This window comes from Dendrobates tinctorius, unplaced genomic scaffold (genome assembly GCF_039654945.1).
Source record: "Dendrobates tinctorius isolate UK_male_01 unplaced genomic scaffold, ASM3965494v1 ptg000257l, whole genome shotgun sequence".
NCBI classification, from domain to species: domain Eukaryota; kingdom Metazoa; phylum Chordata; class Amphibia; order Anura; family Dendrobatidae; genus Dendrobates; species Dendrobates tinctorius.
In genome coordinates this window covers 2,417,042-2,489,130 of record NW_027361924.1, presented here as the reverse complement: position 1 = coordinate 2,489,130, position 72,089 = coordinate 2,417,042, and the positions used below count along the sequence as shown (strand labels likewise).

General features: G+C 44.0%; 1 protein-coding gene across 1 annotated transcript; it reads right to left on the bottom strand.

Annotated features, from left to right (window-relative positions):
* Window positions 1-17,252: 17,252 nt before the first annotated feature.
* On the bottom strand, window positions 17,253-47,813 carry SSTR5 (somatostatin receptor 5). The gene is made up of 2 exons (XM_073558443.1): window positions 46,889-47,813; window positions 17,253-25,240 (listed from the first exon to the last, which is right to left on the bottom strand). Exon 2 carries the CDS (start codon window positions 25,196-25,198, stop codon window positions 24,083-24,085), a length of 1,116 nt encoding a protein of 371 aa, XP_073414544.1. The 5' UTR covers window positions 25,199-25,240; window positions 46,889-47,813; the 3' UTR covers window positions 17,253-24,082.
* Window positions 47,814-72,089: the final 24,276 nt, after the last annotated feature.

Here is a 72,089-nt window from a genome sequence, read left to right as displayed (position 1 = left end):
TCAGGAGGATAATTCCTGGGTCTCTGCCTCTGATATTCATGCCAAAAGATTGGTGTGTGCCTTTCATCGGGCTCACCCTGATCGCCCTGGTAGCGTTGTTGAGGGTTCGGTGACCCCTCCTCAAGGGGGGGGTACTGTTGTGAGTTCATTTTCCCCTCCGTCACTGAGGCCTGGTGAACTCCCTATTCTAGTGAAGGAAGGTAGTGAGCCTGATTATCAGGCACCTGGGACTAATGAAGACGATTGGCTGAGTGGAGTCACTGACTGGATTTAAGGCAGCCTACGCCCTTTCTGCCCTGCGGGTGATTTCTCTGTGGACTCTTGGACACCAGTCTGATTCCTGCTCTCCTAAAGCTAAGTTTTCTGTTTTGCCTTTTTGCATCTAAGATTTGTTTTTGTTTTTCTTGCTTTTTGGATTCTGCCACTCCCTGCTGGAGTGTGCAGTGTTCCGTGAGCTCTGTCTTCTGAAAGTACCTGAGTGCTGATTTAGTTTTTAAAGCTTAGTTGCTTCAGGGCCATTTTTATATCAGCTTGTTGGCTTTTGTCTCTGATAGGGTTTTGGCAGATTGCAGACAGCAGCCTTCCTATCCGTTCCTATCTAGGTAGTTTTTGGGCCCCATCTTTGCTCAGCCTGTCTTTCTGTCTGTGTAAGTGTTTTCATCTTGCTTCACCGTCATTATATGTGGGGGGCTGCCTATTGCTTTGGGGTCTGCTCTGGGGCAGTTAGATTTCCCCTTTCCTTCTTTAGGCCTATGTAGTTCTCCGGCTGTGATCGAGGGGTCTAGGTCATCGTAGGAACCCCCCACGGCTACTGCTAGTTGTGTTGATAGGTTCAGGGGTCTGCAATCTGATAGTTGCCAACTTCTCTGGTTTTCAGGACTTAGCTAGCATTTCTGTTTTTGCCTCCTACGGTGACTCAATCATAACAGTTTCTGCCTCGGTGGCTCACTGTTAAAGTTTCAGCCTCCTATGCATGAAGTCTTGAGGTTAAGTCCTGGAATATGATGTAAAAGAACAAGTGATAGAACAGTGGGCTTCGGCATCTGCTTGACCTTTCTGGGGTGAGATGAACTACTTGATTTAAATATAAAATTGTCTTCTATGAGAAACCCCTGCGTCTTAAACGACAGCTATATTACTAATTACGCAACTTTCCTAGGAACGAATATAACAATTAAAGTGAGTTTGACTGATGAATATCTCCAGTCGGTACAAAAGTCCCACTTGTGATTGGCTCCCTAAGGTTCCAGCTCCCCCACGTGACTCTTTTGCAGGTTATGTTATTACACTGCCCTGTGGGGTATTACTAAATGAGACATGACACGGCTAATTTAAGTGGAAATTTATAATGAGCTCTGAGGTCTTAAATGATTTATGTCTTCCCCACAGTAGCGGTACTTTTTAAGGACACGGCTAGAAAATTCAGGAATTTTTTAGAAAAGTCACATAAAGATAGATGGTAAGCATTACTGAGGTTAAACAGGCATAAATCCTGCATCCGAATCTTCATGCTCTTAACGTCTCCATTCTAACTATATATATCACAGTCGCTTGTGTTTTCTGTTTTATTTTAATATTTCTTCATTATACCATTTACAGATTTGCTCCGACTTGTAAATTATCAATGATGGAAGTCCTATTATTTCTTATTCTAAGTACACTGAGTGCTCTAGGGTGTACTGTACTAAATAAATGTTGGGTCTGATTAGCTTATAAATATTTTAATATTTGTAATATATCTTGATTATACTTTTGCTATACATAGCCAGTGGGTCTGAACAGTTCATAAACACATCATCGATTACGAGCAGGACCCTCACTCCTGTTGATTTATGTGTTACTCTGTAATGTTTTTATTGTTTATACAAGTCCACTCTGAAATGTAATGTTCTGTGGAATATATCGGTGCTGAAGAAATAAAAAATATTATTATTGTTGATACCCTTCATCCTCATCAACTCTTTTTTACATGGAGAAACCATATAGAGGTTTATGGATTAAATTGTCACATTACGTTTATTTAGTACTTTGACTGCTCAAGGGTGTAATGAAGTATTTTGTCAGTGGGTATGAATAGTTAATGAACACATCAATACCCTTCATCCTTTACAGCCCTTTTGGACTTGGTGAAACATAATAATGTGGATGGATCTAATTTTGACATTATATTTATCTAATATTGAATTGTTCATAAACACATCAGTACCCTCTGCAGCTCTTTTTAACTTGGAAAAACTGTATTGAGGTTAATGGATCTAATTTTCACATTATGGTAATTTAGTACTTTGAGTGCTCTAGGGTGTAATGCAGTATTTAGTCAGTGGGTCTGAATAGTTTATAAGCACATCAATACCCTCTGCAGCCCTCTTGGACTTGAGGAAATCATAATGATGTTGGTGTATCTAATTTTCACATTATGTTTTTCTAATACTTTGAGTGCTCTAGGGTGTAATGTAGTACTTAGTCAGTGGATCTGAATAGTTTGTAAACACATCAATACCCTCTCCAGGTCTATTTCACTTAACAAAACATGATAATGTCAATAGAACTAACTTTTACATTTTATTTATATAATGCTTTGAGTGCTTTAGGGTGTAATGCAGAAAATAGCCAGTGTGTCTTAATAAATTATAAACACATCAATACTGTCTGCAGCCTTCCTGGACTTGTAGAAATCTTGGTAGATCTAATTTTCACATTACATTTTTCTAATACTTTGAGTTCTCTAGGGTGTAATGTAGAATTTAATACTGTACATCAATACCCTTTGAAGCTCCTTTTTACATGGAAAAGCCATAATTATGTTGATTAGTCTAATTTCACACAATATTTACCCAATACTTTGAGTGTTCAAGGGTGTAATGTAGTAAATAGCCAGTGGTTCTGAATAGTACATAAATCCACCAGTACCCGCTGTAACCCTTTTGGACTTGGGGAAACCATAATGATGGCAGTTGATCAAATTTTCCTTCTATGCATCACTAGTACTTTGAGGGTCCTGGGGTGTAACGTAGTAAATGAAGGTCTGAATGGCTCATAAGTCCATTAATTCAACTGAAAGGTTATTTGGATGTAGAATAGCCACCCATTTGCTGATGCTGATAGATCAACAGCTCACATTGGTCCATAAATACTCTAGTACCCTTTGCAGGTGTATTTAACATACGGTATTATTTACCAGTCTCATTACTATTGGAGTAACAATTTCCCTTTAAGACATTGGCTTCTTAGTAGACCCAGAAATCAATTAACCCTTTTAATAACTAAATGACAGCCATTACAAGCCATAAAAATCCATGTTCTTCTAATGGGAATTTTGCTTTATAATTTATCTCCCGTGGTGAAATCTATTTAGAGCGGCAACATTCCGCGTGAGATTTGTCACTGAGAAGAAGACTCGACGAGAGCGTTCTGCCTCATTATAATCAAGCCTCATTGTATAGCTAAAGAAAAAGGACAAAACACGTAAAAAAAGTAGAGATTCTTCAAAGTGAAGGCATTTTAGGGAAGGCTGTTGATTCATTAAAAGCATTGATAGCTGCTTTGGAGACAGGGGAAGGAGGGTAAGCCACTGAAGACTGGATCCATTCTCCGTCACCTTAAGCCGATCTCCCCCTGTCCATGGGGAACACATCTGACCTACTTTCCAATCATGGATGGACCGGAGGAGAATAAAAAAAAACTAAGGGCCTAATAGTCCTCGGGAGAAGTGGGGAGTGTTTGGGGGTAGCATGGACAGTAGAAAACCCCATTTATGTAACCTTCTAAGGATATTCTTAACGGTAAGAGCTGTAAGGAGGTTGGGCTTAGCTTTCTTGGGCTCCTTTAGTAGACAGAATAGTGGGGAAAGTTCCTACTGGTCCCAGTTGCCTTACAGCGAAAGCAGAAGGAACATTCTGGGACATGTAAAATTTGACCCCTCAAGTCGACCACTTGCTGTCCATGGGAACTTCATCTGCAAACTTTGAAGCCCTACTCTGCTATCATGGAGGGTAAGTAAGCCAAAGAGCGTAACAGTCCACTAATTGGGAGGGTTCCATGAACCATCACCAGGAGGAGACCCCATCTCAATGGTAATTATGTCATCCCCACTCCTCTATATATACTCCATGTTTATATGGAGAAAATGCAATATTATCATTAACAGAGAGAAGGGTTCTTTACAGTAAGAGCTGTAAGGGGAAGGGCTTAACCTTAGAGACAGAAGATGGAGGTCTGACTTGGCAAAATTGTTTAATTTCCTGGAATAGAGAGCACCATAATTTTTATTTGTTCAGCACGGTTTTATGTAACTGATTGAGATCCAAGGAGAGGAGGATGTTACCGAGGTGTGATTGTTTCATTTTTTACTAGAAATAGATATTATGACTTTATCATATTTTATTTTTTTATAATGACTTTATGGGGCTCTTAGGTTCTATGACATTGCAGTTGATACCTCAGCGCCAGCAATAGTTACACCACTGAAAAAGAAGAAGAGCTTCATGAACAACTGTTTTATCGTCAGAATTGAAAAGGATTCTTAACAGTAAGAGCTGTAAAGAGGTAGGGATTAGCCTGTCCTGAAAAAGTGGTGGGGAGAGCTCCTGTTGTATCCAGTTGTCTTATATCAGAGTCAGATCTGTCTCGGTGCTACACCACCAGTAGAGAAAAAGGGGCTTCATTGACAACTGTCTTTTTTTCAAAATTGAAAAGGATTCTTAACAGTTAGAGCTGTATGAAGCAGATCTTACCAGGGCTAGACCAAGTAATGGGTGAGAGCTCCTGGTGTATCAAGTTCCTTTACAGTAGCAGTAGATATGTCTCAGCGCCACCACTGAAAGAGAAGAAGAGTTTGATGGATGCCTGTCAAAAATTGAAAAGGATTCTTAACAGTAAAAGCTAGAGATGAGCGACTTTGCCTTTTTTAGGGTCGAGTCGGGCTTCTCAAAAGTCGAGTCGAATGAAATCGGCCGACTATCGGGAAAAGTCGGCGTCCGACTGAAACACGAAACCCAATGCATGTCAATGGGGAAGCAAAGTCGTCAGGGAGTGAAGACAGTAAACACACCTACATGCCGGACCGCTTTTTTAAAGTGCGCGAAATCTCTCTCTCTCACGCTGCACATGTCACCTCGTTGCCCACAGTGTACGTCCTTGCTCAGTGGCTGAAAAAGTCTCGTGCAAGCATTCTGGGAAATCCGACTTTGGCGCTCGTTTTGCCAACCGCATGGTTGACTTCACGCTGTGGTCGGGTTTCGGTCGGGGAAACCCGACTTTGCCATAAGTCGGCGACTTATGAATCTGGCCGACCTGTTTCGCTCAACTCTAGTAAAAGCTATAAAGGGACAGGGGTTTGCCTGTCTAGAAAATTAATTGGGTGCAGCTCCTGGTGCATTGTGTTGCTTAAGAACAGATCTGACTCTGGGCCACCTCCGGCTACACCAATGAAGGGGAAGGAGAACATGATGGACAACTGTCTTATCATCAAAAATGAAAAAAATTCTCAACAGTAAGAGCTCTCAGCCTGCCTAGACAATCAGTGGGGGACATCCAGTTGCCAGATCTGTCTCAGTGCCACCTACAGTTTGGCTTAAATCACTGAGGGAGCAGATGAGCTTGATGGTCTCCTGACTTTTTCTACCCTAGATAACGAATTTCTCATCTTTTAAAGTCACTAGTTTGCCTAGTCCCCAGTCACCGCCGAGTAAAGGCTTCTGTGCCACTTAGATGAACACTTAGAGCGTGGTGCTCACAACATTCGGTAACCTAGTTTTCAAATGATGCATTCAGCCTTTCCCTGAACCTATAATTTAATGACGTCTCAGCCGTATAATACATCACCACAATGTCTTGTCAATCAATAGGGGGTTCATCCATCTTCACGGGAAGGGAAACGATACCTGGGTGTTAACCACCGGTCGCGGCCCGGAGCACAGAAATTATATGAAATTGTCTACATGTTATCTATTACTCTACGGCTCCTCTTCTGCCAAGATGGGTTAATTAAAGGTTCTCAGTGTCCGTCCTTGAGGAACACTGACTCTTCGGAGGCTTGTGATTATTCTAATTGAAGTGTAATTTACCAATTTTTATGGCTTTTGCCTTGTTTCTCCAGATATACAGTCATGGCCAAAAGTATTGACACCCCTGCAATTTTGTCAGATAATACTCAGTTTCTTCCTGAAAATGATTGCAAACACAAATTCTTTGGTATTATTATCTTCATTTAATTTGTCTTAAATGAAAAAACACAAAAGAGAATGAAGCAAAAAGCAAAACATTGATCATTTCACACAAAACTCCCAAAATGGGCCAGACAAAAGTATTGGCACCCTCAGCCTAATACTTGGTTGCACAACCTTTAGCCAAAATAACTGCGACCAACCGCTTCCGGTAACCATCAATGAGTTTCTTACAATGCTCTGCTGGAATTTTAGACCATTCTTCTTTGGCAAACTGCTCCAGGTCCCTGATATTTGAAGGGTGCCTTCTCCAAACTGCCATTGTTAGATCTCTCCACAGGTGTTCTATGGGATTCAGGTCTGGACTCATTGCTGGCCACCTTAGAAGTCTCCAGTGCTTTCTCTCAAACCATTTTCTAGTGCTTTTTGAAGTGTGATTTGGATCATTGTCCTGCTGGAAGACCCATGACCTCTGAGGTAGACCCAGCTTTCTCACACTGGGCCCTACATTAAGCTGAAAAATTTGTCGGTAGTCTTCAGACTTCATAATGCCATGCACACGGTCAAGCAGTCCAGTGTCAGAGGCAGCAAAGCAACCCCAAAACATCAGGGAACCACCGCCATGTTTGGCTGTAGGGACCGTGTTCTTTTCTTTGAATGCCTCTTTTTTCTCCTGTAAACTCTATGTTGATGCCTTTGCCCAAAAAGCTCTACTTTTGTCTCATCTGACCGGAGAACATTCTTCCAAAACGTTTTAGGCTTTTTCAGGTAAGTTTTGGCAAACTCCAGCCTGGCTTTTTTATGTCTCGGGGTAAGAAGTGGGGTCTTCCTGGGTCTCCTACCATACAGTCCCTTTTCATTCAGACACCGACGGATAGTACGGGTTGACACTGTCGTACCCTCGGACTGCAGGGCAGCTTGAACTTGTTTGGATGTTAGTCGAGGTTCTTTATCCAACATCCGCACAATCTTGCGTTGAAATCTCTTGTCAATTTTTCTTTTCCGTCCACATCTAGGGAGGTTAGCCACAGTGCCATGGGCTTTACACTTCTTGATGACACTGTCTACGGTAGACATAGGAACATTCCGGTCTTTGGAGATGGACTTGTAGCCTTGAGATTGCTCATGCTTCCTCACAATTTGGTTTCTCAAGTCCTCAGACAGTTCTTTGGTCTTCTTTCTTTTCTCCATGCTCAATGTGGTACACACAAGGACACAGGACAGAGGTTGAGTCAACTTTAATCCATGTCAACTGGCTGCAAGTGTGATTTAGTTATTACCAACACCTGTTAGGTGCCACAGGTAAGTTACAGGTGCTGTTAATTACACAAATTAGAGAAGCATCACATGATTTTTCGAACAGTGCCAATACTTTTGTCCACCCTCTTTTTTATGTTTGTTGTGGAATTATATCCAATTTGGCTTTAGGACAATTCTTTTTGTGTTTTTTCATTTAAGACAAATTAAACGAAGATAATAATACCAAAGAATTTGTGTTTACAATCATTTTCAGGAAGAAACTGAGTATTATCTGACAGAATTGCAGGGGTGTCAATACTTTTGGCCATGACTGTATGTAGGGAGTGACTTACTACAACATCAGAGATGTACGCTTTGTAGCTTGGATGTCCTAGCTCCCCACCAAAAATAAATTCTACAGCCAGTCACGACATGCTTTACACTAATTTAGCTGCCTCTTGGCATTGTGCACATTTACCTTAGTCTTGGCTGCAACTGCTCGACCGTAAACCCATTTCATGAAGCCCCCGCTGCCCAGTTCTTATCCTGATGTTGGGTCCAGAGTCAGTTTGGTTCTCTGTAGTGAGTGATATCATAAAGGATGGGTGATTTTTATGCATCACCTTAAGTCTAAAAGATTAGAAAGTTCACGAATTGACTGTGATGAAGGTGACACCCTATGACAGTGCCATGTTGTACGACTTATACTACCACTAAAGTTTATCTATGTTCTTAATTCTATTCTCTTGATCTCAAAGGATATAAATATTTAGAAATCGTGTCCTCATATAGTTGGCCCTTGAGTGATATGGTCAATTCTCAACTGAGAATGGAGACAACCATTTTTTGGATTGGTGGGATTACAAAATGACAGAATCCCTTTCCAGTCACTCCTATATTAACTTGGTTAATGTGTTGGTGGAAGTCCAAAATTAAATCACAAAGGCCAGAACTGGGATTGGTTGGGAGTCACAATGAGAGTTTCAAAGGCCAGAAGTGGACTTGGTTGGGAGTCTCAAAGAAAGTTCCAAAGGCTCGGAGACCTAAAAGAAGTCCCATACCTAAACGGGGATTGTCTGACAGTCCTAAAAGGAGTCCGACAGACCAAAACTGGGATTAGCTAAAAGTCCAAAATGCAGTCCCAAAGACCAGAACTGGGATTAGCTGGAAGTCTCAAATAGAGATCCAATTGCCAAACTGGGTTTGGCTGGGATTCCCAAAGGACAGAAATGGGATTGGCTGGAAGACCCAAAGAGAGATCCAAAGGCCAGAAGTGGACTTGGCTAGGAGTCTCAAAGAAAGTTCCAAAAACCATAGTTGTGATTGGCTTGGAGACCTAAAAGAAGTCCCCAACCAGAACTAGAATTGGCTGAGAGTCCAAAAAGGAGTCTCAAAGACCAGAACTGGGATTAAGTGGAATACCTAAACAGAGTCACAAAGTCCAAAACTGTGATTAGCTGGGATTGACAAAGATAGTCCAAAGTCCAGAACTGGGGTTGGCTTGGACACCTAAAAGAAGTCACGAATCAGAAGTGGGATTGGCTGAGTGTCCCAAATGGAGATCCAAAGACCAGAACTGGAATTGGCTGGGAGAACCAAAGAAAAGGAGTCCCAAAGGCAACAACTGGGATTAGTTAGGAGTTCCATAGGACAAATCCGAGATTATCTTGGAGTCCCAACAGGAGTCCCAAAGGCCTGAACTCTAGTTATTGGAATTCTCAAAGACCAAAGCATATTTTCAGTGTTAACTTTCTAAGATTTTGGTGTCATTGCGATGAGATCTACTGATGATCACGTAATCTGTATTGGGGCATCAAATAGCCTTGGGTGGTCTTCAATAAATCAAGTTCAATACTGCCCCGCTTCACTAAAAAAACATTCTTACCATCATTATGTCCTATAGATGCAATGAGATCTTCAGAACGTGGCCCCACCGCGATCTATTCAGAATAGAGAGGTATTAGCACATGCATGGCTCCTGACATTTGTATGGACAATTATGAGACCTCCTACATAAACGAATAAGCAGCCCATGGGTCATTATTCTTGAACTACATACCAGACCTGACCTTGGGATCCAAATCCATCAGACATTTTTGGGTATGCCATAAAGATTCGAGACAGGTCAAACCCTATAGGACGAAAGCCTTCAAACGTAATCATCTCATACTTCTCCAAGTATGGACAACATCAGATTTGGGAAGATCTATCCTGACTTCCCAGTTCGACTTTCAAAATTAAACACTCGATCATCAAGAAAATAAATAATCCCTTTCTTGGTCTGTAATGTAATTAAAGGAAACTGCTGTCAGGAAAACAAGTGCGAGCAGAAACCATCACCAGTCGTCCTCCGCAGCTGACGGGGTAGATCCACAAGACGAAGATCAAAGACAAGTTCGACTGATCACAGCGTCTCGTTTCACCACTGGCGTTTACTCCACTAATGCGTTACCGTGATGAATTATTTTCCCCAGGGACGTCAGCTGTGTGGGCATCCTGAGCGCAGATGGCGCCTAACACTCATATTGTAGGGTGATGCAGCAGGTAGAGTTTCCTCCAGAGCGCGGGCCACTGCTAATTACATAACTTACAAGCTAACCGCACGCCCACATCTGATAGAATATGTATTCTGCATGCGGAAAAGGAGTTTACTGATATAACCTGAGCATCATCTGGTGTAAGCTGTAATTATATATTTACAGCAGGGTGTATATTGTGATATTAAGTATGCTGGTATAACCTGGGCATCTCCTGTATATAATTATATATGTACAGCTGGTATAACCTGGGCATCTCCTGTATATAATTATATATGTACAGCTGGTATAACCTGGGCATCTCCTGTATATAATTATATATGTACAGCTGGTATAACCTGGGCATCTCCTGTATATAATTATATATGTACAGCTGGTATAACCTGGGCATCTCCTGTATATAATTATATAGGTACAGCTGGTATAACCTGGGCATCTCCTGTATATAATTATATATGTACAGCTGGTATAACCCGGGCATCTCCTGTATATAATTATATATGTACAGCAGGTATAACCCGAGCATCTCCTGTATATAATTATATATGTACAGCCGGTATAACCTGGGCATCTCCTGTGTATAATTATATATGTACAGCTGGTATAACCTGGGCATCTCCTGTGTATAATTATATATGTACAGCTGGTATAACCCGGGCATCTCCTGTATTTAATTATATATGTACAGCTGGTATAACCTGGGCATCTCCTGTATATAATTATAAATGTACAGTTGGTATAACCTGGGCATCTCCTGTGTATAATTATATATGTACTGCTGGTATAACCTGGGCATCTCCTGTGTATAATTATATATGTACAGCTGGTATAACCCGGGCATCTCCTGTATTTAATTATATATGTACAGCTGGTATAACCTGGGCATCTCCTGTATTTAATTATATATGTACAGCTGGTATAACCCGGGCATCTCCTGTATTTAATTATATATGTACAGCTGGTATAACCTGGGCATCTCCTGTATTTAATTATATATGTACAGCTGGTATAACCTGGGCATCTCCTGTATATAATTATATATGTACAGCTGGTATAACCTGGGCATCTCCTGTGTATAATTATATATGTACAGCTGGTATAACCTGGGCATCTCCTGTATATAATTATATATGTACACCTGGTATAACCTGGGCATCTCCTGTGTATAATTATATATGTACAGCTGGTATAACTTGGGTATCTCCTCTATATAATTATATATGTACAACTGGTATAACCTGGGCATCTCCTGTACATAATTATATATGTACAGCTGGTATAACCTGGGCATGTCCTGTATATAATTATATATGTACAGCTGGTATAACCTGGGCATCTCCTGTATATAATTATATATGTACAGCTGGTATAACCTGGGCATCTCCTGTATATAATTAAATATGTACAGCTGGTATAACCCGGGTATCTCCTGTGTATAATTATATATGTACAGCTGGTATAACCTGGGCATCTCCTGTACATAATTATATATGTACAGCTGGTATAACCTGGGCATCTCCTGTATATAATTATATATGTACAGCCGGTATAACCTGGGCATCTCCTGTATATAATTATATATGTACAGCTGGTATAACCTGGGCATCTCCTGTATATAATTATATATGTACAGCAGGTATAACCTGAGCATCTCCTGTATATAATTATATATGTACAACTGGTATAACCTGGGTATCTCCTGTATATAATTATATATGTACAGCTGGTATAACCTGGGCATCTCCTGTATATAATTATATATGTACAGCTGGTATAACCTGGGTATCTCCTGTATATAATTATATATGTACTTCTACTCTTTATATGATGTAGTCTCATCAGTCGCGTTCTGTGCAGAATATCCGTAAATAACATTATGTGGATGTGCAGCGATTACTGGGATTAATAATAACATATTCACGTGACATTATTCTTTAAATGTTAAACACCGCTCTGATATCGTATTGATTAAACTCAGCTCTTCAATCACAATGTAGATCTCACATGTAATCAGAAGGTCGGCTGGTGACTTACCAGACTCCTCACAATGTAAAGTGACTAAATTGATTTTTTCCATTTGTAAAGAGTTCATTGCTGAGTAACAGAAGGCGAAAATCTCCTGGGGAATCATATTAATACGACCGCATATTGGAGCAGCCTACTGTACCTGCAGGATAGGCAGAGAAGGAACAACGTAGAGGGAGCGGTACATTATATTACTGCACAGGGGGCAGTATTATCATAGACATATTCTCGTACATAGAGGGCAGTATTATAGTAGTTATATTCTTGTATATAGGAGCAGTATTATAGTAGTTATATTCTTGTACATAGGGGGCAGCATTATAGTAGTTCTATTCTTGTACATAGGGGCAGTATTATATTAGTTATATTCTTGTACATAGGAGCAGTATTATAGTTGTTATATTCTTGCACATAGGAGCAGTATTATAGTTATATTCTTGTACATAGCGGCAGTATTATAGTAGTTATATTCTTGTACATAGGGAGCAGTATTATAGTAGTTATAATCTTGCACATAGGGAGCAGTAATATAGTAGTTATATTCTTGTACATAGGGGCAGTATTATAGTAGTTATATTGTTGTACACACGGGGCAGCATTATAGTAGTTCTATTCTTGTACATAGGAGCAGTATTATAGTAGTTATATTCTTGTATATAAGGGCAGTATTATAGTAGTTATATTCCTGTACATAGGGGCAGTATTATAGTAGTTATATTCTTGTACATAGGGGCAGTATTATAGTAGTTATATTCTTGTACATAGGGGGCAGTATTATAGTGGTTATATTCTTGTACATAGGGGGCAGCATTATAGTAGTTCTATTCTTGTACATAGGAGCAGTATTATAGTAGTAATATTCTTGTACATAGGGGCAGTATTATAGTAGTTATATTCCTGTACATAGGGGCAGTATTATAGTAGTTATATTCTTGTACATAGGGGCAGTATTATAGTAGTTATATTCTTGTACATAGGGGGCAGTATTATAGTGGTTATATTCTTGTACATAGGGGGCAGCATTATAGTAGTTCTATTCTTGTACATAGGAGCAGTATTATAGTAGTAATATTCTTGTACATAGGGGCAGTATTATAGTAGTTATATTCCTGTACATAGGGGCAGTATTATAGTAGTTATATTCTTGTACATAGGGGCAGTATTATAGTAGTTATATTCTTGTACATAGGGGCAGTATTATAGTAGTTATATTCTTGTACATAGGGGCAGTATTATAGTAGTTATATTCCTGTACATAGGGGCAGTATTATAGTAGTTATATTCTTGTACATAGGGGCAGTATTATAGTAGTTATATTCTTGTACATAGGGGGCAGTATTATAGTAGTTATATTCTTGTACATAGGGGGCAGTATTATAGTAGTTATATTCTTGTACATAGGGGGGCAGTATTATAGTAGTTATTTTCTTGTACATAGGGGCAGTATTATAGTAGTTATGTTCTTGTACATAGCGGCAGTATTATAGTAGTTATATTCTTGTACATAGGGAGCAGTATTATAGTAGTTATAATCTTGCACATAGGGAGCAGTATTATAGTAGTTATATTCTGGTACATAGAGGACAGTATTATAGTAGTTATATTCTTGTACATAGGGAGCAGTATTATAGTAGTTATATTCTGGTACATAGAGGACAGTATTATAGTAGTTATATTCTTGTACATAGGGGGCAGTATTATAGTAGTTATATTCTTGTACATAGGGGGCAGTATTATAGTAGTTATATTCTTGTACATAGGGGGGCAGTATTATAGTAGTTATTTTCTTGTACATAGGGGCAGTATTATAGTAGTTATATTCTTGTACATAGGGGGCAGTATTATAGTAGTTATATTCTTGTACATAGGGGGGCAGTATTATAGTAGTTATTTTCTTGTACATAGGGGCAGTATTATAGTAGTTATATTCTTGTACATAGGGGCAGTATTATAGTAGTTATATTCTTGTACATAGGAGCAGTATTATAGTAGTTATATTCTTGTACATAGGGAGCAGTATTATAGTAGTTATATTCTTGTACATAGGGGGCAGTATTATAGTAGTTATATTCTTGTACATAGGGGGCAGTATTATAGTAGTTATTTTCTTGTACATAGGGGCAGTATTATAGTAGTTATATTCTTGTACATAGGAGCAGTATTATAGTTGTTATATTCTTGTACATAGGAGCAGTATTATAGTAGTTATATTCTTGTACATAGGAGCAGTATTATAGTTGTTATATTCTTGTACATAGGGGCAGTATTATAGTAGTTATATTCTTGTACATAGGAGCAGTATTATAGTTGTTATATTCTTGCACATAGGAGCAGTATTATAGTTATATTCTTGTACATAGCGGCAGTATTATAGTAGTTATATTCTTGTACATAGCGGCAGTATTATAGTAGTTATATTCTTGTACATAGGGAGCAGTATTATAGTAGTTATAATCTTGCACATAGGGAGCAGTAATATAGTAGTTATATTCTTGTACATAGGGGCAGTATTATAGTAGTTATATTGTTGTACACACGGGGCAGTATTATAGTACTTATATTCTTGTACATAGGGGCAGTATTATAGTAGTTACTGTATATTTTCCAGAATGAAGTGTGAATGTGCTGTAGCCACATACAGGGATCTGACTCCGTGCTTGTGCTTAGAATGGGAAGTTCAGTAACCACATATTGATGTAATGTTGCGGTGCATATTTTAGTCCTGTCATGTAGTTTTCTTCTTGCTCTAGTGAAGTATCAGAACAGCTGTGTGACTGGGCCTTTTTTCCATTACTTAGAGGAAATCCCTTAAGAAGGTTCCTCGTGTGAACAGAAACAGTCATCATTATCCAGTGTGGCACAATAGGCTATAAATGCTGTTTGCGCCTTTGTCAGACTTTATCATTGCTTTGTTTCATCAATGATTCATTTTGTAGGGTCTGTGATGGGAAACTTTCCCCTTCAAGTAACAGGAAATTTTTGACAATCTGCAGAACTATTTCTTTTCAATAGAAGCAGCACTTACATAAAGGGAACATTAATGACTGTGCTGATATACTGATGTAGCAATGAAGCGCGTGGGAAAATTGAAGTTTTTTGTGGCATTGTACCCGTACATTTTCACTGAATAAGTCCGATATAGTTGAAAATACTAAATTTTAACTTTAAAATTTTCATCTGAAGACTTAAAGGAAATGTGTTGTCATAAAATGACCTGTTGTTTCAGTCCATTAAATGCAATTCTTCAAAATATTTAATTTTTTTTTTCCGCATGACAATCTATGGTAATTTTATTAAAAATGAAGTGAAGAAAGGTTGCAATTTTCACAATGGCCACTGGGGCTTTTTTAGACTCTAACTTCCTGTTGTTTCAGGAAATGTACACATTAGCAGCATTGCTCAGACTCTGACTTTTTTTTTATTGACGTATCTAATGTGCATGTACAATGATAAAATAATGAAAAAAAAATTAAAAAAATGTATTTGCTCATAGAGGTGTTACTTTGCAATGTAATCCTGTGTGATGATAATGAGCCTGCTGATAACTCATTTTGAAAGGTCAGGAAGTACGAGTCTTAAAAAAAAAAAAAAAGCCCCAGTGGCCAGTGTGAAAATTGCAAAATTATTAATTTTGTTTTTTTTAAAACAATTGATCATTTTCTAATGACACATTCTCCTTTATATAAATTTAAAAAAAACTAAATTTTTATTTATAGTGTCATTAACCCTCTGAAATATTGAATTTGAATTGCAGCCCATTCATGCCTTGAGATTACCTGAAACCGTGGTCTAGAATGGTACTTCCTACCCATAAAGGTAGAGGAGCAAAATGAGGCTGTATAGAAAGTAGCAAAAGGGGGTGGAGATAATAAGAGCAGTGTTTAAGCAGGGGATGTCCCAAAACAAGCTCCTCCCTCAAGGGGTCAGATTTAAGTTTATTGGGGGCTCATAGTCACAAATATTTGGTTGGCGCCCCACCTCTCCCCACAAAGAGAAGGGGTCAATGTTAAAACTGTTAATTGTGGAGACAGACAGGGCAGGCCACCTTCTTACTTCTGATTGCCTGGATAGCTTTTAGGGGGATTCCAATTTACCCAATATTTGGTGGTAATCGAAGGGAGGAGTATGTACACTAACCATAAAATAATGATCAGAAAATGCCATGCAGAGAAGAACCAGTCTCTATAGAGGCAACCATAGTATCATTCTTATTTTTCGATAAATCAATAGTACACATGAAAATAAGAAAAGAGAAATCTGCTTCTTTCTCCTCCGAGACTCATCTTTTACTCTTAAAATTCTCAATTCATTGGTAAAATGCATCTTCAGTAAAAAACAGATTTTCCCATTACTGAAATAGAAAATAACGGTTGGTGCCTGTGATGGTGTGATATGTTATGTGGGTATCATTTTATGTCTATTTATATTTTACGGATTTCCATAGTGTTCTCTTGTTGCCTTGTATCATTCTGTGTATTCCCCATAATGTCTAGAGTCTCAATTACCTTCCAAAAGTCTGATAATTGAATTAGCTCACTTACTGTCTTCAGCCTGACTGTATCTATGCCTCTTGATGAACCCCCTGTAGTTCCTTAATTCCCAAGGCTCCTTTGTCAGGTCTGGGAGGCCTGAAAACCACCCCAACCTGTCTGACTACCCCTGGACATAAGGAGAGGGCTGAGGAGGACAGGGGCAGGAGAAGTCAGACGCTGTGTGGTGATGATCGTGTGAAGACGGCACGTCAGAGAGAAGGGGAAGCATTTGGACCCATTTTATCCTCTGTCTGCTGGATTATTAGACTCTTATCTCCATGGGCATTCATTCTGTTACTGAACTGCATTCGTGTTCTGGACTTTTGCATCCTCAGTGTGGTGGATTGTTTATGGACCTTTTAGTTTTGCCTATAATAAAGGTCTTGGGATTGTTCACACTTCCCTTGCTCTGTTGATTGTGTGGTATCAGAGATGGACCCCTTGACAGTGCCCATAAAGTTCTATAAAGCCTGCAGGAGAAGGTCTGCTTGTATGTCTAGCTCCTCCCGCTTCCATCGAATTTTAAAAGCACCAACCGTCATCTCCTACCTTAATTCTCCTTTTAATAATAATGAGATTACTCGGCACATCTCTCCCCCAGTCTATACAGCAAAGCTTACAAGTGAGCTGCAGAAAACAGGAAGTGGCCCCCTCTATTGGCCAGTGTGAGAACTGCATGGTTAATGAGCCGTACGATAAGAAACATCCGCGGACTTCGACTTAAAAATGTAATGACCACATCAGGAGTCATCAAATAGAAATAATCTTAGTTTATTTGAAGGCTTGAAAATCTCCCACTTGATTTACCTTCCGCAACAATAAATACTATATATATTCACACCTCATTTCACCAGTGACATTCCCCTCGGTGGCGGCGGTAATTGTAGACGCAGCGATCAATAACTTCCTGTTAACTCCGTATTAAACAATAAAACTTCCCCGGAGACATTAGAAACTTTAACCTTTTCCATTGTATTGGTTACTTAGATACAAAGCGTCCGGGATTAACCACTTTTTCGCCAGAAGGACGGCAATATCCCTATAAAAAAGTAAAATTAATATTTCTTTTTTTTACATTAATTATTTGACCATAAACACTAAAATATTGCACTTACATGATAGTGAAAAAGGCTGAAAATGGAAATCAATAGAACGGCGCCACCTAGTGGTCAAAATGGGCTGAAAAATGGACACATTTTAGCAATGTTTCTCAATAAAATACTGCCCCCTAATGGTCAAAGTATGAAAATTTTACAGCTAGAAAGAATGGAACGGCGCCACCTAGCGGTCAAAATGATTTGACAAAATGTGAACATTTTAGCACTAGATTTTTACAGATCTATGTTTGTAAGCAAGGGAACAGCGTCACCTAGTGGTCAAAGTATTTTCAAGGAATCACTTAAAAAACAATGGAACAATGCCACCTAGTGGTCAAAATATTCTAAAAAAAAAAATGGAAAAATGTTTGGACTCGCTAGAAAAAAAAATGGAGAAGTATTATCAAGTGGTCAAAGTGCACTGATGAAAAGGAAAAATTCCAGTATTGTTTTTTGTCTAGAGAAGCATGGGACCACGCATAGCAGAATAACGCCACCTAGTGGGTAAAGTGTTCTGAAAAATAATATTTTTAGAGTATTTTTTTTAACTCAGACTAGAAATAATAAAATAGCGCCATCTAGGTAGTTAAAAATTTAAAATAAAAAGCAGAAAATTTGTAGCATTTTTATAAAGTGGAGAAATTATATTTTTACAGGACGAAAATAGCGAAGGGTCAAATTTCACTACAAAAAAAATGATAATTATAGTGATTATTTATCTCTAGGAAAGAGACTAGAAATAATAAAACTGAGATCGTTTTCAAAAATGTTGTGAAAAATACACTATTAATGGTCATTTTCACATTTATATAGACGGGAAGTGATGGAACAGCGCCATCTAGTGGTTAAAACATTCCGAAAAAAATAAGAAAATTCTGAAAAGTGCATCTTTCATGGCTTATATGTCTTAGTTAGTACTTAAGGTGGTGAAGAAGAGGAAAGGCCATTTTTCTAACCTAAATTTTACCTAGTGTGATAATAACAACCAGTCAAATTGATATTGGAATGATAGAATTTTAGTGGCTGCTATAAATTTACCTCTTATTGCCCAGATCGACGCATTTAACAATAATCATGAAAGTATTTTTCACTTAGGGTAATAGAAATTAAGTTTTCAGTAGGAAGGACCTGGCAGCTTGTGCTCAATTTCCCTGCAGCACTCCCGCAGGAGAAATTGGGAATTACAAGCGTCTATAAAAAAAAAGTCCATAATACACATAAAAGTGTTGGGTCCTCCAAAGTGGGAAATATTCCGTATTTTGAAGCATTTTTTTTCAGCTCACACACGTGCACAGAATATCCAACACCCCTGGGGACCCGGCAAATGGATAATTTATATTCAATGGCGTCAAGGTCACACGAAGGTCGTGTGTGAGCCCATACATACATACAAATAGCAAAACTAATTTACCTCCTGGCAAATTCTAATAAAAGAAACATCATCCCCCATCATCCCTGTTGGACATCACTGGTGACTTGAGATTATCTGATAAGATTCTTATTCCATGAGGACTTTTCTTCCGTGAAAAGTAATATCCATTATTTTTTTTCGTATATTGTATAAATTTCAATTTCTATCAGTTCCAAGTTAGAAAAGTGCAACAAGAGTCCCTGAGTTTGTCCTACTTTGGAGATGCCCTTCCCCCATCCCTCTGGGGTTTAGGAAAAACATAGCTATTTACTTGTAAGAAAAAAATAATATAGTGCCACACGTGTTTAGTGGTTGTGTGGGGTATTACAGCTCAGACTCACTCAGTTTTATGGAACTGAGCTGTAATACCAAACTCAACCACCGGACGGGAGTGGTGCCGTTTCTGTAAAAAAAAAGTTAAAAAAAGGTCAAGTTTTCAAATCTTACGCAACCCTTTAAAGAGGACCTGTCACCAGGTCATAAGTGAGCATTTTTTTCTCTTATTTTATCCCAGTCACTCCCTTCATTACTTAGTTTTTTTTTACATTTTAAATCCCAGTTAATGCTAATTTTTATGGTCTTTATCAAAGGGGCGGTGCTCATAGGGTAAAAATACAGAGGAGCTTCAAGACACGCCCCTGAGGACCCTGTAAGCCACACCCCCTAGGAAACTACCATTAAATAAACAGCACTAAATAGAAATACTCATATCCCTGGAACTGCAGGATGGAATGAAATAAAACAGAATACTCAGGAGAGCAGCGGGAATGAAATAAGAGCAAATATCTGGACACTTTTCACTTGATGACTTGTCCTCTTTAAAAAGGAAATTTCAGGTGAAGATTAATGTTATGTGTGACTTTTGTTCTCGCCTGCCAAACTTTTCAAAAGAAGTCAGATCTGAGAGTGTTATCTCTCCTTAGGATAGGTGAAAACTTACTGATCTGTGAAGGTTGGACCACTGGGATCTCATCGATCCTGAGAATAGAACTCAGAGAAGACACCTTAGAACTGAGAAGAATCCTCCAGTATGAGACGTTGCTCCATGTCTGGTCCATGGGTAGAAATACTCTCCAGCAGTACCACAGTGAATAAGTGGAGCAGTGACGCACGTGTGGCCACAGCTCCATCTGAATAGGGCCCTAATCTTGGAAATAGTGGATGCCCCAGTGGTGGAACCTCCAACAATCAAGAAGTCATCATCTACCCTTTGGATAGGTGATAATTTGCTAAGTTGTGAAGACTTCTTTACGTAGATCTTCTGAACTCTTAGATTGGACCTCTTCTTCCCATACATGAGGAGGGTGGTCTGGTGTAAGTTTTTGAGGGTTTGACCTGGTGGCTTTGTTTCCTCCCGAGGAGGTGACGCCTAGACTCCAGATTATTATAGACTTCGTCCTGGACTTAATAATATATTCACTATAGGAGCTGTCATGGTCTTAATTTGGTGGAGCAACCAGCTGAGTAGCAGGTCAAAGGTGGAAGGCGGAGGCGGCAATAAAAGGTCTTTGTAGTGCGAGACGCTTCATCATTAGGACGTAAAATTGGCTCAGTTCCCTATTCCAGATACTGGCTACTTCATGCTCCCATAAAAGACATCAATAACTAGAATGGAGGCCCTGTAATTTAGGACTGTGGGGCGTAACCACTCCCAGCAGTCGCTTCCAAATTAAAGGCATTCCTGTATATCCCCCCCACTGTAATATAGGCTTGTAAAACTCATAAGGGAGGAAAATGAGCAGGAGTCAAATTAAGAAGATATCTAGTGTAAATCGCAAAAAATCAATCTGATCGCCGGTGACTCCGCCCCCACATAACTCCTCCCTCTTTTCAAAAGTTTCTTTTAGAACTAAAGCTTACTGCAAATATGCGACAAAATTTCAAAATTTGACCTCCTGGAAAACTTTAGCACATTTTTTGGTAAATTTTCCCATAATTTCAAAATGATCATTAGTTCTCCTTAAAGGGGTGGTCACCTGTGAGCGATCCGTATCAGCTTCTGTATGTAATGCTGATCTACTGGGATTCTGGAAGCTTGATGTGATCACTTCTTATTTCCGAAATAGACGCTGCACGGTTGTGTTTGGTCCAACGGGCATATTGGACATATGCCAGATATACAACAACCCCTTTAAGATGCTTTTCACACTTACTGTTTTAAAAAATGACGTTGCTTTATGCATCAGATTATTAAGTCTGAATATGGTATAACAAGTGACAACTTATATAGCCCCCACCCTGAATTTAGACCATCCCTTACTCCCAGAATCCATATCCCTTCGTCCCTATGCCCTAATTTCCTATTTCCAATGTGTATTTGCTCTTGCCAATAAAGCTTCTTTGAATTTGAATCTTAAATTTGAATTTCACAACTTCTACGGGCATCACTTTGTGGTAGGCGACCTATTGTCATTTCCCTTCCCCTACACAACAGTACTGGTCATGACCATTGGGTGACGCTGTTCCATTGACTACAGCTGAGATTTTTTTGTTTTATTTTAGACATCACGCTCAAGTAAAATTTGCTGATTTCCATTTCTGTTACAGTATTTTCCATACTATGTTAGCTGGTTGGGATATAAATTGTGACCTGATAGAATGGGGTCCTGAGAGGAGGAGCTCATGTATCAGAATAATGAATGACTACAAAGAGCATCTCTCCCTCTGGAGGATCCAACATGTTCATGTATTGCCCCTTTGATTAAAAAAGAAAATCATGCAATTCTCTTTTTCACCAGTGGTGTCACTATAGGAAAATGGAACACCTTATACCAGGTTCCTCTGCCAATCACAGCTGATCACTGAAGAATCTGTCCAACCTGTTAGGGATCTTTCAAACCAAAAGGGATTGTCCAAAATATACCATGTTATCTGGTTGGTTTACTATTGTGACAGGTCACAATAGTAAACCAACCAGATAACATGGTATATTTTGGTACATGGTATAAGATGGTGGTCTTCTTCTCAGGACACTCATCCATCTGGTAAAGAAAGGCTACAATGAGCAGATCTCACTTTGGAGGACCCAAAATGTCCTGGTAATACCCAAGATAACCCTTTTTTCCAACAGAAATGGCAATGTAGGAAAATTGAACACCTCCTACCAAGTTCCATTGCCGATCTTAGCTGATTACTGAGGATTCCAGCTACCGGACAATCTGCTGGGATCTGTCTAACCAAAAGAGATTGTTCAGAACAGATAGTGGTCCTCTTATCAGTGCCCCATCTATCAGTAAAGGATACAATTAGTGTCTCTCACACTGGAGGACCCAATATCTCCTGATAAACTCTTTTGATTTTAAAGACAACTATGTAATACCTTTTTCCACCAGTGGTGGTAGTGTAGGGAAACTGAACACCTGCTACCAGGTTCTTCTGCCAATCACACCTGATCACTGATGATTCCAGCTACAGTGTGAGGATGTGGACTGTCTTACCCTATCCCTACCCTGAAGACAACCGCCGTATGCATATTTGTAATGTAAACAGTGTTATGCGTATGTGTATAATCCCTATGTAATATGATATGGTAATGTGCAGAAAAGCAATGCAAATGCCAAAACCCCATGACAGTGTATGAAGATAAGTGTTTATAGATAAAAGGAAGCATGTATTACTAGTAATATACGTTAGGAGATAGGTACAGGCCCACTGATGGGAGGGGAATAAAAGGTGTGAGACTTCCTGGTCATGTTTGGTTAGGAGTAGTGGAAGGTTTAAGCAAGTTCTTCATGGAGTTCAAATGCAGTGGGCTGCTAGGGTCAACATGGGCCAATCAATCGGCACAGTGGATTTCCGTACAATTCCTCCATGCGGATCCGCCAAGTTTGGTTCTGGGAACATCAGGCATATTGCACCTGCAGGCCTGCAGGGGAAGATGGACATGGATCCTCAAAGGTGGAGAATGATGGAATCTAGATGCACTGCCATCGATGGAGTAGTAGCCCTAGAAGGAGTGAAGACAACAGGAAAAATAATGCTCTTTTGGGAACGAGTGCTAGGGCTGAAGGCATGCCCGGTATCTGAGGGAAAGACCGTTGAAGAGCACTTAGTGTCCCCTGGTTGTGTTTGTGGCGGTTCCTGAAGATGGAGGCCTGGAGTCAGAGGAGGTCAGTGGCCTACAGGTGAGTGTCATGCACCCCACAACTAATAGCCCACTGGAAATGGGACACGATTTTCCTATAGGGCGCCAGATCGTGCAGGAGCTTCAGGTCGCCCACGACTAACCCTCTCGGGCACCTTACAACAGGACAACCTGATTGGGAGCCTTCTAGCAAAAAAGGATTGTGAAAAGTAGAGGGGCATCTGATATAATCCATACATTAATCGCAATTGTAAAGGGCGGTCTTAGCCTTGGAGAAATGTGGTCGGAAATAATGACCATGGAGGTTTCCAATGACCAACTGGGAGGGGAGGGTAAAGGTAAAAGAAGCACAAACAGGCAAAACAACCTCCATTCTCCTTAGAGGAGAAATGTGATTGTGAAGACCCGGGGTGAAAGTGATATAGAATAATGGTATCTTTCAATATCTCATGTCTTATCCATCATTACGCATTACCTGTCCCTCTGGCATGATAAATGATTAAGTCCCAGCAAGAATCATCCACATAAAGCACACAATAGTATGGAAATGCGACGTGTGGTTACATTACAATACTCCATTCACTTCACAGGTGTTTTAATCTGACCATGAACCAGAAACGTTGTTTCACAGCTGTAATTGCAAACAGAAAATACGTTCACGTGAAAAGACTATCAAATGGGTTTCCATGATCCTATCAGTATATTGTTCTAGGATTTGAGTGGAGGAAAGGTTCGAGAAGAATAATGCATAGGATGAGAGAGAGAAACGTCACTATCGACTGGTGGAACCAGACATGACATTTATATAAATACCGCAGTCAACGTTCCTCTAAATGTTCTTCCAGTTATGGATAAAAAAAACACATTCATCTTTAGATAAAGTCAAAGACGAATTCCCAAGGGTTCATGATTTTCATTTCCAATCCAAATCTCTTTGCCGCGAGTGCTCGGTACCTATTTACATTTCTCGCGAAGCCTGAAGGCTCTGGTGGCTCAGACTTTACTTGTTTGCATGTGCCCATTAAATTCAGAGTTCCTTGATGTGAGCATGGTCTCCTGGATTCGACTACTCTTTTCTTGCCTATTTTCAGTCAGGTCGGCATCCTTGATGCCATTGCTTTTTCGAAGGCAGAGAACTTTCTGAAAGCTCTGCTTGAAATTGTCCGACAAGAAACCATAGAGGATTGGGTTGGCGCAACTGTTGGCGTAAGACAAGACAACCACAAAGAAATACACGCCAACGTATGCCGGTTCCTCCGGAACAATAAATGTTAAGTTGACTATGTTCAATATGTAGAAGGGAAGCCAACAAAACACAAAAACAGCCACTATGATGACCACCATTCTCGTGACTTTACGTTCTGATCTTCGACGCCTGGTGGATCCCACACGAAGACCAGAAGACTTTACCTTAATGACGATTAAAAGGTAGCAGAGGCAAATCACCAGTAGAGGTCCAAAGAAACCCAACACAGAGGTGTAAATAATGAATGCAGTAGACCAAATATTCACCGGCTCAGGCCAGTTGATGTTGCACGTATGGAAGTCCTGTTGGACATCTGAAAAGATGACAACTGGGAGGACTACCAGAAAAGAAACAGTCCAAACAGTTGCGCTAATTAGTTTGGCCACTCGAGGTCTTCTCCACTTTGTTGACTTTATTGGATGGACTACTGCCAAATAGCGGTCAATGCTCATAACCGTAAGGCAGAAGATACTGGTAAACTGGTTTATACCATCAACAGTCAACACCAGCCTGCAAAGAAAAGTTCCAAAGGGCCAATAAGAGATGGCATTTTGGGTGGCAAGGAAGGGCAAACCTAACATAAAGAGAACGTCTGCCACCGCCAAGTTCAAAATGTAGATGTTGGTGACAGTCTTCATCTTGGCATAACGTAGGACAACATAGATGACAAGTGTATTCCCACTGAGTCCGATGGCACAAACCAACAAATAAATAAAAGGGATGAGGACAGAGCTCATTCTTGACATCGAGGCCTCAATCACTGTTTCATTACAAGTCACATTCTTGCATATTGTTATGTTGAGTTCCTTCACCCCTGGCTCTAGGAGAGAAGCCATTGGAAGAGATATTGGGTCCATAGTCATGGGGTTATGATCTTCTTCAAAAGAATGGAAACAGGAACATCACTGAAAAACAAGGAAAACATGACTAATTAAAAATGATGCGGATGTCAAAACCAAAAATTAGAAAGCGCTAAAATGACCTCATTGTAAATGAACTCATAGGACACTAATGTAATTATACTGCTTCTATGGATAAGATAACTGCTATAATACTGCCCCTATGTACAAGAATGTGACTACTATAATACTGCTCCTATGTACAAGAATATACAGTAACTACTATAATACTGCCTCTATGTACAAGAATATAATTACTATAATACTGCCCCTATGTACAGGAATATAACTACTATAATACTGCCCCTATGTACAAGAATATAACTACAATAATACTGCCCCTATGTACAAGAATATAACTACAATAATACTGCCCCTATGTACAAGAATCTAACTACTATAATACTGCTCCTATGTATAAGAATATAACTACTATAATACTGTTCCTATGCACAAGAATATAGCTACTATAATACTGCCCCCTATGTACAAGAATATAACTACTATAATACTGCCCCTATGTACAAGAATATACAATAACTACTATAATACTGCCTCTATGTACAAGAATATAATTACTATAATACTACCCCTATGTACAGGAATATAACTACTATAATACTGCCCCCTATGTACAAGAATATAACTACTATAATATTGCCCCCTATGTACAAGAATATAACTACTATAATACTGCTCCTATGTACAAGAATATATCTACTATAATACTGCCCCTATGTACAAGAATATATCTACTATAATACTGCCCCTATGTACAAGAATAAAACTACTATAATACTGCCCCCTATGTACAAGAATATATCTACTATAATACTGCCCCTATGTACAAGAATATAACTACTATAATACTGCCCCCTATGTACAAGAATATATCTACTATAATACTGCCCCCTATGTACAAGAATATAACTAATATAATACTGCCCCCATGTACAGGAATATAACTACTATAATACTGCTCCTATGTACAAGAATATAACTACTATAATACTGTCCTCTATGTACAAGAATATAACTACTATAATACTGTCCTCTATGTACAAGAATATATCTACTATAATACTGCCCCTATGTACAAGAATATAACTACTATAATACTGCTCTTATATACAAGACTATAACTACTATAATACTGCCCCCCATGTACAAGAATATATCTACTATAATACTGCCCCTATGTACAAGAATATAACTACTATAATACTGTACCTATGTACAAGAATATAACTACTATAATACTGCCCCTATGTACAAGAATATAACTACTATAATACTGCCCCTATGTACAAGAATATAACTACTATAATACTGTACCTATGTACAAGAATATAACTACTATAATACTGCTCCTATGTTCAAGAATATAACTACTATAATACTGCCCCCTATGTACAAGAATATATCTACTATAATACTGCTCTTATATACAAGACTATAACTACTATAATACTGCCCCCTATGTACAAGAATATAACTACTATAATACTGCCCCTATGTACAAGAATATAACTACTATAATACTGCCCCTATGTACAAGAATATAACTGCTATAATACTGCCCCCTATGTACAAGAATATATCTACTATAATTCGTCTGAGCAGAGAACGTGAACCTAATATAATTGCACTAATATATGGTAATAGTTGGAGTAATTCATGTTCGGCTTTTATATTTTCGTACATTCCTACATCTCTATTCGTGCTGTAAAGCTGAACATCTGCCTGCTGAATCCTCCGTTCTCTCGGCATTATTTGCCGTACACCGCAGGGACCAGCTGTGGAGATGTCGGGTCACAGGGGAGACTACAGTATTATTAACTGCAAAATGTTTAAGAATTGTTTAAGATTCTGATTTGGCTTGTATCCTAAGTCATACTACAAGACTCGTTAAAGGGTTGATTGTGACTTGTAGGATCGCTACTACCAATAGGTGGCGCTGTAGAGTAAAAGTCCTCTTTCTTTCTGAAGAGGCAATTTGCATAAGAATTATGCAAAAATTCCCACTGAATAATCCCGCGGTTGTATCGCTGCCTGCAGAGTGGCCCCATAAATGTAATGCCCTGGCCCGCTGGATAAAGCGTAACGAAAGGACATATTCAACCCATATGTTAATCAGCTGAAAATTGCTTATTTGGCGACATTTCCCGGCAGAGAGTCAATGACATGTTAGGGCTTCGCGGTTGAGTTGCTTTGATGGATGCAACATGAATGGACAATTACATCGGAGACCATTTCCACTCAGCGTGGAACAGTTCCTCTTCCTTAGGTTTCTATTATTTAGGTCTTTCATTGGCAAATTTTTGGATCGGCTGGGGCTGTGGTATCCTTCACTGGAGCCAAATGTTGACCATTTCTGGTCCATGGACCTTCTTGACCAAGGCTTGGGCAGATCATCCTTCTAAGCTAAAAGAGAACTGTTTGACCTCACCTTGGGCCTAAAGATGTGACCACCACCCAACTAGTGCCATTGTTTGGTGTTTTGAGAGGGGTGTTAATACTTATTTAACCCTTGAACTGCCCTGAAGTTTATTCTTGGCCATAACTTAATTGAAATTCAACCCAACCTCATCTTTGAAGGAAGATGGTCTTCTACAGGTTCTCATCTCATGAACGTGATGGAGCACCGATCACCGACCTAAATTCCACCGTATTGATGACCGGATCGCACGTTCCCTTGGGCGTGTGTCAGCAGTTTGCTTACTTTCAAGAGAGACTTCAAATCACTAAGAAGCCAGGAAAATGTAGACAATAAGTTCTTGTAGGACTGAATATGGGACTGAATATGGGAAGCTACCCTGAATCCAAGGCTGGACATCCCATAGAATCTGCTCATGAAGAAGCTATCGGACTCGTTAAGTTGAAGGACCTTTCCACCACGTTACCAATATCGGGGGTTGAGGCAAAGAATATACATTGGGGCTCAGCATTTTTATAAAATAGTCACTACAAGGCCACTCCAGATCTATGATAGTTCCAAGAACCATTTTTTAGGGGTTGGCACACTAGGGCAGTGCCCAAAGCCCCCACAGGCACAGTAACAGAAAGGGAAAAGTCACACCATCTAATATAGCATCGGGTGAGCTGTTAGAGGGAGTATTATGTGTATACTGCATGTAGGAACTGCATGGCAGTATTATGTAGGCTATATATGGCAGCTTTTTCTAAACACCATATGGCGATATTATTAAGTGGATGTATAGGAAAGTATTACCTTTCCACAAGGTACGAGTATTCTTTGAGCTTTATGAGGCAGTATCATTTTGTACCTACATGGCAGTATTATGAGGTCTGTGTATAGCAGTTTTATCTTGACACTATGTGGCGATATAATGTGTGCTGTATAAGATAGAATCATTTTACCATTATATACCAGTATTCTGTGGAATTTATTAAGCAGTAAAATCTTAGCACTATAAGCGTTTTATTATTTGTGCAGTATGTGGCAGCTTTATCAGGACATTTTTTAGCGGTATTATGTGTGCTGTATAGGGTAGTATTATCTCACCAGTATTCTATGGACTTTATAAGGCAGTATTATGTTAGTACTATAAGGTGGTGTTTGAAAGCATTCACCCCCATCCTTGACATATTTAATGTTTTGCTGCCTCACAACCTGGAATGTCACTGGGTTTTTTTTTAGGGTTTGCATCAATTCATGTAAAGAACAACTGTGAACATTTGGTTTTATTTTTATTGTGAAGCAAAAAACAAAATAACTGTAAACTTCAGTGTGCATAACTATTCACCCCCTAAAGTCAGTACTTTGTAGAGCCTCCTTTTGTGGCAATTATAGCTCCAAGTTGCTTGGGACAAGTCTCTATCGGCTTTCCACATCTTCCAACTCGGATTTTTGTCTATTCCTCAAGGCAAAATGGCTCCAGCTCCTTCAAGTTTGATGGTTTCCTCTGGTGAAGAGCCATCTTCTAGTCTGACCACAGATTCTCCATTGGATTAAGTTCTGGGCTTTAACTTGGCCACTCCAAAACAATTACATGTTTCCCCTTACACAACGCGAGTGTTGCTTTAGCAGTATGCTTTGGGTCATTGTCTTGTTGGATGGTGAACCTCCATCCCAGTCTCAAATCACTGACAGACCAAGACAGGTTTAGCTCAACAATATTCCTATATTTTGCACCATCCATGTCTCCCTCGACTCGGACCATTTTCCCTGTCACTGCTGCCGAAAAGCATCCCCACAGCATGATGCTGCCACCACCATGTTTCACTGTGGGGATGGTGTTTTAGGATTGATGAGCTGTGTTGGTTTAGCATCAGACATAGCGTTTTCCTTGGTGGCCAAAAAGTTCAATTTTGGTCAGCTCTGACCACAGCACCTTTCTCCATACATTTGGGGAGTCTCCCACATGTCTTTTGGCAAACTCAAAACAAGCCTGTATGTGGCAGTTTTATCTAGACATTGTATGGCGGTATTATGTGGCCTGTATATGGCAGAGTTATCTAGACACCATATGGTGGCATTATGTTGGCTGCATACAGTAGGGTTATATAGACACTCATGGTATGTGTACTGTATATGGCAGTTTTATCTAAACACTATTTGGCGGTGTTATGTGGGCTGTGTATAGTGCTATTATCTAGGCACTATATGATGGTATTATGTGTGCTGTGTTTGGTGCTAATATCTAGGCACAGTATGCCAGTGTTCTGTTGACTTTTACGTTAGTAATATTTCAGCACTACATGACAGCATTATGAGTGCTGTATATGGCAGTATTGAACAGGCAATATTATGTAGGATTAAACATTGTGACAAGTTGTCCTAAAATACAGAGCAGAGAGGAATCTATTTTTTCCTTTATGTAGGGCTCAAATTTCTATAAAATAATTCCTGACTGGGACAAGTGCTGATAACAGTCCTGACTCCAGTCCCTGCATAGTCCACTGCTCTAGTCCCTATCATTTACATTGCTCTTCCACAATTCCAGTCCTGTTCTCTTTTATCTCCTTCATCAGGTGTCAGCTCAGAAAAAAAAACGAGAATAAAAAACGACGACTAAAATTAGATTCGCAGAAGTAATTCTGGTATTCTGGAGCGCACTTTTCAAGGAATTGTCCATTTACCCGTGAAGTGTAATGATAGCACGCAGGACAACCTATAAATATTAGTGGGGAGAGCTTTCAAATGGAATAATTGCAAAGCAGTAATATTCTCTAATGTAAAAGCGCGCTTCAGTGCACTCCGCGAGCAAGGGATCAAAGAGCGAGCCACCGACGGTCACCGGGGACAATGGCAGACCAGGGCGAGCTGCAGAGAACAGGCGGGTTATTAAAAGGACATCGGGAGTTATAGGCCACAGGTATACACAGCCTCACAATGGAGACCAGAGCCGCCTACACTGACTACATCTCTGGGTTACCGTCCCGTGCGGCCAGTTTATGGTTCCTCTGGTCCATCGTGTGCATAGAACGTCTGTGGCATTCCTGATACTGTGATTGTTTTGTGGCTGTCACTCACCATTGGTTTACTAATATTAAAGACCCTCTCCCTGTCTATGTGGCTTACATATGTCCTTAGTAGGGCTCTCTCCATACACCAGGAATAGGACACACAGTGATGTCACAGTACAGGGATAACACACACACACAGTGATGTCACAGTACAGGGATAATGCACACACAGTGATGTCACAGTACAAGTAGAATACACACAGTGACATCACAGTACAGAGATAATACACACAGTGATGTCACAGTACAGAGATAATGTACACGGTATGTCACAGTACAGGACTAGTGCACATGGTGACATCACAGTACAGGGATAATACACACAGAGATGCCACAGTACAGGGATAATATACACACAGTGATGTCACAGTACAGGGATAATGCACATGGGGATGTCACAGTACAGGGATAATACACACAGATGTCACAGTATAGGGATAATACACACAGTGATGTCACAGTACAGGGATAATACACACAGATGTCACAGTACAGGGATAATACACACAGATGTCACAGTACAGGGATAATACACACAGTGATGTCACAGTACAGGGATAATACACACAGATGTCACAGTACAGGGATAATACACACAGATGTCACAGTACAGGGATAATACACACAGATGTCACAGTACAGGGATAATACACATGGTGATGTTACAGTACAGGATAATACACACGGTGATGTTACAGTACAGGGATAATACACACAGATGTCACAGTACAGGGATAATACACAGATGTCACAGTACAGGGATAATACACACAGATGTCACAGTATAGGGATAATACACATGGTGATGTCACAGTACAGGGATAATACACACAGATGTCACAGTGCAGGGATAATACACACAGATGTCACAGTACAGGGATAATACACATGGTGATGTTACAGTACAGGGATAATACACACAGATGTCACAGTACAGGGATAATACACACAGATGTCACAGTACGGGGATAATACACAGAGATGTCACAGTACAGGGATAATGCAGATGGTGATGTTACAGTACAGGGATAATGCAGATGGTGATGTTACACACACAGATGTCACAGTACAGGAATAATACACACAATGATGTCACAGTACAGGGATGATACACCCAGTGATGTCACAGTACAGAGATACTATTATTATTGTTTATTTATATAGCACCATTGGTTCCATGGTGCCGTACATGAGAAGGGGTTACATACAAATTACAGATATCACTTACAGTAAACAAACTAACAATGACAGACTGATACAGAGGGGAGAGAGGACCCTGCCCTTTCGGGCTTACATGCTACAGGATGGTGGGGAAGGAGACAGTAGGTTGGGGGGTTGCAGCAGCTCTGGTGTTGGTTGAGGTGATATCTCCGGTAGTGGTGAGGAGGCAGCGGGGTCATTGCAGGCTGTAGGCTTTCTAATAATACACAGCAACGTCACAGTACAGAGATAAGGAATACCATGCAAAAAGGAATAAACACAGCAGTGATAATCATGGGTGAAACTTGAAATAAGGCTGGAGTAGTCTTTGTGCGCCACGTCCCATATCGATCACTAACTGCATCCTACATCTGAGTGGAAATGATCCCCTTAATTATATCAGACGCCATGACAAGTGCTATAGGAGAATCTAAGAACTAGTGCAGATCCTATCACTAGAGGGTGGACATTAGTGGCCCGCGGCATCCACTAGAGGGTGGACATTAGTGGCCCGCGGCATCCACTAGAGGGCGGACATTAGTGGCGCTCATGTATTCTGAGTCCATACATCCACTTGCCACATAGCCCATGATTCTCCACAATGTCAGATAAGGTGGACCGCTCCTATAAAGTAAGTCACAGGCTTTTATTTTCTGTGGCTGGCAGTGATCCGCTGTAGAATGTACCTGGCAGCAAGTGCTCAGTTCCCCTGCAGCTCCCCCCCAGGGCAATAAAAGCATTACACAATGAAATCAATAGAAGGCGCGGTGCCCCGCGGGAGTCTGGTTCTCAGAGGCGATTTCCCTCTTTTGATTCCAAATACTCTAATAATGTTTCTCCTGAATCCCCTTTCTGTGAATGGCTGTAATCGCTGTAATTCCTCCGGCAATCCGTCCTTAACAGCATTAAATCCGCTCTAAACCTCCTCCTCGTTTGCCGCCGGTAGGTTCGGCACTGATATCACACTCTCTTCTTACAGTTATGCCAGGGAATTACACAAAGCTTCAGGCTCCTCAGCACCGACGCGCGTCCTGAGAGCGGAGCGGCTGCAGCGCTGCCATTGTCTTCGGGCTCGGGATTAGTGGCAGAGGTGTTATACTAATCTTGTCCTGGAGTGGATCGTGGACTCCGCTTATTCCCGGCTGCTCGGAAAAGACCTTTTGTGTCAATTTTAGAACTTTTTTTTTTACTTTCGTTGAACATTTTAGAATTATGCAAAAATATCCAAAAATATCCAAAACTTCTTCTTTTAAAATTCACTATTTGTCTGTGCTAGACCACCAGAGATCACTACATTTTACCCCTTTCATAACCCTAAACCATCAGCATTCCAACATTTTTCCCCTTTCACCTGCCCTAGACCACCAGGGATCCCTACTTTTACTCTTTCACTTCTCTAGACCACCAGGGATACCTACATCTCCCCCTTTCACTGCCTTAGACCACCAGAAATCTCTACTTCCACCCCGTTCACTGGCATAGGCCACCAGTATTCCTACATTTCCCACCTTGTCACTGCCCTAGACCACCATGGATCCCTACATTTTACACGTTTCCCTACCCAGCATCATCAGCATGGCAAGATTCCCCCCCCCCCTTTAACTGCCCTAGACCACCAGGTATCTTTATGTTTTCCAAAGTTTAACTGACCTTGACTACCAGCATTTCTATATTTTTCTGGTTTCACTACCCTAGTCCACCATGGATCCCTATTTTAACCCCTTTCATTTCTGTAGACCACTAGAGATCTCTACTTTTAGTCCTTTCACTGGCATAGGCCACCATGATTTCTCAATTTTCTACCACCGGTGATCCCTACATTTCACTCCTATCCCTATCCTATGCCATCAGCAATCCAACATTTTTCCCATTTTAACTGCCCTAGACCACCAGGGATTCTTACGTTTTCCCCCATTTAACTGCCCTAGACTACCAGTGTTCCTACATCTTTCTGGCTTCACTGTTTTAGACCACCAGGAATCCCAAAATCTCCCCCTTTCACTGCCCTAGACCACCAGGGATTCTTACATTTTTCCCCGTTTATCTGCCCAAGACTACCAGTGTTCATACATCTTTCTGGTTTCAGTGCTTTAGACGACCTGGGATCTCTATAGCTCCCCACTTTTAATAACCAAGACCACCAGGGATCCCAAGTTTTTCATCCTGCCACTGCGTAGACCAATAGAAATCCCTATTTTTTAACTTCTACCCGTCTTACACCACCAGCATTTCAAAATGTTCTTTCTTTCCCTGCCCTAGACCACCAAAGATCTCTTCTTTTACTTCTTTCATTGGCCTAGGCCATGAGGATTCCTACATAACGCTCCATGTCACTGCCCTAGACCACCAGGGATCCCTACATTTTACCCATTTCCCTACACCATCAACTTTCCAATATTTTCCCCCTTTAACTGCCCTACACCACCAGGGATCCTTACGTTTGCCTCCGTTTAACTGCACTAGATTACCAGCATTGCTACATTTTTCTCTTTTTACTTCCCTCGTCCACTATTGATAAATAATTTGACCCCTTTCACTTCCCTAGACCACTAGGGATCTGTATGTTGCCCTCCTGTCATTTCCTCCATGTCACCTACTTTTACCCCTTTCATTTCTCTAGGTCACCAGGGATCCCAACATCTCTCCCCTTTCACTACCCTAGACCACCAGGGATCCCAACATCTTCCCTTTTAATGCCCTAGACCACCAGGGATCCCAACATCTCCCCATATTCACTGCCCTAGACTACCAGGGATCCCAACATCTTCCCACATTCACTGCCCTAGACCACCAGGAATCCCAACATCTCCCCCTTTTACTGCCATAGACCACCAGTGTAATGTAAAATGTCTATAAAGTATGATGTTTTCTGTATTCTTCTAGAATCCTCCATTCTATGAGAAAGTAGCCTGTCAGCTTTTGCAGCCCCCTCCTTTTGTCCCCCCCTTAGCAGCTGTGTGTGTGTACAGCTCTCTGCCTGCATCTGAAACCTGATACCGGGCATTTCCTCTCGAAGCCTTCTCCTCCCCCCCCTGCACAGCTAAAGGGAAAAGATCTCTTTGTTCTGGCCACGAGGCTGGATGCAAGTTTATGGGAAGTATTAAAACAAGTCATATTGCAAAAACCACACACCTCAGAGATATAATAATCATATCACTGCATAGGCAACGAAACCAGCTTACCACTCCCTAATTTTCATGATCCTAATCCCTCCAGAAACTGAGATATGGATTGCTCCCAAATGGAGTGTCTTAATTATGGCCTGATTGGTGTTGTTGGATTCTATTCGATGAATAACAGACAATGATGCCCTATGTGTGTTGGTGCGGGCTTTTCTCGTTTAGATATAGTTATTCTAAGTTTTGTAGCCAAATCATAACTTAGAGAAAGGGGGGTTGGACCTCACCAGACAGCCCATTTCGTGAGGTCACAGACCCTAGGCTATAAGGTATTCCCTACCAAATTCTTGTCAGTTGGAGCTGCAGAGTCCGTGCTGACAAGAACTCCAGATGAGTGGGGACGTCTGGCTAAGCGGCCCATTCCCCAGCCACATGGTCTGCCTAATACCACCTAAGCACATCTAAGTGTTACTCTGCCTTTTAATCCTTGTTGTTTTCATATATTTGTATTGTACATATTTGATGTCTCGATTTTGTAACAATTCTTTATGTAATCACTGCCCTTTTGGGAATAAATGATAAAATCTATTAGCTCTGTCTCCATGCTCTAAGAAACGAACTATGCACCTTTTTTAGATAATCGCTACTAATTTGGGGGTTGCCACAGACCCTCTTAATTAACTCTCTGATTAAGTAAAGCGTGGCTGGTGGCAGCGTGGTGTGTACGGTTGGTTAGGCTGGTTGGCAGTCCAGAAGGGTCTTATATTGCTGGATGAGTGGTTGAGGCCACAGCATTGATAATTCCCTTACTGCAGTAGTCTAATTGGCCATGCACAACAAGCAGCCCGTCCCGCCACTAATTATCCTAGGTGCAGTTCCCTGACTGACCTGAGGGTAAGGGGGGGCGCCAGAGAGCTGCGAGTTCCAAAGTGGAACTGAGAAAGTGGGATATCCATAAATCCCCGCAGTTCTTGGAAGGTTGTTAGAAGTGGTGGAGCATCCAAAATACTCCCTGCGGTAAATTGTTAGAGCAAGATTAGCTTGCTGTGTTTTGGTCACACGGTGCCAGTGGTGGGATGACAAGATAAGCCCCCACTGTGCCTGTGATAGCCGTGTGCCGGCAGTGCGTCACGTCCCTCCGTCCGCTGACAAACCCGTGTCAGTGGTGGGATCATGGCGTATTGGTGGCACCGGCCGTGCTGTTCGTCACATATTGGTGGCAGAGCAGTGGGATTATCCTAGAGCATTAGTGATTTGGTTTGAGCAATCATTCCTCTCACTAAAGACCTGCACGGTTCCTGTGGGAATCCTGCATCATAGGTTTTGAAGAACAGACTCAGTGGTTACAAGTCCTGAGACATTTTTGTGTACTTGCAAGTATTCCCTCCCTTTTTCTTCATTTTTCTTTTCTATCTTTTATTTGGCAACCATGGCGGCAAAAGGAGAATACTGGTACAGACAGCAGAAAAAGGAAACTCTTGCTGCAGTATGCACGTACCGAGGCATTGACGCCACAAACAAAACCAGAGACCAATTGATCGCGGCTCTGGTGCAGCTGGACAACGACCAGAGCCCAGCGGACGCAGAAGCTGGCCCAAGTGACAATGGGGCTGCAGCAGAGGCTACACTTCTGAGCGCTGGCCCCACATTCAACCAGGGCAGGCTGGACCCCTACCTGCAAGCGGCCTTGGACGCACTCCCCGCCAAAGACAGTGAGGGACGGGTGAAGCTGATCCAGCAATATCGGCAGGAGGCCTGAGCCAAACGCCAAGCACAGGCTGAGAGAGCTGAGCGCCAAGCAGAAGCTCAGAGAGCCCATGAACTGGAGATGCTCCGACAAGGGGGGGGAATGCCCCCACAGCCCGAAGCAGTGAGCCCAGCAGCCTCCAGACTCCTAAACCCCGGCCAGAGCATTTTCCTGTGATGGAAAAGGACGGGGACTTGGACACGTTTCTGTGAGCCTTTAAAGAAAGCCTGCAGACAGTACCAGCTGCCTAAAGACCAACGGGCAAGGTACTTGGCCCCAGGGCTAAAAGGCAAAGCTCTGGAGGCGTTTGCTTCTCTTCCGTCAGAAGACGACGACTATGATGCCATAAAGCTGGCCCTGATCGCCAAATACCGGCTGACACTTGAGGTATACCGAAAGAAGTTCCGGAACCTCCAACGTGGCCCACATGATAGCTATAGTGATGTGGTGCAAGGACTCAGGACCCACTTTTGACCAGTGGATCCATGGACTGTCAGTGAACACCTTTGAGCTGCTATGGAACCTGATGATCAAAGACCAGTTCCTGCATCTCTGCCCAGCTGAGGTCCAACAGTTCATCCTGGACTGCGAACCAGCGAATGCGGACAAAGCGGTGCAGATCGCTGACCACTATGAGGCCAACCGGAAGCCAGAGACCACCAGCTGGAGAGGGGGTAAGCCTGCAACCAACCCCAGTGCCCCAGCTGGGCGTCCCTCCGGAGGCCCTGTCCCTGTTGCCAACACCAGGCCTACTACCGACAGTCGCCAGTGTTTCAACTGCAATCGGACTGGTCACTTCCGTTACGCCTGTCCGGAAAAGCCGAAGAACCCCCCAGCCAAGGCCTCTGGGCCCAACGCCTCTGTTCTTTTGGTGGGAGGTACGGTTTGGAGGATGGACAACAACGTTCAACCCGTCCAGGTGGGGGCCCGTCTTGCTATAGGCCTCAAGGACACCGGGGCTGAACGCACCCTCATCCGTCCTGGACTGGCGGCCCCTGAAGAGTTTGTTGAGGGGAAAACCTTGACTGTCACCGGGATTGGAGGCACCCGTTGACCCTTGCCAATGGCCCGGGTTTTTCTTGACTGGGGTGCTGGGAGCGGGTTGAGGGAAGTGGGAGTGTCTGAAAACCTGCCCACTGATGTTTTATTGGGGACTGACTTGGGGAGGATGGTTGCATACTACGTCCCTGACACCCCTCCCCAACCTGATAATAAGGGTAACGTTAACCCTGATGATGATGGGAAACTGAATGTGTTACCTGCTAATGACGTGATGAGTAATGATGCAACTAACAATCACTCTCTCCCCAGGAATGATGCTGATGGTGATATAACTGTACCAAAGAAATCTGATAACCATTCTTTTCCTAGGAATGATGATGTATTTGTGCCGACTGAACCTGTTAACCATTTCTTTGAAATGGTAGAGGTGTCCACAGGTACCGAAGTGTTCAGCCCCGTCACTCTGCGGAGTGAGACGGCTGAGGAACCCCTGGCAGGAGCAAGCAACGGTGCTCAAGGAAATGGGGAGGTGCATGGGGACCATGAGGAAGGTAATGCCATGCAGCTGACCAGTGCCACCGAGGACGGTAACTGGCCCATAAGTAGCACTGCTCCTGAAGTGTTAGGGGTGGATGGGGAGGTAGGGCCCATAGCAGCACCGACTGGTGGGTCTGTAGAAATCCCCAGGGAGACAGCATACGTAGCAGCTGTCACACGCAGTCAGAGTGCCCAGATCGCAGGTAACGCACTGTCTTCTGGACCCTCTTCTGCCACAGGAGAGACTGAACCAGAGGTGACCCCAGAGCCGGTTCCAGAGGGTCCCAGTACGGAAGGAACCCTGACGTCATTTCTGGCTGCCTCCAGCAAGGAGTTCCAGGCTGCTCTGCACTCAGATGTGAGCATGGAGAAATTGAGAGGTCTCGCCGAGACGCCCACCTCCGAGTCTGATAAGGAGAGGGTGTTCTGGGAACGAGGAAGGTTGTACCGGGAGACAGTACCCGGAGATCCCCAAAAGGAGTGGTTGAGGGAAAGACAGCTAGTCGTCCCCCTACAGTTCAGAACTGAGTTGTTGCGGATTGCCCATGAGATTCCACTCGCTGGACACTTGGGGATCAGCAAAACAAAGGCACAGCTGTCGCAACACTTCTATTGGCCCAAGATGGGGACAGACGCAACAAAATACGGCCGCTCCTGTAACACCTGTCAAAAACTGGGTAAGGTGGGGCCTGCTCTTAAGGCTCCCCTTATTCCTTTGCCGGTGATAGAGGAGCCTTTTCAGAGAATCGCGGTGGACATTTTAAGCCCGCTGGCTGTCCCCAGCAGTTCTGGAAAGCGATACATACTCACCGTGGTAGACTACGCTACCCGGGACCCAGAGGCAGTAGCTCTGTCTTCAACCAGGGCAGATAAGATGGCTGACGCACTGGTGACCATCTTTTCAAGGGAGGATTTCCCAGGGAGATGCTTACCGATCAAGGGACCCAATTCATGTCTCGCCTAATGGAGGCTCTCTGTGAGAAAATTCAGGTGAAGCACCTGGTATCGAGTGCGTATCACCCACAGACTAATGGTTTGTGTGAACGCTTCAACGGTACCCTCAAACAGATGCTCCGCATGCTGGCTGAGACCCAAGGGCGTGACTGGGAGCGGTACCTCCCACACCTGCTGTTCGCTTACAGAGAAGTTCCGCAGGCCTCGACCGGGTTCTCCCCATTCGAGCTCCTGTATGGCAGGCGAGTCCGGGGACCCCTTTGGTTGATAAGAGAATCCTGGGAAGATGAGCCAAACCCCACAGAAGTGTCCATCGTGGATTATGTCATGCGCTTCCGTGACAAGATGCAGACCTTGACGCAGTTGGTGCATGACAACATGACGCAGGCTCAGGCTGACCTGAAGCCCTGGTACGACCAGAACGCCCGGGAGCAGACCTACCAGGTAGGTCAGAAGGTGTGGGTACTGCTCCCCGTACCAACGGATAAGCTTCAGGCAGCCTGGGAAGGCCCATACGTCGTCCACCAACAGCTCAACCTGGTCACCTACATGGTCACGCTTGACCATGCTCGGGGTAGGCGCAAGGCCTTTTACGTCAACATGCTGAAGGCGCACCACGAACGTGAAGCTTGCGTCCTACCGGTCTGCAACCTGCCCGAGGATGAGGAGGAAGATCCCTTCCTGGACATGCTGGCCCAAGCCAAGGCCAATGGGTCTATTGAGGACATGGAGATAAGTGGTTTGCTAACTGTATCCCAGCGGTCGCAGTTGGTGGAAACCCTGGAACCCTTCCGGGCCGTGTTCACCAACCGACCTGGGAGGACGGAGTTAGCGGTTCATGAGGTGGACACCGGGAAGCATGCCCCACTACGGCGAACACCTTATCGGATCTCTGAGGAGGTGCAACAGGTCATGCTCCAAGAGATCGATGAGATGTTAAGGCTGGGGGTGATTTGACGGTCAAAAAGCACGTGGGCTTCACCTGTAGTCCTCGTGCCTAAAAAGGATCGAACCACCCGGTTCTGCGTGGACTACACGGGGCTCAATGCCATCACAACCTCTGATGCCCACCCGATGCCACGCATCGAGGATCTACTGGAGCAGTTGGCGAAAGCAAGGTACATATCCATCATGGATTTGAGTCGGGGATACTGGCAGATACCCCTGAGCCCTGAGGAGCAGGAGAAATCCACCTTTATCACCCCCATTGGACTGTACAAGTCCACAGTCATGCCCATCGGCATGAAAAATGTCCCTGCCACTTTCCAGCTGATGGTCAACCACCTGCTCGGGGACTGGAGGAGTATGCGGTGGCGTACTTGGATGACATCGCCATCTTCAGTTCCACCTGGGAGGAACACCTTCAGCATCTCCAGGAGGTGCTCAAGTGTCTTCACCAGGCAAGCCTGACTATCAAGCCGGGAAAGTGCCAGATGGGCATGAGCAAGGTCCACTACCTGGGGCACCGGGTAGGCGGGGGTTCCATGAGTCCGGAGCCAGAAAAGGTGGACGCAATCGCATCCTGGCCCACCCCCAGGACCAAGAAACAGGTGAAGTCCTTCTTGGGCTCTGCAGGGTACTATAGGCGGTTCATGCAGGGCTATAGCGCCCTTGCAAAACCCTTGACCAACCTCACCAAGCAGAGGCTACCCCAAACAGTCAACTGGACAGATGACTGTGAGGCGGCCTTCCAAGCTTTGAAAGCAGCCCTGTGCAGATTTCCAGTGTTGAGAGCAGTCGACAGCAGTCGCCCGTTTCTGGTACAGACCTACGCCAGCGAGTTTGGCCTCGGTGCTGTGCTCAGCCAGGTCGACTCGGGGAACTAGGAGCACCCCGTGTTGTACCTGAGCTGGAAACTTTTGCCGAGGGAAGTGGCATACTCGACCATCGGGAAGGTGTGTCTGGCCTTTGTGTGGGCACTGCAACATTTGCAGCCCTACCTGTACGGGCGCACCTTCACGGTGGTTACCGATCACAACCCTCTGAGCTGGTTGCACACAGTGTCCGGAACCAATGGAAGGTTGCTCTGCTGGAGCCTTGCCCTTCAACAGTACGAGTTCACTGTACAACACAAAAAGGGCAGCGAACATGGAAATGCTGATTGGTTGTCCCGCCGGGGCGAACCCGCTGAAGTGCGCATGGCCGATTACCGTCAGGTAATGCCTCCGTAGCGCCCTCTAAAAGGGGGAGGTGTAATGTAAAATGTCTATAAAGTATGATGTTTCCTGTATTCTTCTAGAATCCTCCATTCTATGAGAAAGTAGCCTGTCAGCTTTTGCAGCCCCCTCCTTTTGCCCCCCCTTAGCAGCTGTGTGTGTGTACAGCTCTCTGCCTGCATCTGAAACCTGATACCGGGCATTTCCTCTTGAAGCCTTCTCCTCCTCCCCCCCTTCACAGCTAAAGGGAAAAGATCTCTTTGTTCTGGCCACGATGCTGGATGCAAGTTTATGGGAAGTATTAAAACAAGTCATATTGCAAACACCATACACCTCAGAGATATAATAATCATATCACTGCATAGGCAACGAAACCAGCTTACCACTCCCTAATTTTCATGATCCTAATCCCTCCAGAAACTGAGATATGGATTGCTCCCAAATGGAGTGTCTTAATTATGGCCTGATTGGTGTTGCTGGATTCTATTCGATGAATCACAGACAATGATGACCTATGTGTGTTGGTACAGGCTTTTCTCGTTTAGATATAGCTATTCTAAATTTTGTAGCCAAATCATAACTTAGAGAAAGGGGGGTTGGACCTCACCAGACCGCCCATTTCATGAGGTCACAGACCCTAGGCTATAAGGTATTCCCTGCTAAATTCTTGTCAGTTGGAGCTGCAGAGTCCGTGCTGACAAGAACTCCAGATGAGTGGGGACGTCTGGCTAAGCGGCCCATCCCCCAGCCACATGGTCTGCCTAATACCACCTAAGCACATGCAAGTGTTACTCTGCCTTTTAATCCTTGTTGTTTTCATATATTTGTATTGTACATATTTGATGTCTCGATTTTGTAATAATTCTTTATCTATGTAATCACTGCCCTTCTGGGAATAAATGATGAAATCTATTAGCTCTGTCTCCATGCTCTAAGAAACGAACTTTGTGCCTTTTTTAGATAATCGCTACTAATTTGGGGGTTGCCACAGACCCTCTTAATTAACTCTCTGATTACGTAAAGCGTGGCTGGTGGCAGCGTGGTGTGTGCGGTTGGTTAGGCTGGTTGGCAGTCCGGAAGGGTCTTATATTGCTGGATGAGTGGTTGAGGCCACAGCACTGATCATTCCCTTACTGCAGTAGTCTAATTGGCCGTGCACAACAAGCAGCCTGTCCAGCAACTAATTATCCTAGGTGCTGTTCCCTGACTGACCTGAGGGTAAGGGGGCGCCGGAGAGCTGCGAGTTCCAAAGTGGTACTGAGAAAGTGGGATATACATAAATCCCCGCAGTTCTTGGAAGGTTGTTATCAGTGGTGGAGCATCCAAAATACCCCCCTGTGGTAAATTGTTAGAGCAAGATTAGCGTGCGGTGTTTTGGTCACACGGTGCCAGTGGTGGGATAACTAAGATAAGCCCCACTGTGCCTGTGATAGCCGTGTTCCAGCAGTGCTTCGCGTCCCTCTGTCCACTGACAAACCCGTGTCAGTGGTGGGATCGTGGCGTATTGGTGGCACCGGCCGCGCTGTTCGTTACAACCAGGGATCCCAACATCTCCCCCATTCACTGCCCTAGACCACCAGGAATCCCAAGATCTCCCCCTTTCACTGCCCTAGACCACCAGGAATCCCAACATCGCCCCTTTTCACTGCCGTAGGCCACCAGAGAGCTCTATCGTTACCACCTTCACTAGCCTAGGCCCTAGACCACCAGGGGTACTGAAATTTAACCTCTTACATCATTAGACCACTAAGTATCCTGCATTAACTCCTTCACAGCCGGGAACCACAAGGGGTCTTTGCATTAAACCTTTTGCTTCATTAGATATTGAAGGTTGCTGCTACTTAAGCCTTTACTGCTTTAGACCAGCGATGAGGCTGATGTTAACTCTTTCACTTCACTAGACACCAGGAATATTAACATGAATCCCTCTGTTGCCCCAGACCACCAGGGACGCAGACAATCTTCACTGCATTAGACCCGGATGCTAATATTATTTCAGTACTCACTATTTGTGGTGGAGACCCTATAAGTTATCTCTAAATTGGACAAGGGATAACTTGCTGATCACTGGGGGTCCGATCAATGGGACCCCCCAGAGTTCCTGAGAATGGGAGTCTCAGGATCTCTGTCTTGAATGGAGCGACGGTGCGAACGCTCAACCTCGGCTCCATCTATTGTCTATGGGACTGCTGGAGAAAGCTGCATCCAGCGCTCGGCCATTCCCAGCAGTCTCATTTATAGGATAACGTAGGATTTTAGGAGTTACCCTTTAAGCATTTTGCCATTTAGAAAATACTAAAACATGCATTTTATTTTTTTTTCTCGCCTAAAACAGAACGATAAAATTCTCTGCTTTACGGAAGCGTTCGGAGAAATTGATCTACGGATCCAGGAGCCACAATCAGCGAACCTCTGGTGTCATGTGACGGTTACAACACTCTGCCCTCTAGTGGCCACTGTCTGCACCTGCTACAGGGACAATACTGTTTCCTGACTGCATGGGACACAATTAAAGGCGCTTTCGAATTTTGTGGGAATCCAGTTTAATAAACGTGTATTGGAAAGTTCTTCACCTTACATTTACTATTTGTTTTTTCATTTAGTGTAATTTCATTATCTATATCGACTCCAAAAAATGGGGGCAGCACCCCAAAGTCAGATGATGAAAAAAATGAACGTTTATCGGCCCGAGCCGGGGGTGTAGGGTTTGGTGACGACCTTTTCATCTATGCAAGGAAAAAAGCTGCTCTCAGGCTACTTTCACACTTGCGTTTTTTCTGCTGTGCGTTTTTTGCACATACGTGTGCATTACAATGCGCACCATAGACTATAATGGGTGTTTTGCTGTAAAAAAAAAAAAAAACAAACACATTGCGTACGCATGCGTTTTTTGGGGGCAAGTCGGACGCACAAAAAAATGCAACAGGAGGCATTTTGTGCGCCCAAGCGCACACTGCAAAAAACGCATGCGCATACAAACGCGTACAAACGCATGTGTATGCGCACCCATGTAAAAGATAGGGGAAAAAAACGCAAGTGTGAAACCAGCCTTACTGTTCTATCTTCCAGCGGTCTGAGATGAGGGTCCTCCTTATCCTTGTTCCATGTGTGTCCTCTTAGACCATCTCCACTCTCCTGGGCGTCAGTGACCAGGTGGAGCAGTGGTCATTACTGGAGACTCCACACCCGCAGATTCCCACTGACTCCATGTTACTAAGTGACTGTCCAAATGCTGAATGTGTAGGAGATAAGCGGCGTCCCCTGCACCTGCCCCTCTTCTCTCTCGGCCTCTCTTCTCTCTCGGCCCCCTCTTCTCTCTCGGCCCCCCCCCCCCCCCCCTCTTCTCTCTCGACCCCCCCTTCTCTCTCGACCCCCCCTTCACCCTCGGACCCCCCCCCTTCACCCTCGGACCCCCCTCTTCTCCCTCGGACCCCTCCCTCTTCTCTCTCGGACCCCTCCCTCTTCTCTCTCGGACCCCCCCTCTTCTCTCTCGGACCCCCCCCTCTTCTCTCTCGGACCCCCCCCCTCTTCTCTCTCGGACCCCCCCCCTCTTCTCTCTCGGACCCCCCCCCTCTTCTCTCTCGGACCCCCCCCCCTCTTCTCTCTCGGACCCCCCCCCCTCTTCTCTCTCGGACCCCCCCTCTTCTCTCTCGGACCCCCCCTCTTCTCTCTCGGACCCCCCTCTTCTCTCTCGGACCCCCCTCTTCTCTCTCGGACCCCCCCTCTTCTCTCTCGGACCCCCCCTCTTCTCTCTCGGACCCCCCCTTCTCTCTCGGACCCCTCCTTCTCTCTCGGACCCCCCTCTTCTCCCTCGGCCCCCCTCTTCTCCCTCGGCCCCCCCATCTGTCAGGCCCACTTTTCTCCGCCCCTGTAATCCCCCAATATTTTTTCGGCTCTGAGCGGAGCATGTTCCTCCTCTATGATATCCCAGGGACATCAATCATTAACCCGCAGGAGATATTTGTTCTGGGCAGATATGGGCACAGGACTGGAAGCCCTGATTGTCATCTAGTTAACCCTTCACTTCCACAGCTACATTCCAGAACAGTGGCATCACCAAGACCTGGTACCAGAGGCACCAGCCATCACCATACTTGTGCCCTTCCTTCTGCCAGTGGCTCAGAGGGTCCCATATACCACCATCTCCTCTGTATACCAGCAGTGTGTATACACTGCATATGTATTATGGAACTGCACAATGCATATTAAGCTATGGGCCATTTAGGGGTCTGGGAAAGCTGAGTGGTCACCATTGTCTAGTGATGCAACCCCAGCTTTAATGTAAACGCAGAATTTGGCAATTTTGCCTCAAAATCCTTTACTATATTAGTTTCTGGGAAACATGGATGACAATGTGACTGCCGCTATAGGAGATGTCACCCAGCTTTCCCCAGAGTCTGTGTAGGCAATGGTGTGGTATATAGACAGAGAGGAATAACAACAGGTGGGCATTATGGGGGGCATCACATGGAGAATTACAGGGGGCATTATGGGGGGGCAGTGGACTGTGTCACATACTTAGATACAGCCTGGGGCACATACACAGCCGGGGGAGCGGGCGCAGGACAGACAGAACTTAGGATTTGGTTAGAACCAGAATTACAGCTACAAACATAAATTCGGGATTTGGGAGGAGCGCGGAGCTAGGGGTTGGGGAACGGACACAGAATTAAGGAGGCAAAGAGGATCTACAATGGGGCACAGATATACAGCCAGAATTTGGGAAACACACAGCTAATATATAGGGAACAGGTGTAATCAGACCTCAGGGCTCAGCCAGGGGTGAAGGGGCAGAGAAAGCCGAAACATGGCTCATTATAGGCAGGCAAGCCTCAATATCACAGCCAGGATGGGGGCAAAGGATGGGGGGCACTGGATTAGGGGCAGCAGAGTCCAAACTAGAGAGTTTTGCTGTATCTAAATATATTTACCAAGACAGAAAAGTATATTATCACCCAGGACATAAATTCTGACAGACCCCCGGCTGTACAGAGCCCCCCACAAGTACAGTGTGTATATATATATACTGGGGGTCGAGGGTCCACAGCCAGAATGGAGAAGCTGAGCGGATCCAGCAACAGAAGATCCATAAAGAGCAGTGACCCTAAATATCCAGCTATAAATGTCCCCCCATCATCATCACCCCCCACTGACAAGCCCTCCCTGGTCACAGATGGGTCAGGACATTCCTTGCTGTGGGTCACACAGATGTAGCAGAGCTGAGTATGTCATAAGTAGCAGCAGATGGTGACATCACAATATGGTCTCAGTGATTTTACATGGGACTGCAGGGGATCGATATCATTTTAATTCAATTTAGTGATCATATTTCACCTGCTCCTCCGCCTGGCTCTCAGCTCTGCTACATCCCTGTGTGAGAGTCCTGTGCCCCCGCCAGCTGTAGATGTACAGGACAAACTCAGCTCTGCTACATCACTCAGGCACTTACCGGAGTCCGTCTTCTCTGCTGCTCTCAGCAAGTCTCCCATGTTTCCTCCCGAGTCTCGGGGCAGAGTCCTCAGTGGTGCAGGTGGCTTCTTCAGAAACAACCTCAGTGGTGCAGACTGCTCCTTTTGTATAATCCCCAGTAGTACAGGCTGCACCTGTTCAATAATCCCAGTAGTGCAGTCTGATTCGCTGCACCTGTCCTCAGTAGTGTAGCCTTGATCCAGCCCTACAGTCCTCAGTAGTGCAGCCTGATTTTGTACACCTTTCCTCAGTAGTGCAGCCTGTTTCTTTGCGCCTGTTCTCAGTAGTGGAGTATGGTTAAGTGCCCCTGTCCTCAGTAGTGCAGCCTGCTTTTTACACCTGTCATCAGAAATACAGCCTGTTTCTGTGCACCTGTCCTCAGTAGTGCAGCCTGATTTTGTACAGCTTTCCTCAGTAGTACAGCCTGTTTCTGTGCACCTGTCAATATTGCAGCCTGCTTCTGTGCACCTATCTTCAGTAATACAGCCTGTTTCTGAGCACCTGTCCTCAGTATTGCAACACGCTTCAGTGCACCTGTCCTCAGTAGTGCAGCCTGATTTTTACACCTGTCCTCAGTAGTGCAGCCTGTTTCTGTGCACCTGTCCTCAGTATTGCAACATGCTTCGATGCACCTGTCCTCAGTAGTGCAGCCTGCTTCTTTGCACTTGTCCACAGTAGTGCAGCATGTTTCTGTGCACTTGTCCTTAGTAGTGCAGCCTGTTTCGGTGCACCTGTCCTCAGTAGTGTAGCCTGCTTCGTTGCAATTGTCCTTAGTAGTGCAGCCTAGTCTGTGCACCTGTCCTCAATAGTGCATTCTGCTACCGTGCACCTGTCCTCAGTAGTGCAGCCTGTTTCTGTGCACCTGTCCTCAGTAGTGCAGCCTGTTTCTGTGCACCTGTCCTCAGTAGTGCAGCCCCAGCTTCTTCTCTGCTCTCCTCCTGGATCACCCTCTGGTCATTGTGGTCGGAGTCTCCACCTCACAGTCTGCGGGCAGCAGGCGGCTCCAGTGGATGAGCTCAGTGAGATCCTCCTCCACCTGCTGCGCTGCAGAGTGTGAGTGAGGAGCTGAGCGGCTCCGGCAACTCCTGGAGGATCAGCCCCTCACTGAGATGTGGGGAGGAGGACGGAGACAGCAGAGCCCCATACACACTGCGCTCTGCAGCCGCATCACTGAGGGAAGGTGGAGAGGAGGACAGAGGGGAAGAAAGAAAAGGAGAGGAAGGGAGAATAGGGGAGAGAGGAGAGGAGGAGGAGAACAGGGAAGAGGAGAGAGGGGGAGAAAAGAGAGAAGAGGAGGAGAACAGGGAAGAGGAGAGAGGGGAAGAAAGAAAAGTAGAGGAAAGGAGAATAGGGGAGAGGGGAAGAAAAGAGAGGAGATGAGAGATGGGAAGAAAGAAAAGGAGAGGAGGAGAACAGGGGGAGGATGAGAGGAAAGAGGGGAAGGGGAAAAGAGGGGAGAGAAAAAGCAAGAAGAGAAGAGAGAAGAATAGGAGAGGGAGAAGAGGGGAGAGAATAGAAGAGGGAAAGAGAGGAAAGGAGAAGAGGAGAGAAGAATAGGAGAGGGAGAAGAGAGGAGAGAAAAGAAGGGAAGGGGAGAGAATAGAAGAGGGAAAGATGGGAGAAGAGGAGAGGAAGGGGAAAAGAAAGGAGAGAAAAAGCAAGAAGAGAAGAGAGAAGAATAGGTGAGGGAGAAGAGGGAAAGATGGGAGAGAAGAGGAGAGGAAGGAAAGGAAGGGGAAAAGAGGGGAGAGAAAAAGCAAGAAGAAGAGAACACAGAAGAATAGGAGAGGGAAAGAGGAGAGAAGAGAAGGGAAGGGAAGGGAAAAGAGGGGATAGGAGAAGAGGAGAGGGAAGAAGGGAAGGGGAAAAGAGGGGAGAGAAAAAGCAAGAAGAGGAGAAGAGAGAAGAATAGTAGAGGGAGAAGAGGGAAAAACGGGAGAAGAGGAGAGGAAGAAAAGGAAGGGGAAAAGAGGGGAGAGAAAAAGCAAGAAGAGGAGGATAGGAGAGGGAGAAGAGGGAAAGACGGGAGAGGAGAAGAGGAGAGGAAGAAAAGGAAGGGGAAAAGAGGGGAGAGAAAAAGCAAGAAGAGGAGGATAGGAGAGGGAGAAGAGGGAAAGACGGGAGAGGAGAAGAGGAGAGGAAGAAAAGGAAGGGGAAAAGAGGGGAGAGAAAAAGCTAGAAGAGGAGGATAGGAGAGGGAGAAGAGGGAAAGACGGGATAGGAGAAGAGGAGAGGAAGAAAAGGTAGGGGAAAAGAGGGGAGAGAAAAAGCAAGAAGAGAAGAGAGAATAGTAGAGGGAGAAGAGGGAAAGACGGGAGAGGAGAAGAGGAGAGGAAGGAAAGGAAGGGGAAAAGAGGGGAGAGAAAAAGCAAGAAGAGGAGAAGAGAGAAGAATAGTAGACGGAGAAGAGGGAAAGAAGGGAGAGGAGAAGAGGAGAGGAAGGAAAGGAAGGGGAAAAGAGGGGAGAGAAAAAGCAAGAAGAAGAGAACACAGAAGAATAGGAGAGGGAAAGAGGAGAGAAGAGAAGGGAAGGGGAAAAGAGGGGATAGGAGAAGAGGAGAGGGAAAAAAGGAAGGGGAAAAGAGGGGAGAGCAAAAGCAAGAAGAGGGGAAGAGAGAAGAATAGTAGAGGGAGAAGAGGGAAAAACGGGAGAGGAGAAGAGGAGAGGAAGAAAAGGAAGGGGAAAAGAGGGGAGAGAAAAAGCAAGAAGAGGAGGATAGGAGAGGGAGAAGAGGGAAAGAGGGGAGAGAAGAGGAGAGGAAAGAAGGGAAGGGGAAAAGAGAGGATAGAAAAAGCAAGAAGAGTAGAAGAGAGAAGAATAGGAGAAGGAAAGAGGGGAGAGGAGCATAAAGAAGGGAAGGGGAAAAGAGGGGAGAGAAAAAGTAAGTAGAGGAGAAGAGAGAAGAATAGGAGAGGGAGAAGTGGGAAATATGGGAGAGGAGAAGAGGAGAGGAAAGAAGGGAAGAGGAAAAGAGGGGAGAGAAAAGCAAGAGAGACGAATAGGAGAGGGGAAAGAGGGAAACACGGGAGAGGAGACGAAAGAAGGAAAAGAGGGCAAAAAGGAGGAAAGAATAGAAGAGAAGATGGGAGAGAAAAAGCAAGAATAGGAACGGATAGAAGAAGGAAACGGGAGAGAGGAGGGAAGAGAGGAAAGAGGAGAAAGAATAAGAGAGGAGATGAAGGAAGAAGAGGAGAGGAGAGAAGTGTCGGTAATAGGAAACAAATGAGGACAGGAAAAAAAGAGGAAAGAGGAGAGAATAGAAGAGAAAAAGTAGAGGAGACAAGAAAAGAGGGGAGGAGATGAGAGGATCAATGAGGGGAGAGGAGAGAAAGGTAGAGGAGAGAGGAATGGAGGGGAGACAAAAGGAGAAGTGAGGTGGTGGGTGGCCCAGGATTGGCAGGGCTGACCCAACCCTGGTGATGCCCCCATAGGGGGATGCTGGTGGCTGAGCGCTCTGTGCCGATACTGGGCAGCTCTGGGTCCAGAACTCTTCCTCATGGTCCGGAGATTGACTCCGAGTCTCTGTAATGAGTCATTAGTTATAATGGGGACATCATCTGATATTGTAGCTGCAGTGATGGCTTGGGTTGTGTGTGGCCACAATGGCAGCCAGTCGAGACGTTTTAGAACTGGCTTGGAGGTTGAGTACAGGAAGAAAGTTTTGCTGATGTAGTATTATCTTTTGGCTCCGGGGAAGGAAGATAGAAGAAAGCATCTCAGATAAATTACCTCTTTTTGGCCTCAGAGAAGGGAGGTAGAGAAAATGAGTTCAGGTGCCGAGGATAAAGAGTAGGAATGCAGGACCTGCAGCACCTCTTGTGCCCTGGGGGTTGTCAGGTAAAGGTGAGCAGCTCAGCTGCTGCAACACCACTTGTGGCCACCAGGGGGAGCCCATATACTCCTCCTTCCAGCACTGACCGTCAGCTGATTACCAGTAGCCCATTAGCCCCCCACGATTACTGGTAATTGAAGCTCTGGATGAGAGGTCAGCAGTCACAGATCGGTATCCCCAGCGCCGAGGTCTCCACTTGTAGCGATCGTCTGCAGCGCTCATCTCCATACACCTAAATTATCCACCAGATTCACAATTCACTAATTGCATCTCATTCATTCCATGGAAGCAAATATTTGAACACAGCTTCCAGGGACGCTTCACTGCCGGGCACTGGAATCTGTTAGGACGGCACGTGACACAGACCGCCGTGAACGGACAGGATCGAGCGCCATTATCATCAGCTTCAGGACATATTTACCTTCCTGATACATAATTAACTGCAGGGTCTGAGCAAAGACTAAGGGAACATGATTGGACGCTGTCCCGCATCATTTATACATTGCTATGTAATCTAAAAGCAGAGAGCCCTGACTCCAGCGATGTGTCACTTACTGAGCTGCTTGCTGTAGTTTGCATAGAATCCCTGTTTCCCCTGATGCAGATGTAACAGGGGTTGGAATGCAGAGCGGTGTATAGCTTCACTCTCATCCCTGATTGGCTGCTTCCTGTGTACACTGAAACCATCAGCCAATAACTGGTGGGGGCGTGATTACATAGATTAGCAGGACTGCTGTGCACATGACGCCTAGTCCAGCAGAGATAATTTCCTGCTGATAAAACGCTGATTGTAAAGAAACTAAAGCAAGCTGCTGAGCAAGTGACACATCCCGGGAATCAGGCTCTCTTCCCCTACATTAAATAGCAAAACTCTACTGACAGATTCCCTTTAAGACCCTTCGGAAAGTAGTGATCTACCATTTGTCACATTTTCCCTTCTGTAGACTCTGAGGAGAACTGGCTACTGCTGGCAGCAGAATGAGCTAACTGAGAACAGTCAGTGAGCTCTGAATGACAGTTTTTCATCTGTCTTTTTCTCAGCTCCTCTGGGTGTTGTGTGCTGGCGTCAATCAGCTCCTGAAAGGAGCCATAATTTTGTAATTGCCCCAATGTAAGACGTCATCTGCTTCTGCCTTAGGGGCCATAGCTTTTAGCTCATGGGTCCCGGGCAGATTGGGACCTATCGTGTGCCGTGTCTTATGTGGCCATGGAGTTAGGGGCGTCCTCAGGTACGAGGGCAGGGGCACGACGATGGGGGATTAAGGTTGTATTGAATGCAGAATATCGGCCCAGAAGTCCCCGCGCTAATATATCGTTGGTGGGATCGCTGGTGGGATCGCTGGTGGGATCGCTGGTGGGATCGCTGGGACATTGAAGCGTGTAACGGAGCCCTAAGTGACAGCTGCAGATATCACTCTCCAGGATGATAACGAGTCCTCTCCTCCGCCACGCTGAGCCGATAATGACGCCGTCATCTCTGCTCCGTATTTATCTGTAATTGCATCAAGAAGTTACCGAGGACTTAGTAACAGAGAATACAGGGATGGAGGCGCTACGCCGCCTGTCAGAGAGCAAACAGCGGCTGTGCCCGGTCCTGCGGGTGACGTTAATGATCAGACCTGCGGGTCACACTGGGTAGATCATTACCTGTAGTAAGACCGTCACACGAGTCATCGCAGGGGCACAAAACGTGCTATAGGGAGACCTCTTATATAGTGACATGCCGGTATAACCTGGGCATCTCCTGTATATAATTATACATGTACAGCTGGTATAACCTGGGTATCTCCTGTATATAATTATATATGTACAGCTGGTATAACCTGGGCAACTCCTGGATATAATGATATATGTACAGCTGGTATAACCTGGACATCTCCTGTATATAATTATATATGTACAGCTGGTATAACCTGGGCAACTCCTGTATATGATGATATATGTACAGCTGGTATAACCTGGGTATCTCTTGTATATAATTATATATGTACAGCTGGTATAACCTGGGCATCTCCTGTATATAATTATATATGTACAGCCGGTATAACCTGGGCATCTCCTGTATATAATTATACATGTACAGCTGGTATAACCTGGGTATCTCCTGTATATAATTATATATGTACAGCTGGTATAACCTGGGCATCTCCTGTATATAATTATACATGTACAGCTGGTATAACCTGGGTATCTCCTGTATATAATTATACATGTACAGCTGGTATAACCTGGGTATCTCCTGTATATAATTATACATGTACAGCTGGTATAACCTGGGCAACTCCTGTATATAATTATACATGTACAGCTGGTATAACCTGGGTATATCCTGTATATAATTATATATGTACAGCTGGTATAACCTGGGCATCTCCTGTATATAATTATATATGTACAGCTGGTATAACCTGGGTATCTCCTGTGTATAATTATATATGTACAGCTGGTATAACCTGGGCAACTCCTGTATATAATTATACATGTACAGCTGGTATAACCTGGGCATCTCCTGTATATAATTATATATGTACAGCCGGTATAACCTGGGCATGTGCTGTATATAATTATACATGTACAGCTGGTATAACCTGGGAATTTCCTGTATATTATTATATACTGTATGTACAGCTGGTATAACCTGGGCATCTCCTGTATATAATTATATATGTACAGCCGGTATAACCCGGGTATCTCCTGTATATAATTATATATGTACAGCTGGTATAACCTGGGCATCTCCTGTATATAATTATATATGTACAGCTGGTATAACCTGGGCCTCTCCTGTATATAATTATATATGTACAGCTGGTATAACCTGGGTATCTCCAGTATATAATTATATATGTACAGCTGGTATAACCTGGGAATTTCCTGTATATAATTATATATGTACAGCTGGTATAACCTGGGAATCTCCTGTATATTATTATATACTGTATGTACAGCTGGTATAACCTGGGCATCTCCTGTATATAATTATATATGTACAGCTGGTATAACCCAGGTATCTCCTGTATATAATTATATATGTACAGCCGGTATAACCTGGGCATCTCCTGTATATAATTATATATGTACAGCTGGTATAACCTGGGCATCTCCTGTATATAATTATATATGTACAGCTGGTATAACCTGGGCATCTCCTGTATATAATGATATATGTACAGCTGGTATAACCTGGGCATCTCCTATATATAATTATATATGTACAGCTGGTATAACCTGGGCATCTCCTGTATATAATTATATATGTACAGGTGGTATAACCTGGGAATTTCCTGTATATAATTATATATGTACAGCTGGTATAACCTGGGCATCTCCTGTATATAATTATATATGTACAGGTGGTATAACCTGGGCATCTCCTATATATAATTATATATGTACAGCTGGTATAACCTGGGCATCTCCTGTATATAATTATATATGTACAGCTGGTATAACCTGGGAATTTCCTGTATAATAATTATATACTGTATGTACAGCTGGTATAACCTGGGCATCTCCTGTATATAATTATATATGTACAGCTGGTATTACCTGGGCATCTCCTGTATATAATTATATATGTACAGCTGGTATAACCTGAGCATCTCCTGTATATAATTATATATGTACAGCTGATATAACCTGGGCATCTCCTGTATATAATTATATATGTGCAGGTGGTGTAACCTGGGCATCTCCTGTATATAATTATATACGTACAGCTGATATAACCTGGGCATCTCTTGTATATAATTATATATGTACAGCTGGCATAACCTGGGCATCTCCTGTGTATAATTATATATGTACAGCTGGTATAACCTGGGCATCTCCTGTATATAATTATATATGTACAGCCTGTATAACCTGGGCATCTCCTGTATATAATTATATATGTACAGCTGATATAACCTGGGCATCTCCTGTATATAATTATATATGTACAGCTGGTATAACCTGGGCATCTCCTGTATATAGTTATATATGTACAGCTGGTATAACCTGGGCATCTCCTGTATATAATTATATATGTACAGCTGGTATAACCTGGGCATCTCCTGTATATAATTATATATGTACAGCTGGTATAACCTGGGCATCTCCTGTATATAGTTATATATGTACAGCTGGTATAACCTGGGCATCTCCTGTATATAAATATATATGTACAGCTGGTATAACCTGGGCATCTCCTGTATATAATTATATATGTACAGCTGATATAACCTGGGCATCTCCTGTATATAATTATATATGTACAACTGGTATAACCTGGGTATCTCCTGTATATAATTATATATGTACAGCTGGTATAACCTGGGCATCTCCTGTATATAATTATATATGTACAGCTGGTATAACCTGAGCATCTCCAGTATATAATGATATATGTACAGCTGGTATAACCTGGGTATCTCCTGTATATAATTATATATGTACAGCTGGTATAACCTGGGCATCTCCTGTATATAATTATATATGTACAGCTGGTATAACCTGGGTATCTCCTGTATATAATGATATATGTACAGCTGGTATAACCTAGGCATCTCCTATATATAAAATTATATATGTACAGCTGGTATAACCTGGGCATCTCCTGTATATACAGTGGGGAAAAAAAGTATTTAGTCAGTCAGCAATAGTGCAAGTTCCACCACTTAAAAAGATGAGAGGCGTCTGTAATTTACATCATAGGTAGACCTCAACTATGGGAGACAAACTGAGAAAAAAAAATCCAGAAAATCACATTGTCTGTTTTTTTTTTCATTTTATTTGCATATTATGGTGGAAAATAAGTATTTGGTCAGAAACAAGCAATCAAGATTTCTGGCTCTCACAGACCTGTAACTTCTTCTTTAAGAGTCTCCTCTTTCCTCCACTCATTACCTGTAGTAATGGCACCTGTTTAAACTTGTTATCAGTATAAAAAGACACCTGTGCACACCCTCAAACAGTCTGACTCCAAACTCCACTATGGTGAAGACCAAAGAGCTGTCAAAGGACACCAGAAACAAAATTGTAGCCCTGCACCAGGCTGGGAAGACTGAATCTGCAATAGCCAACCAGCTTGGAGTGAAGAAATCAACTGTGGGAGCAAAAATTAGAAAGTGGAAGACATACAAGACCACTGATAATCTCCCTCGATCTGGTGCTCCACACAAAATCCCACCCCGTGGGGTCAGAATGATCACAAGAACGGTGAGCAAAAATCCCAGAACCACGCGGGGGGACCTAGTGAATGAACTGCAGATAGCTGGGACCAATGTAACAAGGCCTACCATAAGTAACACACTACGCCACCATGGACTCAGATCCTGCAGTGCCAGACGTGTCCCACTGCTGAAGCCTGTACATGTCCAGGCCCGTCTGAAGTTTGCTAGAGAGCATTTGGATGATCCAGAGGAGTTTTGGGAGAATGTCCTATGGTCTGATGAAACCAAACTGGAACTGTTTGGTAGAAACACAACTTGTCGTGTTTGGAGGAAAAAGAATACTGAGTTGCATCCATCAAACACCATACCTACTGTAAAGCATGGTGGTGGAAACATCATGCTTTGGGGCTGTTTCTCTGCAAAGGGGCCAGGACGACTGATCCGGGTACATGAAAGAATGAATGGGGCCATGTATCGTGAGATTTTGAGTGCAAACCTCCTTCCATCAGCAAGGGCATTGAAGATGAAACGTGGCTGGGTCTTTCAACATGACAATGATCCAAAGCACACCGCCAGGGCAACGAAGGAGTGGCTTCGTAAGAAGCATTTCAAGGTCCTGGAGTGGCCTAGCCAGTCTCCAGATCTCAACCCTATAGAAAACCTTTGGAGGGAGTTGAAAGTCCGTGTTGCCAAGCGAAAACCCAAAAACATCACTGCTCTAGAGGAGATCTGCATGGAGGAATGGGCCAACATACCAACAACAGTGTGTGGCAACCTTGTGAAGACTTACAGAAAACGTTTGACCTCTGTCATTGCCAACAAAGGATATATCACAAAGTATTGAGATGAAATTTTGTTTCTGACCAAATACTTATTTTCCACCATAATATGCAAATAAAATGAAAAAAAAACAGACAATGTGATTTTCTGGATTTTTTTTTCTCAGTTTGTCTCCCATAGTTGAGGTCTACCTATGATGTAAATTACAGACACCTCTCATCTTTTTAAGTGGTGGAACTTGCACTATTGCTGACTGACTAAATACTTTTTTTCCCCACTGTAATCATATATGTACAGGTGGTATAACCTGGGAATTTCCTGTATATCATTATATAGGTACAGCTGGTATAACCTGGGTATCTCCTGTATATAATTGTATATGTACAGCTGGTATAACCTGGGCAACTCCTGTATATAATTATATATGTTCAGCTGGTATAACCTGGGTATCTCCTATATATAATTATATATGTACAGCTGGTATAACCTGGGCATCTCCTGTATATAATTATATATGTACAGCTGGTATAACCTGGGAATTTCCTGTATAATAATTATATACTGTATGTACAGCTGGTATAACCTGGGCATCTCCTGTATATAATTATATATGTACAGCTGGTATAACCTGGGCATCTCTTGTATATAATTATATATGTACAGCTGGTATAACCCGGGTATCTCCTGTATATAATTATATATGTACAGCTGGTATAACCTGGGCATCTCCTGTATATAATGATATATGTACAGCTGGTATAACCTGGGCATCCCCTGTATATAATTATATATGTACAGCTGGTATAACCTGGGTATCTCCTGTATATAATTATATATGTACAGCTGGTATAACCTGGGCATCTCCTGTATATAATTATATATGTACAGCTGGTATAACCTGGGTATCTCCTGTATATAATTATATATGTACAGCTGGTAGAACCCGGCATCTCCTGTATATAATTATATATGTACAGCTGGTATAACCCGGGCATCTCCTGTATATAATGATATATGTACAGCTGGTATAACCTGAGCATCTCCTGTATATAATTATATATGTACAGCTGGTATAACCTGAGCATCTCCTGTATATAATTATATATGACCAGCTGGTATAACCTGGGCATCTCCTGTATATAATTATATATGTACAGCTGGTATAACCTGGGCATCTCCTGTATATAATTATATATGTACAGCTGGTATAACCTGGGTATCTCCTGTATATAATTATATATGTACAGCTGGTATAGGTTTTACATCTCCTTGTATTTAGGGATGTGGAGCGCTCTGATATAACTTGGGTATCTATAAACATGTTCCATTTATACAGTGACGAATGTCACAATGTGATTAGTCTCTACGTTGCTGATAACGGTTTCCATATTGCCGCAGAGCGCCCCCTCTGCCTGCAGTGATTGATCACCATGTATTTCATTATATAGCGATGGCTGTAATTTACTATTTATCATTACAATAATCCATTTTCATCCTACAGCTGAAACTGTCAATTAATCAAGATCACAAGATCATCCCCTAGAAGGATGGGGGGTAAACAACACAGACAAGATAATGAGAACGATGAAAATAAACTACAATTTTCCTATCAGACAAGTCACATGTGCCTCTGACCTCCTGGACCAGTGGCCTGCATCATTCGACTTGTGACCTTAAGTAAGGAGTTCATGAAGAATAGAATGTCCTTGTATGGAAGGACTAGTGTGACGGATGCACAGTGTGACCTCTCTTGGCTGCTTGTCATATATGAGCCTGGTTAAGTGTGAATAAGTGCCTTGCAGGTGTGGGGAAATAGGCGTGGATGTATGGTCAGTGTGGCGATGTAGTGCGCTCATAACTATCACTACGGTTCATCATCTAACGGATATACTGTAACTACAAGAAATTCCTATGGAAACCCATGCCCGTTCACACATTGCCAAAAGTGAAGTAATTTTCCAACTAGTAGTTATAGAATCAAATATCTCGGTTGTTGGTCTCCATTGTTAATGGATTCTGATTGATTTGACAACCAGACTGGAAAAGTCACAGAAGTACGAAGAAAAAAAATCGTAAGCTGTTAAATGTGCAGCTGTAAGAGTCACCAAGGATATAAAAAGTCATAGAAAAACATAATCTACACAGAAGAAAAGACAATACTTAAAGACACACAACAGAAAACCATAGTAATAGTCACAGAAGAACAGACCAGAAAAATAGACCATACTAAGAGTCAGAGAAGAAAATAACATACTAAGAGTCAGAGAAGAAAAAACCATAGTAATAGTCGCAGAAGAAAGTAACATACTAAGAGAGTCACAGAAGAGAAAACCATAGTAATAGTCACAGAAGAACACACTAGAAAAAAAGACCATAGCAAAAGTCACAGAAGAGCAGACCATACTAAAAGTCACAGAAGCATCACGAAACAATCATGATTGTTTCATGATGTTGGTCTACAAGGCATTACTCCCACCTAGCCAGAATCCTACTCCACACTGATGAGGGGCAACACCCCGAAACAGCTGTCTGTGGATGGATACCTGGCCTTGGTATTTCCCTTGTGATATCTGTAAACTCGTAAAGAGCTGGATATTGACTTAAAGGGCCACTTAATATGGTGGTAATGGTGGTTTCCGAAAGGAGCCACTCCTTGGCTGGGTCCTTCCCTGGAGGAAGATATGGCTAGTCCCATGTTTGAGAGTCTTAAATGAGGATCCACAGACTTTAAAAGTCACAGAAGAGAAGACCATACTAAAAGTCACAGACAAAAATAACATACTAAGAGTCACAGAAGAAAATAACATACTAAGAGTCACAGAAGAAAAAACCATAGTAATAGTCACACAAGAGAAAACCATATTAAAAGTCATAGAAGAAAGTAACATACTACGAGTCAAAGAAGAGAAAACCATAGTAATAGTCACAGAAGAACAGACCAGAAAAATAGACCATACTAAAAGTCACAGAAGAAAATAACATGTTAAAAGTCACAGAAAAGAAGACCGAAGTAATAGTAACAGAAAAATAATCCATACTAACAGTCACAGAAGAAAAGACCATAGTAATAGTCACAGAACAACAGACAAAAGTCACAGTAACAGAAAAATAAACCATATTAAAAGTCACAGAAGATAAGACAATAGTAGTAGGCACAGAAGAGAAAACCACAGTAATAGTCACAGAAGATAATACAATAATAAAAAGCACAGTTAAAAATACAATGCTAAATGTTAAATATATAAGGCTATAATGAAAGTTACAGAAAAGAAGACCATACTAAGAGTCACAGAAGTGAAGACCTTATTAAAAGTCACTGAAGAACATACTAAAAGTTACAGAAGGAAGAACGGAAATGTAATCAAAGTTCTATAACAAATATCTTGAGTCATTAAATGTAGAGCAATGAGAAGTCACAAAGGATATAAAGAGTCACATAAAAACATAATAAAAGTAAGTCACAGAAGAGAAGACCATACTAAGAGTCACAGAAGAGAAAACCATATGAAATGTAACTGAAGAAAATACTGTATTAAAAGTTACAGAAGAGAAGACTGGAAAGGGAGTCAAAGTTCTAAGAGAGAGATCTTGGATTATTGAATATAGAGACCTGACCAGTCACAGAAGTTATAAGACGTCACAGAAAAACATAGTAAAATTAGAAGATAAGAAGATACTGAAAGTCACAGAAGAGAATACAATACAAAAAAATCACTGAAGACCAGACCAAAAGTCACAGAAGTGAAGACCAGACCAAAAGTCACAGAAGTGAAGACCAGACCGAAAGTCACAGAAGTGTAGACCAGACCAAAAGTCACAGAAGTGAAGACCAGACCAAAAGTCACAGAAGTGAAGACCATACTGAAAGTCACAGAAGTGAAGACCAGACCAAAAGTCACAGAAGTGAAGACCAGACTAAAACTCACAGAAGTGAAGACCAGACCAAAAGTCACAGAAGTGAAGACCAGACCAAAAGTCACAGAAGTGAAGACCAGACCAAAAGTCACAGAAGTGAAGACCAGACTAAAACTCACAGAAGTGAAGACCAGACCAAAAGTCACAGAAGTGAAGACCAGACCAAAAGTCACAGAAGTGAAGACCAGACCAAAAGTCACAGAAGTGAAGACCATACTGAAAGTCACAGAAGTGAAGACCAGACCAAAAGTCACAGAAGTGAAGACCAGACCAAAAGTCACAGAAGTGAAGACCATACTGAAAGTCACAGAAGTGTAGACCAGACTCAAACTCACAGAAGTGTAGACCAGACTAAAACTCACAGAAGTGAAGACCAGACCAAAAGTCACAGAAGTGAAGACCAGACCAAAAGTCACAGAAGTGAAGACCATACTGAAAGTCACAGAAGTGAAGACCATACTGAAAGTCACAGAAGTGAAGACCATACTGAAAGTCACAGAAGTGAAGACCATACTGAAAGTCACAGAAGTTAAGACCATACTGAAAGTCAAAACACAGTCAAAAAGAGAAGACCATACTAAAGTTCACAGAAGAACATTCTAAAAGGGACCAAAAAGAAGACAGTAAATGCAGCACAAGGACGAGGATGGAGATCTTAGGTTGTTGAATGTGGAGCCCTAAGAAGCCACATAGGATAAAAATAGTCACAGAAAAACATAATAACAGACACAGAGAAAACCAAACTAAAAGTCATAGAGGAATCAACCATACTAAGTGTCACAGATGAGAAGACCATATGCAGCAAAGTCGTTCCATGATACCTGCTATTGATGATTGCCCAGCTGGACTTGGGCCCCCTGCAATGTTTCTCTATCGGGTCCATATTTATTTGCTTTTTCTTCTGTTCAACTTTTTGAACTATGTAATAAAAACATTTACCAAAAGGTAGTAGATACAGTATAGAAAAAGGTTACAGTTTGGGGGGTCTACTGACCTAGGTGGCAAGTGATTGGCTTCAAAGTCTGCTCCAAATGGGGTTGTCTCCTTCAGACCCAAGCCCATGAGGAGACCGTGTGGTGCTTTGGTGGGGTCAGTCTTAGCAGAACAGTACAAACACATTTTGATTGATTTTCCAAATGTTTCAGTTACGCCCCGGAGGTTCCGCCTGAGAGCATCGTCTACTTCTTGAGGAGAAAATAAAGAGCAATATTTTCGTTTCAAGATGAGCAAGACGAAAATGAGTCCATCCAAAAACAATGGTATGGCGCCGTCTGGAGATATGTTTCGTGCTCATTAGGTTGACGAGACTTTGAAATCTTCAGCACAAGTTGCCATTTGTAGAGTGATCTCCTCCGCGATGACTCACGAAATAGAGGCTGCGCTAATTGTATTCATAATTACATCAAGTTAATTGCCTTTAATTTAGAAATGAACAGAAGAGGCTTTGATGAATGTGACGACAGACCGGAGACCCAGAAGAAACAAAATCCACAATACCCATGAGGTTTTATAGAGGAGAGCAATGACTTTTTGGAAAATACTGATCCCAAAGGTTCCATGCCTAAAACAAAGGCTTTGACCCAATAAGATGTCGGGCTTCTTCTTACGGCACACCGGCTCGTTCACTGATCGCGGGGAGTGATGACATCTCATAGAAACAAGACTCGTTACAAGTGAAACTTCCAGATTTCAAGTACCCTCAGAGGATTTTGCTTCTAGTTGAAGACTCTAATGGAAGTGAGATGGTGGAGGAAGAGTCTAGAACAAGACACCTGACGAGACGAGACGAGCTCATCCTGGGATTCGAGGATTTCTTTAGAAATGTTTCTAAATGTAAACGTGAACTAATTGGATCCTTACGGCGTCCACGTCTTCTGTATCAGTGACCAGCGTCAGCGTGGGGAAGGGTGTCCATCAGGGTCAAGGAATATCTTATGTTCCTCCAGGGGCAGAAAACTAATTCCTGGGATTATCTGCCCAATATTGGAGAAAAAAACACTCACAAATGAAAAAAACACTCACATTTCTAAAACACCAAGTATCAGTGTTAGGCCGGGGTCACACTAGAGAGGAATACGGACGAGTGAGAGGCGTTAAAAGCACGCATTACACACGGACCAATGATTCTCTATGGGTTTGCTCCCAACAGCCGTATATTTCTCATCCGTATTCTACGGTCCGTGCCACTCGCAGCATGCTGCGATTATCAGTGTACTACGCCCGTAGTACGCCAATGCAAGTCTATGGGTGCGCAAAAAATAGGGATTACACACGGACCACACATGTGACTTGCGAGAAATACGCAGGTCTTTTGGCTGGTGACAGGAAATGTGCCAATCCATCATCAGGAAGCCTAGACATGCAAATGAGCTCAACAAGCGCTGCAGACATCCCGGAAGTACGCCGCCACCGAGTACAGCAGCAGCATGGCGCCATATTTCCTCAATGTGGAGATGCTTATTGTCTTAGTGCAGGAGCGGCCAGAACTCTGGGACCAACGTGATGCCCATTATGCCAACCGGGCAAGAAAGGAGGCGTCATGGAGGCGCCTATGCCGCCAGATGTTCCACGATTTTGGTGATCGGCCACGTGAGGAGCAGCAGCAACTGAGTAAGTACAACCCTAAAACTGTGTAAAATTACCTCACATCAAAAAATGAATATAGATTCTGCCTCCCTCCCCTTCCTGTCCTTCTTCTTTTTGCCTCATGAGGCGGGTAGATTTTGATGTGACACATAGTTTCACACTGCCATAATTTGGCCCAGGCCACAAGCTCCTCATCCTCCTAGCCAAACAAGATAGTAAGTGTAGTTACTTGATACCTGAACTATTGTGCCCCTGTGTATCTGGCCTGTATGCCCCAATTACATATGCCACCCTGGCTAGAAAGCACAAACCCCAGAAGGCCACATGCCTAGACTACTGGTAGCAAATGTGACCTAGCAAATATGTGAAAGTGAGAATATTTCCTGTCACATTGCAGTGGAAGATGTGATGAGACGCTGGCGAAGCATCCGGGACCAATACAGGCGGGAACGTCAGCAGCGGGCCAGGAGTGGGGATGCGGGCCACCTAAAGCGGAAATACATTTATTATGACCGCCTCTCCTTCCTCGCCCCTGTTCTGGATCTGAGACTGTAAGTAGATACCTCACACCACATTACACAGATACTTTACAGGGCCAAAAATATTGATTTATTTTTGGCTCTGTTCTACTTCATAACAGAACTCAATCCAACCTTACGGAGAGAGGAACTGGCTCAGATACAGAGCCCATCATTAATCCTGTAGGGGATGAGGTGGCTGGCCCATCTTCTCCCCCTACAAGAAGCATGGGTGAAGAATTGTCGCAGGAAAACCCAGTGCCTGTGCCACAAACCCCACCATCAGGACCACATCCACCACCAGGACCGTCTGCTGCTGCACCATCAGCCATACTGGAGGAGCAGGGCAACATGAGCAGCAGCCCAACTGCCCGGATCTGGGCCTCACCACAGCCTGCTGGACCATCCCGGCGAGGAAGAAGAAGGCGCCAGATCCCTGCCCAGGATACACGTACAAATGTGGACACTGGGGTCCTCAACTATTTGGCTAGAGTCAATACTGATGATGGCGAGGAGGCATACTTGCACAGCCTGGCCCTTTACCTTCGTGCCCTTTCCCGTGAGGTGAGGCTCCGTATTCTAGGATGTTTTCAGATCCTGCTTGATGCAAGCACCCCCCCCCCAATACCCCATATGAATTATTTGAATATCTGGAGAGGTGGCAGCTTTCACCTAGAAATCTAATGCGCCTTAGACACCCCACACACATGCTTGCTCAAGCAGGGTCTGAACATCCTCAAATACGTGGGCCTACACCTCACCCCCTTCCTCCCCCTACCCAACCTTCCCGACAGCAGCCACATATGGCTGGCTCTAGCCAACCTCACCAATATGGCCACTTGTTCCCACCCAGTGTTGGAGGCTGGTCCCAACCTGGTTGGGGACGACATGGATATATTGGTGGGTATGAGACACGGGCCTACCAGACCCAACAAGATGCCCCTCTTCAGTATCACTCTGGCCAGTACCAACCACAATCCCAGGAGGCAGTACATTACCCACATCATGGGCAACAGTATGGCCCCACACAGGGCGATGTTGGGCAAAGTAGCCAGCAGCAACCACAGACTGCTCTTCCGCCTTCTCCTTCCCCAACTTTCCACAATTTATAATGTAGCCATTTTGGTATTGCATAATGTTTTGGTTTTTTTTGTCTCTATGTGTGCAAATGTTATTTTGAACAAATGTTGACTTCTGCAAAAAGGCCAATTTGGGCCATTGCCACAGTTCTCATATGGCAATAATATGTTTTGGTTAAAAAAAAAAAAAAAAAAAAAAGGCAAAAGTAAACATTTGTCTACTACATTTAACGTCTCTGTGTCAATTATAAAGAACAGTGTCAGCATGCTAACATACGCTTACCAATGCAATAAAACAGTCATAGAATCATAAGGGGTAGAAATATATATATCTAGACACACATAAACCAAAAAATTTTAACATAGACACAGCATGCTCTTGCCAAGAAGTTTCCCCCTCAGGTGACATAAAGTAATTAGTGTAAATATCACGCACTTTGAGGCCAGAGATCGGTCTACGCACAACACCAGCAGAGGAGGAACAATCATGTATCCTGGTGAAGTTATGAAGAACCACACAGGCTTTAACTACTTCATTAACATTTTGCTCACTCAGCTGAATGGCAGACTGGAGTACCCGCCATTTGGCACAAAGAATGCCAAAGGAACACTTCACCAGTTGCCGAGCACGTGATAGGCGCAAGTTTAAAATTCTGCGCCGGTCGTCCAGGTTGTGCCGGGGATATGGCCTCATGACATAGCGCGTTAACTGAAACGCCTCATCTGCCACAAGGACATAAGGGACTGATTCTTCAGTGGAGCCTGGTAGCTGGAGTGGTGGTAGATCCAGTGGACTATGGGCCCGGGGCTGTTCATAAAACCTGGGCCCCTGTACCCCCCTTCCCACCTGAGCGCTGCGGTCCCCGTGCGGGAATTGACAGCCGTACGGACCGCAGCACTTGGTTTGCTGCGGGTCCATACGGAAAACCCGCCACCATTCCACCACGTGTGGACATGGCCTAAAAAGACGTTGCACATAAGCTGTAGGCCTACGGCCAATACGCACAAAATCGCCCAACGTGATCCTGGCCATAGGGGATCCACTTTAATGTCCCCACTTTAATTTGAAGTCCCCTTACTTCATCCATTGCAGTCCCCTATCACCCACTCACTTCATCTGCAGTGCCGCTTCATCATTTGCAGCCCCTTATCCCCCCTTCCATTTTATCATGTGCAGTCCCCTTCCCCCCCAACTTCATGTGCAGCCCCACTCCCCCATCATCATGTGCAGTTAATTTTACCCCCACATCATGTGCAGTCCCCCTTACCCCAATTCATCATGTGCAGTCCCCCTTACCCCCAATTCATCATGTGCAGTCCCCCTTACCCCCAATTCATCATGTGAGGTCCCTCTTACCCCCTAATTCATCATGTGCAGTCCCTCTTACCCCCAATTCATCATGTTCAGTCCCACTTACCCCTTAATTCATCATGTGCAGTCCCACTTACCCCCTAATTCATCATGTGCAGTCCCACTTACCCCTCAATTCATCATGTGCAGTCCCACTTACCCCTTAATTCATCATGTGCAGTCCCACTTACCCCTTAATTCATCATGTGCAGTCCCACTTACCCCCTAATTCATCATGTGCAGTCCCTCTTACCCCCTAATTCATCATGTGCAGTCCCACTTACCCCTCAATTCATCATGTGCAGTCCCACTTACCCCTTAATTCATCATGTGCAGTCCCACTTACCCCCTAATTCATCATGTGCAGTCCCACTTACCCCTTAATTCATCATGTGCAGTCCCACTTACCCCTTAATTCATCATGTGCAGTCCCTCTTACCCCCAATTCATCATGTGCAGTCCCACTTACCCCTCAATTCATCATGTGCAGTCCCACTTACCCCTTAATTCATCATGTGCAGTCCCACTTACCCCCTAATTCATCATGTGCAGTCCCACTTACCCCTTAATTCATCATGTGCAGTCCCACTTACCCCTTAATTCATCATGTGCAGTCCCACTTACCCCTTAATTCATCATGTGCAGTCCCACTTACCCCTTAATTCATCATGTGCAGTCCCACTTACCCCTTAATTCATCATGTGCAGTCCCACTTACCCCTTAATTCATCATGTGCAGTCCCACTTACCCCTTAATTCATCATGTGCAGTCCCACTTACCCCTTAATTCATCATGTGCAGTCCCCCATATCCCCCACTTCATCATGTGCAGCCCCACTTATCCCCCACTTCATCATGTGCAGCCCCACTTATCCCCCACTTCATCATGTGCAGCCCCACTCACCCCCCCTTCATCATATGCAGCCCCACTCACCCCCCCTTCATCATATGCAGCCCCACTCACCCCCCCTTCATCATGTGCAGCCCCACTCACCCCCCTTCATCATGTGAAGCCCCCACTCATCCCCCCTTCATCCTGTGAAGCCCCCACTCACCCCCTTCATCCTGTACAACCCCAGTCACCCACCCTTCATCATATACAGCCCCCAGTCACCCCCTTCATCATATACAGCCCCCAGTCACCCCCCCTTCATCATATACAGCCCCCAGTCACCCCCCCTTCATCATATACAGCCCCCAGTCACCCCCCTTCATCATATACAGCCCCCAGTCACCTCCCCTTCATCATATACAGCCCCCAGTCACCCCCCCTTCATCATATACAGCCCCCAGTCACCCCCCCTTCATCATATACAGCCCCCAGTCACCCCCCCTTCATCATATACAGGCCCCAGTCACCCCCCCTTCATTGTGTACAGCCCCCACTCACCCCCTCCCCCATTTAATTCATTTTATAAATAAAAAAAAATAAAAAAAGTTCCCCATACTTACCTCACAGCCGGCTCGCTCCCCAGCAGCGCCTCTGCTTTCAGCATCCTCCGGGACATGTCGGCGCGTGCACGATGACGTCATCGCGCACGCCCGACATCTGACCCGGAAGTACAGCCGAAGCTGAGCAGCCGTCAAGGTGACGGCCGTGCACAGCTCCCGGCCCCTCATAGAATGTGACGCGGGCGGCTGTCTGCTGCCGGCGGCGTCACAGCACAGGGCACGGCCGGCCCTGTACAGGTGCTGGGGGAGCGGTCCGGGGGGCATTTGCCTCTCTGCCCCCCTGCCCCTGCCCCTGCCCCTGGGCCCCCAAAAAACCTTGGGCCCGGGGCGACCGCCCCATCCGCCCCTATTAAGATCCGCCATTGGGTAGATCCAACTGGTTGGTGCGTAGCCGCCGAGCCATTATGGAAGTATTGAAGACTCGAGTCTCCCGCCCTTCCATAGGCCCCAATGTCAACAATTATAAACTTGTATTGAGGGTCGACCAGAGCCAACAATACAACAGAAAAGTATTGTTTATAATTGAAGAATTGGGAGCCAGAGTTTGGCGGCTTACGCACCCGGATATGTTTGCCATCCAGGGCCCCAATACAATTTGGAAACTGGCATTCCTCCTCAAAGTCCCTTGATATCCTCAACCAGTCTTCCATCCTGGGTTCGGGTAGGACCACCTGATGGAGTCTTGACCATATTTCACTACATGTTGACCTGACTATGCCAGATATGGTAGATCTTCCAATCAGAAACTCATGGAGGGCGGCATAAGACAGGCCAGTGGCCAGGAAGCTGAAGAACAACAGAAAAGGGATATTTTAGAATGCACAAATTCCAAAAAAAACAGGTACATACATACCAAACGTGTTAGGATTTCAGATCTACTAACACACATATATTTGGTCGCACAATGACTAAGTGATATTCAGTACATATTACACATAACATTCGGGTCTGTAAGTTTCAACATATCTGGACTAAGATGAGGGCATTAAAATTATTCCATGAAGCAAATAATACACACTTTGGGCAATACATCATGAACATAGAGAATGTGGTTGTGTAGTACATACCGTATTGTGAGTAGAAGTCGCTCCTCTGCAGATATGGCTTGGCGCATCCTTGTGTCCTGAAAGGTTATCCCAGGCTCATGCGACAGTATTGGTAGAATTTACCCGGATGCTCCCGCATAGAAGAATAGAGGCGGTGAAAATGACCTCTTGTGAGTCGTTGCCTCAAAAGTGGATGGACCCACATGCGTCTCCTCCTCCGCGGATCCACTATCACTGGGCATGGTTGGCCAAAGTGGCGTGACAAAAGCCAGTTGAAGAGAACCTGCTCAGTTGTGTTGAAACTCAGACTGTCTGCCATGTTGCACATACAACAGCAACACACCTAGTGAAGGCAAGGTCACAAATGGACAGAGTGGAGGCAGCCACCTGTTCCTGAGCCAATAAATAGGGTGCAGGCTAATGATTTAAATAGTTAGCAGGCCTCAAAACCGTTAAATGTCCATTTTGCAAGGCTGCGAGAAAATCTCGCCATACGGATGCCATACGGATTACATACGGATGCTGACACGCGCAAAATACGCGACCGCACCTTGCTTACGGATGACATACGGAGCACTATTTAGGGGTCATTCATCCGTATTACGCCTGTAAACTACGGACCGTATTTTGCGTCGGTTAATGTGACCCCGGCCTTATATTATCCTACATCCCAAGTGTCAGTGTCATTATCCTGTATCCTTAGTGTCAGTGTCATTATCCTGTATCCTTAGTGTCAGTGTCATTACATGGGCTTCAGTATGTATAAGCCAATGACAAGAACTTTGCACTTGTCCTCCGTTTTTGGCATTGACCTCACAGACATTACATTCACGGTCACGCACGGTGAGAGGACTTTACTCCGCGCTGCAGGGTCACAGTGTGTACGCGCGTTCATTGTGCAGCAGGGTCAGGAGGTCGGTGACATAAAATAATGCACCAGAGCCGTGAGCTCCGACTATAGGTGACACCGTCACTCATCCTGGACACGGCGCTGACTTATGTGTTTCCTATATCTTATAACGGTCTGGCATCCAGTAGGACTCTGCCAAATATGAGACGCCGTCTGTCCTGTTGTGTCTGGACGATGTCCAACCGTCCCCGGGCATCATACTATATCGGAGGCTGAGGGGGCATCATACTATATCGGAGGCTGTGGGGGGCATCATACTACTGTATATCGGAGGCTGTGGGGGGCATCATACTATATCGGAGGCTGAGGGGGCATCATACTACTGTATATCGGAGGCTGTGGGGGGCATCATACTATATCGGAGGCTGTGGGGGGCATCACACTATATCGGAGGCTGTGGGGGGCATCACACTATATCGGAGACTGAGGGGGGAATCATACTATATCGGAGGCTGAGGGGGCATCATATTACTGTATATCGGAGGCTGTGGGGGGCATCATACTATATCGGAGGCTGAGGGGGCATCATACTACTGTATATCGGAGGCTGTGGGGGGCATCATACTATATCGGAGGCTGTGGGGGGCATCACACTATATCGGAGGCTGTGGGGGGCATCATACTATATCGGAGGCTGAGGGGGCATCATACTATATCGGAGGCTGTGGGGGGCATCATACTACTGTATATCGGAGGCTGTGGGGGGCATCATACTATATCGGAGGCTGTGGGGGGCATCATACTACTGTATATCGGAGGCTGTGGGGGGCATCATACTATATCGGAGGCTGTGGGGGGCATCACACTATATCGGAGACTGAGGGGGGAATCATACTATATCGGAGGCTGAGGGGGGCATCATACTATATCGGAGACTGGGGGGGGGCATCATACTATATCGGAGGCTGAGGGGGGCATCATACTATATCGGGGGCATCATACTATATCGGAGACTGAGGGGGCATCATACTATATCGGAGGCTGAGGGGGGCATCATACTATATCGGAGGCTGAGGGGGGGCATCATACTATATCGGAGGCTGAGGGGGGCATCATACTATATCGGAGGCTGAGGGGGGAATCATACTATATCGGAGGCTGAGGGGGGCATCATACTATATCGGAGGCTGAGGGGGCATCATACTATATCAGAGGCTGAGGGGGCATCATACTATATCGGAGGCTGAGGGGGCATCATACTATATCGGGGGCATCATACTATATCGGAGGCTGAGGGGGCATCATACTATATCGGAGGCTGAGGGGGGCATCATACTATATCGGAGGCTGAGGGGGCATCATACTATATTGGAGGCTGAGGGGGCATCATACTATATTGGAGGCTGAGGAGGCATCATACTATATCGGAGGCTGAGGGGGGCATCATACTATATCGGAGGCTGAGGGGGGCATCATACTATATCGGGGGCATCATACTATATCGGAGGCTGAGGGGGGCATCATACTATATCGGGGGCATCATACTATATCGGAGACTGAGGGGGCATCATACTATATCGGAGGCTGAGGGGGGCATCATACTATATCGGAGGCTGAGGGGGGGCATCATACTATATCGGAGGCTGAGGGGGGAATCATACTATATCGGAGGCTGAGGGGGGCATCATACTATATCGGAGGCTGAGGGGGCATCATACTATATCAGAGGCTGAGGGGGCATCATACTATATCGGAGGCTGAGGGGGCATCATACTATATCGGGGGCATCATACTATATCGGAGGCTGAGGGGGCATCATACTATATCGGAGGCTGAGGGGGGCATCATACTATATCGGGGGCTGAGGGGGGCATCATACTATATCGGAGGCTGAGGGGGCATCATACTATATTGGAGGCTGAGGAGGCATCATACTATATCGGAGGCTGAGGGGGGCATCATACTATATCGGGGGCTGAGGGGGGCATCATACTATATCGGAGGCTGAGGGGGCATCATACTATATTGGAGGCTGAGGAGGCATCATACTATATCGGAGGCTGAGGGGGCATCATACTATATCGGAGGCTGAGGGGGCATCATACTATATCGGAGGCTGAGGGGGCATCATACTATATCGGAGGCTGAGGGGGGGCATCATACTATATCGGAGGCTGAGGGGGGCATCATACTATATCAGAGGCTGGGGGGCATCATACTATATCGGAGGCTGAGGGGGCATCATACTATATCGGGGGCATCATACTATATCGGAGGCTGAGGGGTCTTCATACTATATCGGAGGCTGAGGGGGCATCATACTATATCGGAGGCTGAGGGGGCATCATACTATATCGGAGGCTGAGGGGGGCATCATACTATATCCGGGGCTGAGGGGGGCATCATACTATATCCGGGGCTGAGGGGGGCATCATACTATGTCGGAGGCTGTGGGGGCATCATACTATATCAGAGGCTGAGGGGGCATCATACTATATCGGAGGCTGAGGGGGCATCATACTATATCGGAGGCTGAGGTGGCATCATACTATATCGGAGGCTGAGGGGGCATCATACTATATCGGAGGCTGAGGGGGCATCATACTATATCGGAGGCTG

Excerpts from the sequence above, each read along its gene's own strand:
- SSTR5 (XM_073558443.1), bottom strand. The coding sequence starts at position 25,198 with ATGACTATGGACCCAATATCTCTTCCAATGGCTTCTCTCCTAGAGCCA.